A 70943-nucleotide genomic window follows, 5' to 3' on the forward strand; every position below is an offset into this window, starting at 1 on the left:
GCTACAGCCTGCCATGGTTGAGGCAGTTCGCTCCACGTGTGAAACCCTGAATATACAAGTTCATTCGTGAAGAGACCAAAGAGTACACAGTGGGAGAAATGCTTCTTGTGTTCCACCTGCAACTAAAGCTGAGTTCTTCGGGTAAAACTGCGTGTTTTGGGAGAGGAAATGCTTACAGTCCTTACGAGAGCCTGCCTTCATTGAGGCATTTCACTGCACGAGGGACACCCTGCATATTGAAGATGCATTCGGGGAAGGGCCCTTTGTATAAAGTGTGGGACAAATGCAGCTTGTGTTCCACCTGCAACTAAAGCAGAGTTCTTCGGGTCAAAGTGCCGTGTTTTCAGAGAGAAAATCCTTAGAGACCACAGTAGTGCCTGCCATGGCTGAGGCATTTCGCTCCACGCGGGAAACCATTCTTATAGAACAAGTTCATTCGGGGAAGTGCCCATTGTGTACACTGTGGGAAAAAAGATGCCTGGGTTCCGCCTGCAACTAAAGCAGAGTTCTTCGGGTAAACCTGCGTGATTTGATAGAGGATATGCTTACAGTCCTCGCTACAGCCTGCCATGGTGGAGGCAATTCGCTCCTCGTGGGAATCCCTGCATAAAGATGTTCATTCGTGTAAGAGCCCAAAGAGTACACAGTGGGAGTAATGCTGCTTGTATTCCACCTGCAACTAAAGCAGAATTCTTTGGTAAAACTGCCGTGTTTTGTAAGAGGAAATGCTTACAGTCCTCGCTACAGCCTGCCTTGGTTGAGGCAGTTCGCTCCACGTCGGAAACCCTGCATATAAAGTTCATTCGTGGAAGAGCCCAAAGAGTACACAGTGGGAGAAAAGCTGCTTGTGTTACCTCTGCAACTAAAGCAGAGTTCTACCGTAAGAACTGCGTGTTTTGGGGTAGGATATGCTTACAGTCCTTGCTACAGCCTGCCACGGTTGAGGCAGTTCGATCCACGTGGGAATCCCTGCATAAAGAAATTCATTCGTGGAAGAGCCCAAAGATTACACACTGGGAGTAATGCTGCTTGTGTTCCACCTGCAACTAACGCAGAGTTCCTTGGGTAAAACTGGCGTGTTTTTGGAGAGGACATGCTTAGAGGCCTCACTAGAGCCTGCCTTGCTTTAGGCATTTCACTCCACGCGGGACACCTTGAGTACAGATATTCTTTTGGGCAAAGGATCATTGGGTACACTGTGGGAGAAAAGCTGCTTGTGTTCCACCTGCAACTAAAGCAGAATTCTGTGGTAAAACTGCCGTGTTTTGGAAGAGGAACTGCTTACAGACCTCGCTACAGCCAGCCTTGGTCGAGGCAGTTCGCTCCACGTCAGAAACCCTGCAAATAGAAGTTCATTCGTGGAAGAGCCCAAAGAGTACACAGTGGGAGAAAAGCTGCTTGTGTTACCCCTGCCACTAAAGCAGAGTACTACCGTTAAAACTGCGTGGTTTGGGAGAGGATATGTTTACAGTCCTCGTTACAGCCTGCCATGGTTGAGGCAGTTCGTTCCACGTGTGAAACCCTGAATATACAAGTTCATTCGTGAAGACACCAAAGAGTACACAGTGAGAGAAATGCTGCTTGTGTTCCACCTGCAACTAAAGCCGAGTTCTTCGGGTAAAACTGCGTGTTTTGGGAGAGGAAATGCTTACAGTATTCGCTACAGCCTGCCTTGGTTGAGGCAGTTCGCTCCACGTGGGAATCCCTGCATAAAGAAGTTCGTTCGTGGAAGAGCCCAAAGAGTACACAGTGGGAGTAATGCTGCTTGTGTTCCACCTGCAACTAAAGCAGAGTTCTTTGGGTAAAACTGCCGTGTTTTGGAAGAGGAAATGCTTACATTCCTTGGTACAGCCTGCACTGGTTGAGGCAGTTCGCTCCACGTGGGAAACCCTGCATATACAAGTTCATTCGTGAAGAGACCAATGAGGACACAGTGGGAGAAATGCTGCTTGTGTTCCACCTGCAGCTAAAGCAGAATTCTTCGGGTAAAGCTGCGTGTATTGGGAGAGGAAATGCTTACAGTCCTTACGAGAGCCTGCCTTCATTGAAGCAGTTCACTGCACGAGGGACACCCTGCATATTGAAGATGCATTCGGGGAAGGGCCCTTTGTATAAAGTGTGGGACAAATGCAGCTTGTGTTCCACCTGCAACTAAAGCAGAGTTCTTCGGGTAAAAGTGCCGTGTTTTCAGAGAGGAAATCCTTAGAGACCACAGTAGAGCCTGCCATGGTTGAGGCAGTTCGCTCCACGCGGGAAGCCATTCTTATAGAACAAGTTCTTTAGGGGAAGTGCCCACTGTGTACACTGAGGGAGGAAAGATGATGGGGTTCCCCCTGCAACTAAAGCAGAGTTCTTCGTGTAAAACTGCGTGTTTTGGGAGAGGAAATGCTTACAGTATTCGCTACAGCCTGCCTTGGTTGAGGCAGTTCGCTCCACGTGGGAATCCCTGCATAAAGAAGTTCATTCGTGGAAGAGCCCAAAGAGTACACAGGGGGAGAAATGATGCTTGTGTTCCACCTGCAACTAAAGCAGAGTTCTTTGGTAAAACTGCCGTGTTTTGGAAGAGGAATTGCTTACAGTCCTCGCTCCAGCCTGCCTTGGTTGAGGCAGTTCGCTCCACGTCGGAAACCCTGCATATAGAAGTTCATTCGTGGAAGAGCCCAAAGAGTACACAGTGGGAGAAAAGCTGCTTGTGTTACCCCTGCAACTAAAGCAGAGTTCTACCGTGAAAACTGCATGGTTTGGGAGAGGATATGCTTACAGTCCTCGCTACAGCCTGCCATGGTTGAGGCAGTTCGCTCCACGTGTGAAACCCTGAATATACAAGTTCATTCGTGAAGAGACCAAAGAGTACACAGTGGGAGAAATGCTTCTTGTGTTCCACCTGCAACTAAAGCTGAGTTCTTCGGGTAAAACTGCGTGTTTTGGGAGAGGAAATGCTTACAGTCCTTACGAGAGCCTGCCTTCATTGAGGCATTTCACTGCACGAGGGACACCCTGCATATTGAAGATGCATTCGGGGAAGGGCCCTTTGTATAAAGTGTGGGACAAATGCAGCTTGTGTTCCACCTGCAACTAAAGCAGAGTTCTTCGGGTCAAAGTGCCGTGTTTTCAGAGAGAAAATCCTTAGAGACCACAGTAGTGCCTGCCATGGCTGAGGCATTTCGCTCCACGCGGGAAACCATTCTTATAGAACAAGTTCATTCGGGGAAGTGCCCATTGTGTACACTGTGGGAAAAAAGATGCCTGGGTTCCGCCTGCAACTAAAGCAGAGTTCTTCGGGTAAACCTGCGTGATTTGATAGAGGATATGCTTACAGTCCTCGCTACAGCCTGCCATGGTGGAGGCAATTCGCTCCTCGTGGGAATCCCTGCATAAAGATGTTCATTCGTGTAAGAGCCCAAAGAGTACACAGTGGGAGTAATGCTGCTTGTATTCCACCTGCAACTAAAGCAGAATTCTTTGGTAAAACTGCCGTGTTTTGTAAGAGGAAATGCTTACAGTCCTCGCTACAGCCTGCCTTGGTTGAGGCAGTTCGCTCCACGTCGGAAACCCTGCATATAAAGTTCATTCGTGGAAGAGCCCAAAGAGTACACAGTGGGAGAAAAGCTGCTTGTGTTACCTCTGCAACTAAAGCAGAGTTCTACCGTAAGAACTGCGTGTTTTGGGGTAGGATATGCTTACAGTCCTCGCTACAGCCTGCCACGGTTGAGGCAGTTCGATCCACGTGGGAATCCCTGCATAAAGAAATTCATTCGTGGAAGAGCCCAAAGATTACACACTGGGAGTAATGCTGCTTGTGTTCCACCTGCAACTAACGCAGAGTTCCTTGGGTAAAACTGGCGTGTTTTTGGAGAGGACATGCTTAGAGGCCTCACTAGAGCCTGCCTTGCTTTAGGCATTTCACTCCACGCGGGACACCTTGAGTACAGATATTCTTTTGGGCAAAGGATCATTGGGTACACTGTGGGAGAAAAGCTGCTTGTGTTCCACCTGCAACTAAAGCAGAATTCTGTGGTAAAACTGCCGTGTTTTGGAAGAGGAACTGCTTACAGACCTCGCTACAGCCAGCCTTGGTCGAGGCAGTTCGCTCCACGTCAGAAACCCTGCAAATAGAAGTTCATTCGTGGAAGAGCCCAAAGAGTACACAGTGGGAGAAAAGCTGCTTGTGTTACCCCTGCCACTAAAGCAGAGTACTACCGTTAAAACTGCGTGGTTTGGGAGAGGATATGTTTACAGTCCTCGTTACAGCCTGCCATGGTTGAGGCAGTTCGTTCCACGTGTGAAACCCTGAATATACAAGTTCATTCGTGAAGACACCAAAGAGTACACAGTGAGAGAAATGCTGCTTGTGTTCCACCTGCAACTAAAGCCGAGTTCTTCGGGTAAAACTGCGTGTTTTGGGAGAGGAAATGCTTACAGTATTCGCTACAGCCTGCCTTGGTTGAGGCAGTTCGCTCCACGTGGGAATCCCTGCATAAAGAAGTTCGTTCGTGGAAGAGCCCAAAGAGTACACAGTGGGAGTAATGCTGCTTGTGTTCCACCTGCAACTAAAGCAGAGTTCTTTGGGTAAAACTGCCGTGTTTTGGAAGAGGAAATGATTACATTCCTTGGTACAGCCTGCACTGGTTGAGGCAGTTCGCTCCACGTGGGAAACCCTGCATATACAAGTTCATTCGTGAAGAGACCAATGAGGACACAGTGGGAGAAATGCTGCTTGTGTTCCACCTGCAACTAAAGCTGAGTTCTTCGGGTAAAACTGCGTGTTTTGGGAGAGGAAATGCTTACAGTCCTTACGAGAGCCTGCCTTCATTGAGGCATTTCACTGCACGAGGGACACCCTGCATATTGAAGATGCATTCGGGGAAGGGCCCTTTGTATAAAGTGTGGGACAAATGCAGCTTGTGTTCCACCTGCAACTAAAGCAGAGTTCTTCGGGTCAAAGTGCCGTGTTTTCAGAGAGAAAATCCTTAGAGACCACAGTAGTGCCTGCCATGGCTGAGGCATTTCGCTCCACGCGGGAAACCATTCTTATAGAACAAGTTCATTCGGGGAAGTGCCCATTGTGTACACTGTGGGAAAAAAGATGCCTGGGTTCCGCCTGCAACTAAAGCAGAGTTCTTCGGGTAAACCTGCGTGATTTGATAGAGGATATGCTTACAGTCCTCGCTACAGCCTGCCATGGTGGAGGCAATTCGCTCCTCGTGGGAATCCCTGCATAAAGATGTTCATTCGTGTAAGAGCCCAAAGAGTACACAGTGGGAGTAATGCTGCTTGTATTCCACCTGCAACTAAAGCAGAATTCTTTGGTAAAACTGCCGTGTTTTGTAAGAGGAAATGCTTACAGTCCTCGCTACAGCCTGCCTTGGTTGAGGCAGTTCGCTCCACGTCGGAAACCCTGCATATAAAGTTCATTCGTGGAAGAGCCCAAAGAGTACACAGTGGGAGAAAAGCTGCTTGTGTTACCTCTGCAACTAAAGCAGAGTTCTACCGTAAGAACTGCGTGTTTTGGGGTAGGATATGCTTACAGTCCTTGCTACAGCCTGCCACGGTTGAGGCAGTTCGATCCACGTGGGAATCCCTGCATAAAGAAATTCATTCGTGGAAGAGCCCAAAGATTACACACTGGGAGTAATGCTGCTTGTGTTCCACCTGCAACTAACGCAGAGTTCCTTGGGTAAAACTGGCGTGTTTTTGGAGAGGACATGCTTAGAGGCCTCACTAGAGCCTGCCTTGCTTTAGGCATTTCACTCCACGCGGGACACCTTGAGTACAGATATTCTTTTGGGCAAAGGATCATTGGGTACACTGTGGGAGAAAAGCTGCTTGTGTTCCACCTGCAACTAAAGCAGAATTCTTTGGTAAAACTGCCGTGTTTTGGAAGAGGAACTGCTTACAGACCTCGCTACAGCCAGCCTTGGTCGAGGCAGTTCGCTCCACATCAGAAACCCTGCAAATAGAAGTTCATTCGTGGAAGAGCCCAAAGAGTACACAGTGGGAGAAAAGCTGCTTGTGTTACCCCTGCCACTAAAGCAGAGTACTACCGTTAAAACTGCGTGGTTTGGGAGAGGATATGTTTACAGTCCTCGTTACAGCCTGCCATGGTTGAGGCAGTTCGTTCCACGTGTGAAACCCTGAATATACAAGTTCATTCGTGAAGACACCAAAGAGTACACAGTGAGAGAAATGCTGCTTGTGTTCCACCTGCAACTAAAGCCGAGTTCTTCGGGTAAAACTGCGTGTTTTGGGAGAGGAAATGCTTACAGTATTCGCTACAGCCTGCCTTGGTTGAGGCAGTTCGCTCCACGTGGGAATCCCTGCATAAAGAAGTTCGTTCGTGGAAGAGCCCAAAGAGTACACAGTGGGAGTAATGCTGCTTGTGTTCCACCTGCAACTAAAGCAGAGTTCTTTGGGTAAAACTGCCGTGTTTTGGAAGAGGAAATGCTTACATTCCTTGGTACAGCCTGCACTGGTTGAGGCAGTTCGCTCCACGTGGGAAACCCTGCATATACAAGTTCATTCGTGAAGAGACCAATGAGGACACAGTGGGAGAAATGCTGCTTGTGTTCCACCTGCAGCTAAAGCAGAATTCTTCGGGTAAAGCTGCGTGTATTGGGAGAGGAAATGCTTACAGTCCTTACGAGAGCCTGCCTTCATTGAAGCAGTTCACTGCACGAGGGACACCCTGCATATTGAAGATGCATTCGGGGAAGGGCCCTTTGTATAAAGTGTGGGACAAATGCAGCTTGTGTTCCACCTGCAACTAAAGCAGAGTTCTTCGGGTAAAAGTGCCGTGTTTTCAGAGAGGAAATCCTTAGAGACCACAGTAGAGCCTGCCATGGTTGAGGCAGTTCGCTCCACGCGGGAAGCCATTCTTATAGAACAAGTTCTTTAGGGGAAGTGCCCACTGTGTACACTGAGGGAGGAAAGATGATGGGGTTCCCCCTGCAACTAAAGCAGAGTTCTTCGTGTAAAACTGCGTGTTTTGGGAGAGGAAATGCTTACAGTATTCGCTACAGCCTGCCTTGGTTGAGGCAGTTCGCTCCACGTGGGAATCCCTGCATAAAGAAGTTCATTCGTGGAAGAGCCCAAAGAGTACACAGGGGGAGAAATGATGCTTGTGTTCCACCTGCAACTAAAGCAGAGTTCTTTGGTAAAACTGCCGTGTTTTGGAAGAGGAATTGCTTACAGTCCTCGCTCCAGCCTGCCTTGGTTGAGGCAGTTCGCTCCACGTCGGAAACCCTGCATATAGAAGTTCATTCGTGGAAGAGCCCAAAGAGTACACAGTGGGAGAAAAGCTGCTTGTGTTACCCCTGCAACTAAAGCAGAGTTCTACCGTGAAAACTGCATGGTTTGGGAGAGGATATGCTTACAGTCCTCGCTACAGCCTGCCATGGTTGAGGCAGTTCGCTCCACGTGTGAAACCCTGAATATACAAGTTCATTCGTGAAGAGACCAAAGAGTACACAGTGGGAGAAATGCTTCTTGTGTTCCACCTGCAACTAAAGCTGAGTTCTTCGGGTAAAACTGCGTGTTTTGGGAGAGGAAATGCTTACAGTCCTTACGAGAGCCTGCCTTCATTGAGGCATTTCACTGCACGAGGGACACCCTGCATATTGAAGATGCATTCGGGGAAGGGCCCTTTGTATAAAGTGTGGGACAAATGCAGCTTGTGTTCCACCTGCAACTAAAGCAGAGTTCTTCGGGTAAAAGTGCCGTGTTTTCAGAGAGAAAATCCTTAGAGACCACAGTAGTGCCTGCCATGGCTGAGGCATTTCGCTCCACGCGGGAAACCATTCTTATAGAACAAGTTCATTCGGGGAAGTGCCCATTGTGTACACTGTGGGAAAAAAGATGCCTGGGTTCCGCCTGCAACTAAAGCAGAGTTCTTCGGGTAAACCTGCGTGATTTGATAGAGGATATGCTTACAGTCCTCGCTACAGCCTGCCATGGTGGAGGCAATTCGCTCCTCGTGGGAATCCCTGCATAAAGATGTTCATTCGTGTAAGAGCCCAAAGAGTACACAGTGGGAGTAATGCTGCTTGTATTCCACCTGCAACTAAAGCAGAATTCTTTGGTAAAACTGCCGTGTTTTGTAAGAGGAAATGCTTACAGTCCTCGCTACAGCCTGCCTTGGTTGAGGCAGTTCGCTCCACGTCGGAAACCCTGCATATAAAGTTCATTCGTGGAAGAGCCCAAAGAGTACACAGTGGGAGAAAAGCTGCTTGTGTTACCTCTGCAACTAAAGCAGAGTTCTACCGTAAGAACTGCGTGTTTTGGGGTAGGATATGCTTACAGTCCTTGCTACAGCCTGCCACGGTTGAGGCAGTTCGATCCACGTGGGAATCCCTGCATAAAGAAATTCATTCGTGGAAGAGCCCAAAGATTACACACTGGGAGTAATGCTGCTTGTGTTCCACCTGCAACTAACGCAGAGTTCCTTGGGTAAAACTGGCGTGTTTTTGGAGAGGACATGCTTAGAGGCCTCACTAGAGCCTGCCTTGCTTTAGGCATTTCACTCCACGCGGGACACCTTGAGTACAGATATTCTTTTGGGCAAAGGATCATTGGGTACACTGTGGGAGAAAAGCTGCTTGTGTTCCACCTGCAACTAAAGCAGAATTCTGTGGTAAAACTGCCGTGTTTTGGAAGAGGAACTGCTTACAGACCTCGCTACAGCCAGCCTTGGTCGAGGCAGTTCGCTCCACGTCAGAAACCCTGCAAATAGAAGTTCATTCGTGGAAGAGCCCAAAGAGTACACAGTGGGAGAAAAGCTGCTTGTGTTACCCCTGCCACTAAAGCAGAGTACTACCGTTAAAACTGCGTGGTTTGGGAGAGGATATGTTTACAGTCCTCGTTACAGCCTGCCATGGTTGAGGCAGTTCGTTCCACGTGTGAAACCCTGAATATACAAGTTCATTCGTGAAGACACCAAAGAGTACACAGTGGGAGAAATGCTGCTTGTGTTCCACCTGCAACTAAAGCCGAGTTCTTCGGGTAAAACTGCGTGTTTTGGGAGAGGAAATGCTTACAGTATTCGCTACAGCCTGCCTTGGTTGAGGCAGTTCGCTCCACGTGGGAATCCCTGCATAAAGAAGTTCGTTCGTGGAAGAGCCCAAAGAGTACACAGTGGGAGTAATGCTGCTTGTGTTCCACCTGCAACTAAAGCAGAGTTCTTTGGGTAAAACTGCCGTGTTTTGGAAGAGGAAATGCTTACATTCCTTGGTACAGCCTGCACTGGTTGAGGCAGTTCGCTCCACGTGGGAAACCCTGCATATACAAGTTAATTCGTGAAGAGACCAATGAGGACACAGTGGGAGAAATGCTGCTTGTGTTCCACCTGCAGCTAAAGCAGAATTCTTCGGGTAAAGCTGCGTGTATTGGGAGAGGAAATGCTTACAGTCCTTACGAGAGCCTGCCTTCATTGAAGCAGTTCACTGCACGAGGGACACCCTGCATATTGAAGATGCATTCGGGGAAGGGCCCTTTGTATAAAGTGTGGGACAAATGCAGCTTGTGTTCCACCTGCAACTAAAGCAGAGTTCTTCGGGTAAAAGTGCCGTGTTTTCAGAGAGGAAATCCTTAGAGACCACAGTAGAGCCTGCCATGGTTGAGGCAGTTCGCTCCACGCGGGAAGCCATTCTTATAGAACAAGTTCTTTAGGGGAAGTGCCCACTGTGTACACTGAGGGAGGAAAGATGATGGGGTTCCCCCTGCAACTAAAGCAGAGTTCTTCGTGTAAAACTGCGTGTTTTGGGAGAGGAAATGCTTACAGTATTCGCTACAGCCTGCCTTGGTTGAGGCAGTTCGCTCCACGTGGGAATCCCTGCATAAAGAAGTTCATTCGTGGAAGAGCCCAAAGAGTACACAGGGGGAGAAATGATGCTTGTGTTCCACCTGCAACTAAAGCAGAGTTCTTTGGTAAAACTGCCGTGTTTTGGAAGAGGAATTGCTTACAGTCCTCGCTCCAGCCTGCCTTGGTTGAGGCAGTTCGCTCCACGTCGGAAACCCTGCATATAGAAGTTCATTCGTGGAAGAGCCCAAAGAGTACACAGTGGGAGAAAAGCTGCTTGTGTTACCCCTGCAACTAAAGCAGAGTTCTACCGTGAAAACTGCATGGTTTGGGAGAGGATATGCTTACAGTCCTCGCTACAGCCTGCCATGGTTGAGGCAGTTCGCTCCACGTGTGAAACCCTGAATATACAAGTTCATTCGTGAAGAGACCAAAGAGTACACAGTGGGAGAAATGCTTCTTGTGTTCCACCTGCAACTAAAGCTGAGTTCTTCGGGTAAAACTGCGTGTTTTGGGAGAGGAAATGCTTACAGTCCTTACGAGAGCCTGCCTTCATTGAGGCATTTCACTGCACGAGGGACACCCTGCATATTGAAGATGCATTCGGGGAAGGGCCCTTTGTATAAAGTGTGGGACAAATGCAGCTTGTGTTCCACCTGCAACTAAAGCAGAGTTCTTCGGGTCAAAGTGCCGTGTTTTCAGAGAGAAAATCCTTAGAGACCACAGTAGTGCCTGCCATGGCTGAGGCATTTCGCTCCACGCGGGAAACCATTCTTATAGAACAAGTTCATTCGGGGAAGTGCCCATTGTGTACACTGTGGGAAAAAAGATGCCTGGGTTCCGCCTGCAACTAAAGCAGAGTTCTTCGGGTAAACCTGCGTGATTTGATAGAGGATATGCTTACAGTCCTCGCTACAGCCTGCCATGGTGGAGGCAATTCGCTCCTCGTGGGAATCCCTGCATAAAGATGTTCATTCGTGTAAGAGCCCAAAGAGTACACAGTGGGAGTAATGCTGCTTGTATTCCACCTGCAACTAAAGCAGAATTCTTTGGTAAAACTGCCGTGTTTTGTAAGAGGAAATGCTTACAGTCCTCGCTACAGCCTGCCTTGGTTGAGGCAGTTCGCTCCACGTCGGAAACCCTGCATATAAAGTTCATTCGTGGAAGAGCCCAAAGAGTACACAGTGGGAGAAAAGCTGCTTGTGTTACCTCTGCAACTAAAGCAGAGTTCTACCGTAAGAACTGCGTGTTTTGGGGTAGGATATGCTTACAGTCCTCGCTACAGCCTGCCACGGTTGAGGCAGTTCGATCCACGTGGGAATCCCTGCATAAAGAAATTCATTCGTGGAAGAGCCCAAAGATTACACACTGGGAGTAATGCTGCTTGTGTTCCACCTGCAACTAACGCAGAGTTCCTTGGGTAAAACTGGCGTGTTTTTGGAGAGGACATGCTTAGAGGCCTCACTAGAGCCTGCCTTGCTTTAGGCATTTCACTCCACGCGGGACACCTTGAGTACAGATATTCTTTTGGGCAAAGGATCATTGGGTACACTGTGGGAGAAAAGCTGCTTGTGTTCCACCTGCAACTAAAGCAGAATTCTGTGGTAAAACTGCCGTGTTTTGGAAGAGGAACTGCTTACAGACCTCGCTACAGCCAGCCTTGGTCGAGGCAGTTCGCTCCACGTCAGAAACCCTGCAAATAGAAGTTCATTCGTGGAAGAGCCCAAAGAGTACACAGTGGGAGAAAAGCTGCTTGTGTTACCCCTGCCACTAAAGCAGAGTACTACCGTTAAAACTGCGTGGTTTGGGAGAGGATATGTTTACAGTCCTCGTTACAGCCTGCCATGGTTGAGGCAGTTCGTTCCACGTGTGAAACCCTGAATATACAAGTTCATTCGTGAAGACACCAAAGAGTACACAGTGAGAGAAATGCTGCTTGTGTTCCACCTGCAACTAAAGCCGAGTTCTTCGGGTAAAACTGCGTGTTTTGGGAGAGGAAATGCTTACAGTATTCGCTACAGCCTGCCTTGGTTGAGGCAGTTCGCTCCACGTGGGAATCCCTGCATAAAGAAGTTCGTTCGTGGAAGAGCCCAAAGAGTACACAGTGGGAGTAATGCTGCTTGTGTTCCACCTGCAACTAAAGCAGAGTTCTTTGGGTAAAACTGCCGTGTTTTGGAAGAGGAAATGCTTACATTCCTTGGTACAGCCTGCACTGGTTGAGGCAGTTCGCTCCACGTGGGAAACCCTGCATATACAAGTTCATTCGTGAAGAGACCAATGAGGACACAGTGGGAGAAATGCTGCTTGTGTTCCACCTGCAGCTAAAGCAGAATTCTTCGGGTAAAGCTGCGTGTATTGGGAGAGGAAATGCTTACAGTCCTTACGAGAGCCTGCCTTCATTGAAGCAGTTCACTGCACGAGGGACACCCTGCATATTGAAGATGCATTCGGGGAAGGGCCCTTTGTATAAAGTGTGGGACAAATGCAGCTTGTGTTCCACCTGCAACTAAAGCAGAGTTCTTCGGGTAAAAGTGCCGTGTTTTCAGAGAGGAAATCCTTAGAGACCACAGTAGAGCCTGCCATGGTTGAGGCAGTTCGCTCCACGCGGGAAGCCATTCTTATAGAACAAGTTCTTTAGGGGAAGTGCCCACTGTGTACACTGAGGGAGGAAAGATGATGGGGTTCCCCCTGCAACTAAAGCAGAGTTCTTCGTGTAAAACTGCGTGTTTTGGGAGAGGAAATGCTTACAGTATTCGCTACAGCCTGCCTTGGTTGAGGCAGTTCGCTCCACGTGGGAATCCCTGCATAAAGAAGTTCATTCGTGGAAGAGCCCAAAGAGTACACAGGGGGAGAAATGATGCTTGTGTTCCACCTGCAACTAAAGCAGAGTTCTTTGGTAAAACTGCCGTGTTTTGGAAGAGGAATTGCTTACAGTCCTCGCTCCAGCCTGCCTTGGTTGAGGCAGTTCGCTCCACGTCGGAAACCCTGCATATAGAAGTTCATTCGTGGAAGAGCCCAAAGAGTACACAGTGGGAGAAAAGCTGCTTGTGTTACCCCTGCAACTAAAGCAGAGTTCTACCGTGAAAACTGCATGGTTTGGGAGAGGATATGCTTACAGTCCTCGCTACAGCCTGCCATGGTTGAGGCAGTTCGCTCCACGTGTGAAACCCTGAATATACAAGTTCATTCGTGAAGAGACCAAAGAGTACACAGTGGGAGAAATGCTTCTTGTGTTCCACCTGCAACTAAAGCTGAGTTCTTCGGGTAAAACTGCGTGTTTTGGGAGAGGAAATGCTTACAGTCCTTACGAGAGCCTGCCTTCATTGAGGCATTTCACTGCACGAGGGACACCCTGCATATTGAAGATGCATTCGGGGAAGGGCCCTTTGTATAAAGTGTGGGACAAATGCAGCTTGTGTTCCACCTGCAACTAAAGCAGAGTTCTTCGGGTCAAAGTGCCGTGTTTTCAGAGAGAAAATCCTTAGAGACCACAGTAGTGCCTGCCATGGCTGAGGCATTTCGCTCCACGCGGGAAACCATTCTTATAGAACAAGTTCATTCGGGGAAGTGCCCATTGTGTACACTGTGGGAAAAAAGATGCCTGGGTTCCGCCTGCCACTAAAGCAGAGTTCTTCGGGTAAACCTGCGTGATTTGATAGAGGATATGCTTACAGTCCTCGCTACAGCCTGCCATGGTGGAGGCAATTCGCTCCTCGTGGGAATCCCTGCATAAAGATGTTCATTCGTGTAAGAGCCCAAAGAGTACACAGTGGGAGTAATGCTGCTTGTATTCCACCTGCAACTAAAGCAGAATTCTTTGGTAAAACTGCCGTGTTTTGTAAGAGGAAATGCTTACAGTCCTCGCTACAGCCTGCCTTGGTTGAGGCAGTTCGCTCCACGTCGGAAACCCTGCATATAAAGTTCATTCGTGGAAGAGCCCAAAGAGTACACAGTGGGAGAAAAGCTGCTTGTGTTACCTCTGCAACTAAAGCAGAGTTCTACCGTAAGAACTGCGTGTTTTGGGGTAGGATATGCTTACAGTCCTCGCTACAGCCTGCCACGGTTGAGGCAGTTCGATCCACGTGGGAATCCCTGCATAAAGAAATTCATTCGTGGAAGAGCCCAAAGATTACACACTGGGAGTAATGCTGCTTGTGTTCCACCTGCAACTAACGCAGAGTTCCTTGGGTAAAACTGGCGTGTTTTTGGAGAGGACATGCTTAGAGGCCTCACTAGAGCCTGCCTTGCTTTAGGCATTTCACTCCACGCGGGACACCTTGAGTACAGATATTCTTTTGGGCAAAGGCTCATTGGGTACACTGTGGGAGAAAAGCTGCTTGTATTCCACCTGCAACTAAAGCAGAATTCTTTGGTAAAACTGCCGTGTTTTGGAAGAGGAACTGCTTACAGACCTCGCTACAGCCAGCCTTGGTCGAGGCAGTTCGCTCCACGTCAGAAACCCTGCAAATAGAAGTTCTTTCGTGGAAGAGCCCAAAGAGTACACAGTGGGAGAAAAGCTGCTTGTGTTACCCCTGCCACTAAAGCAGAGTACTACCGTTAAAACTGCGTGGTTTTGGAGAGGATATGTTTACAGTCCTCGTTACAGCCTGCCATGGTTGAGGCAGTTCGTTCCACGTGTGAAACCCTGAATATACAAGTTCATTCGTGAAGACACCAAAGAGTACACAGTGAGAGAAATGCTGCTTGTGTTCCACCTGCAACTAAAGCCGAGTTCTTTGGGTAAAACTGCGTGTTTTGGGAGAGGAAATGCTTACAGTATTCGCTACAGCCTGCCTTGGTTGAGGCAGTTCGCTCCACGTGGGAATCCCTGCATAAAGAAGTTCGTTCGTGGAAGAGCCCAAAGAGTACACAGTGGGAGTAATGCTGCTTGTGTTCCACCTGCAACTAAAGCAGAGTTCTTTGGGTAAAACTGCCGTGTTTTGGAAGAGGAAATGCTTACATTCCTTGGTACAGCCTGCACTGGTTGAGGCAGTTCGCTCCACGTGGGAAACCCTGCATATACAAGTTCATTCGTGAAGAGACCAATGAGGACACAGTGGGAGAAATGCTGCTTGTGTTCCACCTGCAGCTAAAGCAGAATTCTTCGGGTAAAGCTGCGTGTATTGGGAGAGGAAATGCTTACAGTCCTTACGAGAGCCTGCCTTCATTGAAGCAGTTCACTGCACGAGGGACACCCTGCATATTGAAGATGCATTCGGGGAAGGGCCCTTTGTATAAAGTGTGGGACAAATGCAGCTTGTGTTCCACCTGCAACTAAAGCAGAGTTCTTCGGGTAAAAGTGCCGTGTTTTCAGAGAGGAAATCCTTAGAGACCACAGTAGAGCCTGCCATGGTTGAGGCAGTTCGCTCCACGCGGGAAGCCATTCTTTTTTTTTTTAAATTTTTTTTTTTTTTTTTTTTTTTTGCGGTATGCGGGCCTCTCACTGTTGTGGCCTCCCCCGTTGCGGAGCACAGGCTCCGGACGCGCAGGCTCCGGACGCGCAGGCTCAGCGGCCATGGCTCACGGGCCCAGCCACTCCGCGGCATATGGGATCCTCCCAGACCGGGGCACGAACCCGTATCCCCTGCATCGGCAGGCGGACTCTCAACCACTTGCGCCACCAGGGAGGCCCGGGAAGCCATTCTTATAGAACAAGTTCTTTAGGGGAAGTGCCCACTGTGTACACTGAGGGAGGAAAGATGATGGGGTTCCCCCTGCAACTAAAGCAGAGTTCTTCGTGTAAAACTGCGTGTTTTGGGAGAGGAAATGCTTACAGTATTCGCTACAGCCTGCCTTGGTTGAGGCAGTTCGCTCCACGTGGGAATCCCTGCATAAAGAAGTTCATTCGTGGAAGAGCCCAAAGAGTACACAGGGGGAGAAATGATGCTTGTGTTCCACCTGCAACTAAAGCAGAGTTCTTTGGTAAAACTGCCGTGTTTTGGAAGAGGAATTGCTTACAGTCCTCGCTCCAGCCTGCCTTGGTTGAGGCAGTTCGCTCCACGTCGGAAACCCTGCATATAGAAGTTCATTCGTGGAAGAGCCCAAAGAGTACACAGTGGGAGAAAAGCTGCTTGTGTTACCCCTGCAACTAAAGCAGAGTTCTACCGTGAAAACTGCATGGTTTGGGAGAGGATATGCTTACAGTCCTCGCTACAGCCTGCCATGGTTGAGGCAGTTCGCTCCACGTGTGAAACCCTGAATATACAAGTTCATTCGTGAAGAGACCAAAGAGTACACAGTGGGAGAAATGCTTCTTGTGTTCCACCTGCAACTAAAGCTGAGTCCTTCGGGTAAAACTGCGTGTTTTGGGAGAGGAAATGCTTACAGTCCTTAGGAGAGCCTGCCTTCATTGAGGCATTTCACTGCACGAGGGACACCCTGCATATTGAAGATGCATTCGGGGAAGGGCCCTTTGTATAAAGTGTGGGACAAATGCAGCTTGTGTTCCACCTGCAACTAAAGCAGAGTTCTTCGGGTAAAAGTGCCGTGTTTTCAGAGAGAAAATCCTTAGAGACCACAGTAGTGCCTGCCATGGCTGAGGCATTTCGCTCCACGCGGGAAACCATTCTTATAGAACAAGTTCATTCGGGGAAGTGCCCATTGTGTACACTGTGGGAAAAAAGATGCCTGGGTTCCGCCTGCCACTAAAGCAGAGTTCTTCGGGTAAACCTGCGTGATTTGATAGAGGATATGCTTACAGTCCTCGCTACAGCCTGCCATGGTGGAGGCAATTCGCTCCTCGTGGGAATCCCTGCATAAAGATGTTCATTCGTGTAAGAGCCCAAAGAGTACACAGTGGGAGTAATGCTGCTTGTATTCCACCTGCAACTAAAGCAGAATTCTTTGGTAAAACTGCCGTGTTTTGTAAGAGGAAATGCTTACAGTCCTCGCTACAGCCTGCCTTGGTTGAGGCAGTTCGCTCCACGTCGGAAACCCTGCATATAAAGTTCATTCGTGGAAGAGCCCAAAGAGTACACAGTGGGAGAAAAGCTGCTTGTGTTACCTCTGCAACTAAAGCAGAGTTCTACCGTAAGAACTGCGTGTTTTGGGGTAGGATATGCTTACAGTCCTTGCTACAGCCTGCCACGGTTGAGGCAGTTCGATCCACGTGGGAATCCCTGCATAAAGAAATTCATTCGTGGAAGAGCCCAAAGATTACACACTGGGAGTAATGCTGCTTGTGTTCCACCTGCAACTAACGCAGAGTTCCTTGGGTAAAACTGGCGTGTTTTTGGAGAGGACATGCTTAGAGGCCTCACTAGAGCCTGCCTTGCTTTAGGCATTTCACTCCACGCGGGACACCTTGAGTACAGATATTCTTTTGGGCAAAGGATCATTGGGTACACTGTGGGAGAAAAGCTGCTTGTGTTCCACCTGCAACTAAAGCAGAATTCTGTGGTAAAACTGCCGTGTTTTGGAAGAGGAACTGCTTACAGACCTCGCTACAGCCAGCCTTGGTCGAGGCAGTTCGCTCCACGTCAGAAACCCTGCAAATAGAAGTTCATTCGTGGAAGAGCCCAAAGAGTACACAGTGGGAGAAAAGCTGCTTGTGTTACCCCTGCCACTAAAGCAGAGTACTACCGTTAAAACTGCGTGGTTTGGGAGAGGATATGTTTACAGTCCTCGTTACAGCCTGCCATGGTTGAGGCAGTTCGTTCCACGTGTGAAACCCTGAATATACAAGTTCATTCGTGAAGACACCAAAGAGTACACAGTGGGAGAAATGCTGCTTGTGTTCCACCTGCAACTAAAGCCGAGTTCTTCGGGTAAAACTGCGTGTTTTGGGAGAGGAAATGCTTACAGTATTCGCTACAGCCTGCCTTGGTTGAGGCAGTTCGCTCCACGTGGGAATCCCTGCATAAAGAAGTTCGTTCGTGGAAGAGCCCAAAGAGTACACAGTGGGAGTAATGCTGCTTGTGTTCCACCTGCAACTAAAGCAGAGTTCTTTGGGTAAAACTGCCGTGTTTTGGAAGAGGAAATGCTTACATTCCTTGGTACAGCCTGCACTGGTTGAGGCAGTTCGCTCCACGTGGGAAACCCTGCATATACAAGTTCATTCGTGAAGAGACCAATGAGAACACAGTGGGAGAAATGCTGCTTGTGTTCCACCTGCAGCTAAAGCAGAATTCTTCGGGTAAAGCTGCGTGTATTGGGAGAGGAAATGCTTACAGTCCTTACGAGAGCCTGCCTTCATTGAAGCAGTTCACTGCACGAGGGACACCCTGCATATTGAAGATGCATTCGGGGAAGGGCCCTTTGTATAAAGTGTGGGACAAATGCAGCTTGTGTTCCACCTGCAACTAAAGCAGAGTTCTTCGGGTAAAAGTGCCGTGTTTTCAGAGAGGAAATCCTTAGAGACCACAGTAGAGCCTGCCATGGTTGAGGCAGTTCGCTCCACGCGGGAAGCCATTCTTATAGAACAAGTTCTTTAGGGGAAGTGCCCACTGTGTACACTGAGGGAGGAAAGATGATGGGGTTCCCCCTGCAACTAAAGCAGAGTTCTTCGTGTAAAACTGCGTGTTTTGGGAGAGGAAATGCTTACAGTATTCGCTACAGCCTGCCTTGGTTGAGGCAGTTCGCTCCACGTGGGAATCCCTGCATAAAGAAGTTCATTCGTGGAAGAGCCCAAAGAGTACACAGGGGGAGAAATGATGCTTGTGTTCCACCTGCAACTAAAGCAGAGTTCTTTGGTAAAACTGCCGTGTTTTGGAAGAGGAATTGCTTACAGTCCTCGCTCCAGCCTGCCTTGGTTGAGGCAGTTCGCTCCACGTCGGAAACCCTGCATATAGAAGTTCATTCGTGGAAGAGCCCAAAGAGTACACAGTGGGAGAAAAGCTGCTTGTGTTACCCCTGCAACTAAAGCAGAGTTCTACCGTGAAAACTGCATGGTTTGGGAGAGGATATGCTTACAGTCCTCGCTACAGCCTGCCATGGTTGAGGCAGTTCGCTCCACGTGTGAAACCCTGAATATACAAGTTCATTCGTGAAGAGACCAAAGAGTACACAGTGGGAGAATTGCTTCTTGTGTTCCACCTGCAACTAAAGCTGAGTTCTTCGGGTAAAACTGCGTGTTTTGGGAGAGGAAATGCTTACAGTCCTTACGAGAGCCTGCCTTCATTGAGGCATTTCACTGCACGAGGGACACCCTGCATATTGAAGATGCATTCGGGGAAGGGCCCTTTGTATAAAGTGTGGGACAAATGCAGCTTGTGTTCCACCTGCAACTAAAGCAGAGTTCTTCGGGTCAAAGTGCCGTGTTTTCAGAGAGAAAATCCTTAGAGACCACAGTAGTGCCTGCCATGGCTGAGGCATTTCGCTCCACGCGGGAAACCATTCTTATAGAACAAGTTCATTCGGGGAAGTGCCCATTGTGTACACTGTGGGAAAAAAGATGCCTGGGTTCCGCCTGCCACTAAAGCAGAGTTCTTCGGGTAAACCTGCGTGATTTGATAGAGGATATGCTTACAGTCCTCGCTACAGCCTGCCATGGTGGAGGCAATTCGCTCCTCGTGGGAATCCCTGCATAAAGATGTTCATTCGTGTAAGAGCCCAAAGAGTACACAGTGGGAGTAATGCTGCTTGTATTCCACCTGCAACTAAAGCAGAATTCTTTGGTAAAACTGCCGTGTTTTGTAAGAGGAAATGCTTACAGTCCTCGCTACAGCCTGCCTTGGTTGAGGCAGTTCGCTCCACGTCGGAAACCCTGCATATAAAGTTCATTCGTGGAAGAGCCCAAAGAGTACACAGTGGGAGAAAAGCTGCTTGTGTTACCTCTGCAACTAAAGCAGAGTTCTACCGTAAGAACTGCGTGTTTTGGGGTAGGATATGCTTACAGTCCTCGCTACAGCCTGCCACGGTTGAGGCAGTTCGATCCACGTGGGAATCCCTGCATAAAGAAATTCATTCGTGGAAGAGCCCAAAGATTACACACTGGGAGTAATGCTGCTTGTGTTCCACCTGCAACTAACGCAGAGTTCCTTGGGTAAAACTGGCGTGTTTTTGGAGAGGACATGCTTAGAGGCCTCACTAGAGCCTGCCTTGCTTTAGGCATTTCACTCCACGCGGGACACCTTGAGTACAGATATTCTTTTGGGCAAAGGCTCATTGGGTACACTGTGGGAGAAAAGCTGCTTGTGTTCCACCTGCAACTAAAGCAGAATTCTTTGGTAAAACTGCCGTGTTTTGGAAGAGGAACTGCTTACAGACCTCGCTACAGCCAGCCTTGGTCGAGGCAGTTCGCTCCACATCAGAAACCCTGCAAATAGAAGTTCATTCGTGGAAGAGCCCAAAGAGTACACAGTGGGAGAAAAGCTGCTTGTGTTACCCCTGCCACTAAAGCAGAGTACTACCGTTAAAACTGCGTGGTTTGGGAGAGGATATGTTTACAGTCCTCGTTACAGCCTGCCATGGTTGAGGCAGTTCGTTCCACGTGTGAAACCCTGAATATACAAGTTCATTCGTGAAGACACCAAAGAGTACACAGTGAGAGAAATGCTGCTTGTGTTCCACCTGCAACTAAAGCCGAGTTCTTCGGGTAAAACTGCGTGTTTTGGGAGAGGAAATGCTTACAGTATTCGCTACAGCCTGCCTTGGTTGAGGCAGTTCGCTCCACGTGGGAATCCCTGCATAAAGAAGTTCGTTCGTGGAAGAGCCCAAAGAGTACACAGTGGGAGTAATGCTGCTTGTGTTCCACCTGCAACTAAAGCAGAGTTCTTTGGGTAAAACTGCCGTGTTTTGGAAGAGGAAATGCTTACATTCCTTGGTACAGCCTGCACTGGTTGAGGCAGTTCGCTCCACGTGGGAAACCCTGCATATACAAGTTCATTCGTGAAGAGACCAATGAGGACACAGTGGGAGAAATGCTGCTTGTGTTCCACCTGCAGCTAAAGCAGAATTCTTCGGGTAAAGCTGCGTGTATTGGGAGAGGAAATGCTTACAGTCCTTACGAGAGCCTGCCTTCATTGAAGCAGTTCACTGCACGAGGGACACCCTGCATATTGAAGATGCATTCGGGGAAGGGCCCTTTGTATAAAGTGTGGGACAAATGCAGCTTGTGTTCCACCTGCAACTAAAGCAGAGTTCTTCGGGTAAAAGTGCCGTGTTTTCAGAGAGGAAATCCTTAGAGACCACAGTAGAGCCTGCCATGGTTGAGGCAGTTCGCTCCACGCGGGAAGCCATTCTTATAGAACAAGTTCTTTAGGGGAAGTGCCCACTGTGTACACTGAGGGAGGAAAGATGATGGGGTTCCCCCTGCAACTAAAGCAGAGTTCTTCGTGTAAAACTGCGTGTTTTGGGAGAGGAAATGCTTACAGTATTCGCTACAGCCTGCCTTGGTTGAGGCAGTTCGCTCCACGTGGGAATCCCTGCATAAAGAAGTTCATTCGTGGAAGAGCCCAAAGAGTACACAGGGGGAGAAATGATGCTTGTGTTCCACCTGCAACTAAAGCAGAGTTCTTTGGTAAAACTGCCGTGTTTTGGAAGAGGAATTGCTTACAGTCCTCGCTCCAGCCTGCCTTGGTTGAGGCAGTTCGCTCCACGTCGGAAACCCTGCATATAGAAGTTCATTCGTGGAAGAGCCCAAAGAGTACACAGTGGGAGAAAAGCTGCTTGTGTTACCCCTGCAACTAAAGCAGAGTTCTACCGTGAAAACTGCATGGTTTGGGAGAGGATATGCTTACAGTCCTCGCTACAGCCTGCCATGGTTGAGGCAGTTCGCTCCACGTGTGAAACCCTGAATATACAAGTTCATTCGTGAAGAGACCAAAGAGTACACAGTGGGAGAAATGCTTCTTGTGTTCCACCTGCAACTAAAGCTGAGTCCTTCGGGTAAAACTGCGTGTTTTGGGAGAGGAAATGCTTACAGTCCTTAGGAGAGCCTGCCTTCATTGAGGCATTTCACTGCACGAGGGACACCCTGCATATTGAAGATGCATTCGGGGAAGGGCCCTTTGTATAAAGTGTGGGACAAATGCAGCTTGTGTTCCACCTGCAACTAAAGCAGAGTTCTTCGGGTAAAAGTGCCGTGTTTTCAGAGAGAAAATCCTTAGAGACCACAGTAGTGCCTGCCATGGCTGAGGCATTTCGCTCCACGCGGGAAACCATTCTTATAGAACAAGTTCATTCGGGGAAGTGCCCATTGTGTACACTGTGGGAAAAAAGATGCCTGGGTTCCGCCTGCAACTAAAGCAGAGTTCTTCGGGTAAACCTGCGTGATTTGATAGAGGATATGCTTACAGTCCTCGCTACAGCCTGCCATGGTGGAGGCAATTCGCTCCTCGTGGGAATCCCTGCATAAAGATGTTCATTCGTGTAAGAGCCCAAAGAGTACACAGTGGGAGTAATGCTGCTTGTATTCCACCTGCAACTAAAGCAGAATTCTTTGGTAAAACTGCCGTGTTTTGTAAGAGGAAATGCTTACAGTCCTCGCTACAGCCTGCCTTGGTTGAGGCAGTTCGCTCCACGTCAGAAACCCTGCATATAAAGTTCATTCGTGGAAGAGCCCAAAGAGTACACAGTGGGAGAAAAGCTGCTTGTGTTACCTCTGCAACTAAAGCAGAGTTCTACCGTAAGAACTGCGTGTTTTGGGGTAGGATATGCTTACAGTCCTTGCTACAGCCTGCCACGGTTGAGGCAGTTCGATCCACGTGGGAATCCCTGCATAAAGAAATTCATTCGTGGAAGAGCCCAAAGATTACACACTGGGAGTAATGCTGCTTGTGTTCCACCTGCAACTAACGCAGAGTTCCTTGGGTAAAACTGGCGTGTTTTTGGAGAGGACATGCTTAGAGGCCTCACTAGAGCCTGCCTTGCTTTAGGCATTTCACTCCACGCGGGACACCTTGAGTACAGATATTCTTTTGGGCAAAGGATCATTGGGTACACTGTGGGAGAAAAGCTGCTTGTGTTCCACCTGCAACTAAAGCAGAATTCTTTGGTAAAACTGCCGTGTTTTGGAAGAGGAACTGCTTACAGACCTCGCTACAGCCAGCCTTGGTCGAGGCAGTTCGCTCCACGTCAGAAACCCTGCAAATAGAAGTTCATTCGTGGAAGAGCCCAAAGAGTACACAGTGGGAGAAAAGCTGCTTGTGTTACCCCTGCCACTAAAGCAGAGTACTACCGTTAAAACTGCGTGGTTTGGGAGAGGATATGTTTACAGTCCTCGTTACAGCCTGCCATGGTTGAGGCAGTTCGTTCCACGTGTGAAACCCTGAATATACAAGTTCATTCGTGAAGACACCAAAGAGTACACAGTGAGAGAAATGCTGCTTGTGTTCCACCTGCAACTAAAGCCGAGTTCTTCGGGTAAAACTGCGTGTTTTGGGAGAGGAAATGCTTACAGTATTCGCTACAGCCTGCCTTGGTTGAGGCAGTTCGCTCCACGTGGGAATCCCTGCATAAAGAAGTTCGTTCGTGGAAGAGCCCAAAGAGTACACAGTGGGAGTAATGCTGCTTGTGTTCCACCTGCAACTAAAGCAGAGTTCTTTGGGTAAAACTGCCGTGTTTTGGAAGAGGAAATGCTTACATTCCTTGGTACAGCCTGCACTGGTTGAGGCAGTTCGCTCCACGTGGGAAACCCTGCATATACAAGTTAATTCGTGAAGAGACCAATGAGGACACAGTGGGAGAAATGCTGCTTGTGTTCCACCTGCAGCTAAAGCAGAATTCTTCGGGTAAACCTGCGTGTATTGGGAGAGGAAATGCTTACAGTCCTTACGAGAGCCTGCCTTCATTGAAGCAGTTCACTGCACGAGGGACACCCTGCATATTGAAGATGCATTCGGGGAAGGGCCCTTTGTATAAAGTGTGGGACAAATGCAGCTTGTGTTCCACCTGCAACTAAAGCAGAGTTCTTCGGGTAAAAGTGCCGTGTTTTCAGAGAGGAAATCCTTAGAGACCACAGTAGAGCCTGCCATGGTTGAGGCAGTTCGCTCCACGCGGGAAGCCATTCTTATAGAACAAGTTCTTTAGGGGAAGTGCCCACTGTGTACACTGAGGGAGGAAAGATGATGGGGTTCCCCCTGCAACTAAAGCAGAGTTCTTCGTGTAAAACTGCGTGTTTTGGGAGAGGAAATGCTTACAGTATTCGCTACAGCCTGCCTTGGTTGAGGCAGTTCGCTCCACGTGGGAATCCCTGCATAAAGAAGTTCATTCGTGGAAGAGCCCAAAGAGTACACAGGGGGAGAAATGATGCTTGTGTTCCACCTGCAACTAAAGCAGAGTTCTTTGGTAAAACTGCCGTGTTTTGGAAGAGGAATTGCTTACAGTCCTCGCTCCAGCCTGCCTTGGTTGAGGCAGTTCGCTCCACGTAGGAAACCCTGCATATAGAAGTTCATTCGTGGAAGAGCCCAAAGAGTACACAGTGGGAGAAAAGCTGCTTGTGTTACCCCTGCAACTAAAGCAGAGTTCTACCGTGAAAACTGCATGGTTTGGGAGAGGATATGCTTACAGTCCTCGCTACAGCCTGCCATGGTTGAGGCAGTTCGCTCCACGTGTGAAACCCTGAATATACAAGTTCATTCGTGAAGAGACCAAAGAGTACACAGTGGGAGAATTGCTTCTTGTGTTCCACCTGCAACTAAAGCTGAGTTTTTCGGGTAAAACTGCGTGTTTTGGGAGAGGAAATGCTTACAGTCCTTACGAGAGCCTGCCTTCATTGAGGCATTTCACTGCACGAGGGACACCCTGCATATTGAAGATGCATTCGGGGAAGGGCCCTTTGTATAAAGTGTGGGACAAATGCAGCTTGTGTTCCACCTGCAGCTAAAGCAGAGTTCTTCGGGTAAAAGTGCCGTGTTTTCAGAGAGAAAATCCTTAGAGACCACAGTAGTGCCTGCCATGGCTGAGGCATTTCGCTCCACGCGGGAAACCATTCTTATAGAACAAGTTCATTCGGGGAAGTGCCCATTGTGTACACTGTGGGAAAAAAGATGCCTGGGTTCCGCCTGCAACTAAAGCAGAGTTCTTCGGGTAAACCTGCGTGATTTGATAGAGGATATGCTTACAGTCCTCGCTACAGCCTGCCATGGTGGAGGCAATTCGCTCCTCGTGGGAATCCCTGCATAAAGATGTTCATTCGTGTAAGAGCCCAAAGAGTACACAGTGGGAGTAATGCTGCTTGTATTCCACCTGCAACTAAAGCAGAATTCTTTGGTAAAACTGCCGTGTTTTGTAAGAGGAAATGCTTACAGTCCTCGCTACAGCCTGCCTTGGTTGAGGCAGTTCGCTCCACGTCGGAAACCCTGCATATAAAGTTCATTCGTGGAAGAGCCCAAAGAGTACACAGTGGGAGAAAAGCTGCTTGTGTTACCTCTGCAACTAAAGCAGAGTTCTACCGTAAAAACTGCCTGTTTTGGGATAGGATATGCTTACAGTCCTCGCTACAGCCTGCCACGGTTGAGGCAGTTCGATCCACGTGGGAATCCCTGCATAAAGAAATTCATTCGTGGAAGAGCCCAAAGATTACACACTGGGAGTAATGCTGCTTGTGTTCCACCTGCAACTAACGCAGAGTTCCTTGGGTAAAACTGGCGTGTTTTTGGAGAGGACATGCTTAGAGGCCTCACTAGAGCCTGCCTTGCTTTAGGCATTTCACTCCACGCGGGACACCTTGAGTATAGATATTCTTTTGGGCAAAGGATCATTGGGTACACTGTGGGAGAAAAGCTGCTTGTGTTCCACCTGCAACTAAAGCAGAATTCTTTGGTAAAACTGCCGTGTTTTGGAAGAGGAACTGCTTACAGACCTCGCTACAGCCAGCCTTGGTCGAGGCAGTTTGCTCCACGTCAGAAACCCTGCAAATAGAAGTTCATTCGTGGAAGAGCCCAAAGAGTACACAGTGGGAGAAAAGCTGCTTGTGTTACCCCTGCCACTAAAGCAGAGTACTACCGTTAAAACTGCGTGGTTTGGGAGAGGATATGTTTACAGTCCTCGTTACAGCCTGCCATGGTTGAGGCAGTTCGTTCCACGTGTGAAACCCTGAATATACAAGTTCATTCGTGAAGACACCAAAGAGTACACAGTGGGAGAAATGCTGCTTGTGTTCCACCTGCAACTAAAGCCGAGTTCTTCGGGTAAAACTGCGTGTTTTGGGAGAGGAAATGCTTACAGTATTCGCTACAGCCTGCCTTGGTTGAGGCAGTTCGCTCCACGTGGGAATCCCTGCATAAAGAAGTTCGTTCGTGGAAGAGCCCAAAGAGTACACAGTGGGAGTAATGTTGCTTGTGTTCCACCTGCAACTAAAGCAGAGTTCTTTGGGTAAAACTGCCGTGTTTTGGAAGAGGAAATGCTTACATTCCTTGGTACAGCCTGCACTGGTTGAGGCAGTTCGCTCCACGTGGGAAACCCTGCATATACAAGTTCATTCGTGAAGAGACCAATGAGGACACAGTGGGAGAAATGCTGCTTGTGTTCCACCTGCAGCTAAAGCAGAATTCTTCGGGTAAAGCTGCGTGTATTGGGAGAGGAAATGCTTACAGTCCTTACGAGAGCCTGCCTTCATTGAAGCAGTTCACTGCACGAGGGACACCCTGCATATTGAAGATGCATTCGGGGAAGGGCCCTTTGTATAAAGTGTGGGACAAATGCAGCTTGTGTTCCACCTGCAACTAAAGCAGAGTTCTTCGGGTAAAAGTGCCGTGTTTTCAGAGAGGAAATCCTTAGAGACCACAGTAGAGCCTGCCATGGTTGAGGCAGTTCGCTCCACGCGGGAAGCCATTCTTATAGAACAAGTTCTTTAGGGGAAGTGCCCACTGTGTACACTGAGGGAGGAAAGATGATGGGGTTCCCCCTGCAACTAAAGCAGAGTTCTTCGTGTAAAACTGCGTGTTTTGGGAGAGGAAATGCTTACAGTATTCGCTACAGCCTGCCTTGGTTGAGGCAGTTTGCTCCACGTGGGAATCCCTGCATAAAGAAGTTCATTCGTGGAAGAGCCCAAAGAGTACACAGGGGGAGAAATGATGCTTGTGTTCCACCTGCAACTAAAGCAGAGTTCTTTGGTAAAACTGCCGTGTTTTGGAAGAGGAATTGCTTACAGTCCTCGCTCCAGCCTGCCTTGGTTGAGGCAGTTCGCTCCACGTAGGAAACCCTGCATATAGAAGTTCATTCGTGGAAGAGCCCAAAGAGTACACAGTGGGAGAAAAGCTGCTTGTGTTACCCCTGCAACTAAAGCAGAGTTCTACCGTGAAAACTGCATGGTTTGGGAGAGGATATGCTTACAGTCCTCGCTACAGCCTGCCATGGTTGAGGCAGTTCGCTCCACGTGTGAAACCCTGAATATACAAGTTCATTCGTGAAGAGACCAAAGAGTACACAGTGGGAGAAATGCTTCTTGTGTTCCACCTGCAACTAAAGCTGAGTTCTTCGGGTAAAACTGCGTGTTTTGGGAGAGGAAATGCTTACAGTCCTTACGAGAGCCTGCCTTCATTGAGGCATTTCACTGCACGAGGGACACCCTGCATATTGAAGATGCATTCGGGGAAGGGCCCTTTGTATAAAGCGTGGGACAAATGCAGCTTGTGTTCCACCTGCAACTAAAGCAGAGTTCTTCGGGTCAAAGTGCCGTGTTTTCAGAGAGAAAATCCTTAGAGACCACAGTAGTGCCTGCCATGGCTGAGGCATTTCGCTCCACGCGGGAAACCATTCTTATAGAACAAGTTCATTCGGGGAAGTGCCCATTGTGTACACTGTGGGAAAAAAGATGCCTGGGTTCCGCCTGCAACTAAAGCAGAGTTCTTCGGGTAAACCTGCGTGATTTGATAGAGGATATGCTTACAGTCCTCGCTACAGCCTGCCATGGTGGAGGCAATTCGCTCCTCGTGGGAATCCCTGCATAAAGATGTTCATTCGTGTAAGAGCCCAAAGAGTACACAGTGGGAGTAATGCTGCTTGTATTCCACCTGCAACTAAAGCAGAATTCTTTGGTAAAACTGCCGTGTTTTGTAAGAGGAAATGCTTACAGTCCTCGCTACAGCCTGCCTTGGTTGAGGCAGTTCGCTCCACGTCGGAAACCCTGCATATAAAGTTCATTCGTGGAAGAGCCCAAAGAGTACACAGTGGGAGAAAAGCTGCTTGTGTTACCTCTGCAACTAAAGCAGAGTTCTACCGTAAGAACTGCGTGTTTTGGGGTAGGATATGCTTACAGTCCTCGCTACAGCCTGCCACGGTTGAGGCAGTTCGATCCACGTGGGAATCCCTGCATAAAGAAATTCATTCGTGGAAGAGCCCAAAGATTACACACTGGGAGTAATGCTGCTTGTGTTCCACCTGCAACTAACGCAGAGTTCCTTGGGTAAAACTGGCGTGTTTTTGGAGAGGACATGCTTAGAGGCCTCACTAGAGCCTGCCTTGCTTTAGGCATTTCACTCCACGCGGGACACCTTGAGTACAGATATTCTTTTGGGCAAAGGCTCATTGGGTACACTGTGGGAGAAAAGCTGCTTGTGTTCCACCTGCAACTAAAGCAGAATTCTTTGGTAAAACTGCCGTGTTTTGGAAGAGGAACTGCTTACAGACCTCGCTACAGCCAGCCTTGGTCGAGGCAGTTCGCTCCACGTCAGAAACCCTGCAAATAGAAGTTCATTCGTGGAAGAGCCCAAAGAGTACACAGTGGGAGAAAAGCTGCTTGTGTTACCCCTGCCACTAAAGCAGAGTACTACCGTTAAAACTGCGTGGTTTGGGAGAGGATATGTTTACAGTCCTCGTTACAGCCTGCCATGGTTGAGGCAGTTCGTTCCACGTGTGAAACCCTGAATATACAAGTTCATTCGTGAAGACACCAAAGAGTACACAGTGGGAGAAATGCTGCTTGTGTTCCACCTGCAACTAAAGCCGAGTTCTTCGGGTAAAACTGCGTGTTTTGGGAGAGGAAATGCTTACAGTATTCGCTACAGCCTGCCTTGGTTGAGGCAGTTCGCTCCACGTGGGAATCCCTGCATAAAGAAGTTCGTTCGTGGAAGAGCCCAAAGAGTACACAGTGGGAGTAATGTTGCTTGTGTTCCACCTGCAACTAAAGCAGAGTTCTTTGGGTAAAACTGCCGTGTTTTGGAAGAGGAAATGCTTACATTCCTTGGTACAGCCTGCACTGGTTGAGGCAGTTCGCTCCACGTGGGAAACCCTGCATATACAAGTTCATTCGTGAAGAGACCAATGAGGACACAGTGGGAGAAATGCTGCTTGTGTTCCACCTGCAGCTAAAGCAGAATTCTTCGGGTAAAGCTGCGTGTATTGGGAGAGGAAATGCTTACAGTCCTTACGAGAGCCTGCCTTCATTGAAGCAGTTCACTGCACGAGGGACACCCTGCATATTGAAGATGCATTCGGGGAAGGGCCCTTTGTATAAAGTGTGGGACAAATGCAGCTTGTGTTCCACCTGCAACTAAAGCAGAGTTCTTCGGGTAAAAGTGCCGTGTTTTCAGAGAGGAAATCCTTAGAGACCACAGTAGAGCCTGCCATGGTTGAGGCAGTTCGCTCCACGCGGGAAGCCATTCTTATAGAACAAGTTCTTTAGGGGAAGTGCCCACTGTGTACACTGAGGGAGGAAAGATGATGGGGTTCCCCCTGCAACTAAAGCAGAGTTCTTCGTGTAAAACTGCGTGTTTTGGGAGAGGAAATGCTTACAGTATTCGCTACAGCCTGCCTTGGTTGAGGCAGTTTGCTCCACGTGGGAATCCCTGCATAAAGAAGTTCATTCGTGGAAGAGCCCAAAGAGTACACAGGGGGAGAAATGATGCTTGTGTTCCACCTGCAACTAAAGCAGAGTTCTTTGGTAAAACTGCCGTGTTTTGGAAGAGGAATTGCTTACAGTCCTCGCTCCAGCCTGCCTTGGTTGAGGCAGTTCGCTCCACGTAGGAAACCCTGCATATAGAAGTTCATTCGTGGAAGAGCCCAAAGAGTACACAGTGGGAGAAAAGCTGCTTGTGTTACCCCTGCAACTAAAGCAGAGTTCTACCGTGAAAACTGCATGGTTTGGGAGAGGATATGCTTACAGTCCTCGCTACAGCCTGCCATGGTTGAGGCAGTTCGCTCCACGTGTGAAACCCTGAATATACAAGTTCATTCGTGAAGAGACCAAAGAGTACACAGTGGGAGAAATGCTTCTTGTGTTCCACCTGCAACTAAAGCTGAGTTCTTCGGGTAAAACTGCGTGTTTTGGGAGAGGAAATGCTTACAGTCCTTACGAGAGCCTGCCTTCATTGAGGCATTTCACTGCACGAGGGACACCCTGCATATTGAAGATGCATTCGGGGAAGGGCCCTTTGTATAAAGCGTGGGACAAATGCAGCTTGTGTTCCACCTGCAACTAAAGCAGAGTTCTTCGGGTAAAAGTGCCGTGTTTTCAGAGAGAAAATCCTTAGAGACCACAGTAGTGCCTGCCATGGCTGAGGCATTTCGCTCCACGCGGGAAACCATTCTTATAGAACAAGTTCATTCGGGGAAGTGCCCATTGTGTACACTGTGGGAAAAAAGATGCCTGGGTTCCGCCTGCAACTAAAGCAGAGTTCTTCGGGTAAACCTGCGTGATTTGATAGAGGATATGCTTACAGTCCTCGCTACAGCCTGCCATGGTGGAGGCAATTCGCTCCTCGTGGGAATCCCTGCATAAAGATGTTCATTCGTGTAAGAGCCCAAAGAGTACACAGTGGGAGTAATGCTGCTTGTATTCCACCTGCAACTAAAGCAGAATTCTTTGGTAAAACTGCCGTGTTTTGTAAGAGGAAATGCTTACAGTCCTCGCTACAGCCTGCCTTGGTTGAGGCAGTTCGCTCCACGTCGGAAACCCTGCATATAAAGTTCATTCGTGGAAGAGCCCAAAGAGTACACAGTGGGAGAAAAGCTGCTTGTGTTACCTCTGCAACTAAAGCAGAGTTCTACCGTAAGAACTGCGTGTTTTGGGGTAGGATATGCTTACAGTCCTCGCTACAGCCTGCCACGGTTGAGGCAGTTCGATCCACGTGGGAATCCCTGCATAAAGAAATTCATTCGTGGAAGAGCCCAAAGATTACACACTGGGAGTAATGCTGCTTGTGTTCCACCTGCAACTAACGCAGAGTTCCTTGGGTAAAACTGGCGTGTTTTTGGAGAGGACATGCTTAGAGGCCTCACTAGAGCCTGCCTTGCTTTAGGCATTTCACTCCACGCGGGACACCTTGAGTACAGATATTCTTTTGGGCAAAGGCTCATTGGGTACACTGTGGGAGAAAAGCTGCTTGTGTTCCACCTGCAACTAAAGCAGAATTCTTTGGTAAAACTGCCGTGTTTTGGAAGAGGAACTGCTTACAGACCTCGCTACAGCCAGCCTTGGTCGAGGCAGTTCGCTCCACGTCAGAAACCCTGCAAATAGAAGTTCATTCGTGGAAGAGCCCAAAGAGTACACAGTGGGAGAAAAGCTGCTTGTGTTACCCCTGCCACTAAAGCAGAGTACTACCGTTAAAACTGCGTGGTTTGGGAGAGGATATGTTTACAGTCCTCGTTACAGCCTGCCATGGTTGAGGCAGTTCGTTCCACGTGTGAAACCCTGAATATACAAGTTCATTCGTGAAGACACCAAAGAGTACACAGTGGGAGAAATGCTGCTTGTGTTCCACCTGCAACTAAAGCCGAGTTCTTCGGGTAAAACTGCGTGTTTTGGGAGAGGAAATGCTTACAGTATTCGTTACAGCCTGCCTTGGTTGAGGCAGTTCGCTCCACGTGGGAATCCCTGCATAAAGAAGTTCGTTCGTGGAAGAGCCCAAAGAGTACACAGTGGGAGTAATGCTGCTTGTGTTCCACCTGCAACTAAAGCAGAGTTCTTTGGGTAAAACTGCCGTGTTTTGGAAGAGGAAATGCTTACATTCCTTGGTACAGCCTGCACTGGTTGAGGCAGTTCGCTCCACATGGGAAACCCTGCATATACAAGTTCATTCGTGAAGAGACCAATGAGGACACAGTGGGAGAAATGCTGCTTGTGTTCCACCTGCAGCTAAAGCAGAATTCTTCGGGTAAAGCTGCGTGTATTGGGAGAGGAAATGCTTACAGTCCTTACGAGAGCCTGCCTTCATTGAAGCAGTTCACTGCACGAGGGACACCCTGCATATTGAAGATGCATTCGGGGGAGGGCCCTTTGTATAAAGTGTGGGACAAATGCAGCTTGTGTTCCACCTGCAACTAAAGCAGAGTTCTTCGGGTAAATGTGCCGTGTTTTCAGAGAGGAAATCCTTAGAGACCACAGTAGAGCCTGCCATGGTTGAGGCAGTTCGCTCCACGCGGGAAGCCATTCTTATAGAACAAGTTCTTTAGGGGAAGTGCCCACTGTGTACACTGAGGGAGGAAAGATGATGGGGTTCCCCCTGCAACTAAAGCAGAGTTCTTCGTGTAAAACTGCGTGTTTTGGGAGAGGAAATGCTTACAGTATTCGCTACAGCCTGCCTTGGTTGAGGCAGTTCGCTCCATGTGGGAATCCCTGCATAAAGAAGTTCATTCGTGGAAGAGCCCAAAGAGTACACAGGGGGAGAAATGATGCTTGTGTTCCACCTGCAACTAAAGCAGAGTTCTTTGGTAAAACTGCCGTGTTTTGGAAGAGGAATTGCTTACAGTCCTCGCTCCAGCCTGCCTTGGTTGAGGCAGTTCGCTCCACGTCGGAAACCCTGCATATAGAAGTTCATTCGTGGAAGAGCCCAAAGAGTACACAGTGGGAGAAAAGCTGCTTGTGTTACCCCTGCAACTAAAGCAGAGTTCTACCGTGAAAACTGCATGGTTTGGGAGAGGATATGCTTACAGTCCTCGCTACAGCCTGCCATGGTTGAGGCAGTTCGCTCCACGTGGGAAACCCTGAATATACAAGTTCATTCGTGAAGAGACCAAAGAGTACACAGTGGGAGAATTGCTTCTTGTGTTCCACCTGCAACTAAAGCCGAGTTCTTCGGGTAAAACTGCGTGTTTTGGGAGAGGAAATGCTTACAGTATTCGCTACAGCCTGCCTTGGTTGAGGCAGTTCGCTCCACGTGGGAATCCCTGCATAAAGAAGGTCGTTCGTGGAAGAGCCCAAAGAGTACACAGTGGGAGTAATGCTGCTTGTGTTCCACCTGCAACTAAAGCAGAGTTCTTTGGGTAAAACTACCGTGTTTTGGAAGAGGAAATGCTTACATTCCTTGGTACAGCCTGCACTGGTTGAGGCAGTTCGCTCCACGTGGGAAACCCTGCATATACAAGTTCATTCGTGAAGAGACCAATGAGGACACAGTGGGAGAAATGCTGCTTGTGTTCCACCTGCAGCTAAAGCAGAATTCTTCGGGTAAAGCTGCGTGTATTGGGAGAGGAAATGCTTACAGTCCTTACGAGAGCCTGCCTTCATTGAAGCAGTTCACTGCACGAGGGACACCCTGCATATTGAAGATGCATTCGGGGAAGGGCCCTTTGTATAAAGTGTGGGACAAATGCAGCTTGTGTTCCACCTGCAACTAAAGCAGAGTTCTTCGGGTAAAAGTGCCGTGTTTTCAGAGAGGAAATCCTTAGAGACCACAGTAGAGCCTGCCATGGTTGAGGCAGTTCGCTCCACGCGGGAAGCCATTCTTATAGAACAAGTTCTTTAGGGGAAGTGCCCACTGTGTACACTGAGGGAGGAAAGATGATGGGGTTCCCCCTGCAACTAAAGCAGAGTTCTTCGTGTAAAACTGCGTGTTTTGGGAGAGGAAATGCTTACAGTATTCGCTACAGCCTGCCTTGGTTGAGGCAGTTCGCTCCACGTGGGAATCCCTGCATAAAGAAGTTCATTCGTGGAAGAGCCCAAAGAGTACACAGGGGGAGAAATGATGCTTGTGTTCCACCTGCAACTAAAGCAGAGTTCTTTGGTAAAACTGCCGTGTTTTGGAAGAGGAATTGCTTACAGTCCTCGCTCCAGCCTGCCTTGGTTGAGGCAGTTCGCTCCACGTCGGAAACCCTGCATATAGAAGTTCATTCGTGGAAGAGCCCAAAGAGTACACAGTGGGAGAAAAGCTGCTTGTGTTACCCCTGCAACTAAAGCAGAGTTCTACCGTGAAAACTGCATGGTTTGGGAGAGGATATGCTTACAGTCCTCGCTACAGCCTGCCATGGTTGAGGCAGTTCGCTCCACGTGTGAAACCCTGAATATACAAGTTCATTCGTGAAGAGACCAAAGAGTACACAGTGGGAGAATTGCTTCTTGTGTTCCACCTGCAACTAAAGCTGAGTTCTTCGGGTAAAACTGCGTGTTTTGGGAGAGGAAATGCTTACAGTCCTTACGAGAGCCTGCCTTCATTGAGGCATTTCACTGCACGAGGGACACCCTGCATATTGAAGATGCATTCGGGGAAGGGCCCTTTGTATAAAGTGTGGGACAAATGCAGCTTGTGTTCCACCTGCAACTAAAGCAGAGTTCTTCGGGTCAAAGTGCCGTGTTTTCAGAGAGAAAATCCTTAGAGACCACAGTAGTGCCTGCCATGGCTGAGGCATTTCGCTCCACGCGGGAAACCATTCTTATAGAACAAGTTCATTCGGGGAAGTGCCCATTGTGTACACTGTGGGAAAAAAGATGCCTGGGTTCCGCCTGCCACTAAAGCAGAGTTCTTCGGGCAAACCTGCGTGATTTGATAGAGGATATGCTTACAGTCCTCGCTACAGCCTGCCATGGTGGAGGCAATTCGCTCCTCGTGGGAATCCCTGCATAAAGATGTTCATTCGTGTAAGAGCCCAAAGAGTACACAGTGGGAGTAATGCTGCTTGTATTCCACCTGCAACTAAAGCAGAATTCTTTGGTAAAACTGCCGTGTTTTGTAAGAGGAAATGCTTACAGTCCTCGCTACAGCCTGCCTTGGTTGAGGCAGTTCGCTCCACGTCGGAAACCCTGCATATAAAGTTCATTCGTGGAAGAGCCCAAAGAGTACACAGTGGGAGAAAAGCTGCTTGTGTTACCTCTGCAACTAAAGCAGAGTTCTACCGTAAGAACTGCGTGTTTTGGGGTAGGATATGCTTACAGTCCTCGCTACAGCCTGCCACGGTTGAGGCAGTTCGATCCACGTGGGAATCCCTGCATAAAGAAATTCATTCGTGGAAGAGCCCAAAGATTACACACTGGGAGTAATGCTGCTTGTGTTCCACCTGCAACTAACGCAGAGTTCCTTGGGTAAAACTGGCGTGTTTTTGGAGAGGACATGCTTAGAGGCCTCACTAGAGCCTGCCTTGCTTTAGGCATTTCACTCCACGCGGGACACCTTGAGTACAGATATTCTTTTGGGCAAAGGCTCATTGGGTACACTGTGGGAGAAAAGCTGCTTGTGTTCCACCTGCAACTAAAGCAGAATTCTTTGGTAAAACTGCCGTGTTTTGGAAGAGGAACTGCTTACAGACCTCGCTACAGCCAGCCTTGGTCGAGGCAGTTCGCTCCACGTCAGAAACCCTGCAAATAGAAGTTCATTCGTGGAAGAGCCCAAAGAGTACACAGTGGGAGAAAAGCTGCTTGTGTTACCCCTGCCACTAAAGCAGAGTACTACCGTTAAAACTGCGTGGTTTGGGAGAGGATATGTTTACAGTCCTCGTTACAGCCTGCCATGGTTGAGGCAGTTCGTTCCACGTGTGAAACCCTGAATATACAAGTTCATTCGTGAAGACACCAAAGAGTACACAGTGAGAGAAATGCTGCTTGTGTTCCACCTGCAACTAAAGCCGAGTTCTTCGGGTAAAACTGCGTGTTTTGGGAGAGGAAATGCTTACAGTATTCGCTACAGCCTGCCTTGGTTGAGGCAGTTCGCTCCACGTGGGAATCCCTGCATAAAGAAGTTCGTTCGTGGAAGAGCCCAAAGAGTACACAGTGGGAGTAATGCTGCTTGTGTTCCACCTGCAACTAAAGCAGAGTTCTTTGGGTAAAACTGCCGTGTTTTGGAAGAGGAAATGCTTACATTCCTTGGTACAGCCTGCACTGGTTGAGGCAGTTCGCTCCACGTGGGAAACCCTGCATATACAAGTTCATTCGTGAAGAGACCAATGAGGACACAGTGGGAGAAATGCTGCTTGTGTTCCACCTGCAGCTAAAGCAGAATTCTTCGGGTAAAGCTGCGTGTATTGGGAGAGGAAATGCTTACAGTCCTTACGAGAGCCTGCCTTCATTGAAGCAGTTCACTGCACGAGGGACACCCTGCATATTGAAGATGCATTCGGGGAAGGGCCCTTTGTATAAAGTGTGGGACAAATGCAGCTTGTGTTCCACCTGCAACTAAAGCAGAGTTCTTCGGGTAAAAGTGCCGTGTTTTCAGAGAGGAAATCCTTAGAGACCACAGTAGAGCCTGCCATGGTTGAGGCAGTTCGCTCCACGCGGGAAGCCATTCTTATAGAACAAGTTCTTTAGGGGAAGTGCCCACTGTGTACACTGAGGGAGGAAAGATGATGGGGTTCCCCCTGCAACTAAAGCAGAGTTCTTCGTGTAAAACTGCGTGTTTTGGGAGAGGAAATGCTTACAGTATTCGCTACAGCCTGCCTTGGTTGAGGCAGTTCGCTCCACGTGGGAATCCCTGCATAAAGAAGTTCATTCGTGGAAGAGCCCAAAGAGTACACAGGGGGAGAAATGATGCTTGTGTTCCACCTGCAACTAAAGCAGAGTTCTTTGGTAAAACTGCCGTGTTTTGGAAGAGGAATTGCTTACAGTCCTCGCTCCAGCCTGCCTTGGTTGAGGCAGTTCGCTCCACGTCGGAAACCCTGCATATAGAAGTTCATTCGTGGAAGAGCCCAAAGAGTACACAGTGGGAGAAAAGCTGCTTGTGTTACCCCTGCAACTAAAGCAGAGTTCTACCGTGAAAACTGCATGGTTTGGGAGAGGATATGCTTACAGTCCTCGCTACAGCCTGCCATGGTTGAGGCAGTTCGCTCCACGTGTGAAACCCTGAATATACAAGTTCATTCGTGAAGAGACCAAAGAGTACACAGTGGGAGAATTGCTTCTTGTGTTCCACCTGCAACTAAAGCTGAGTTCTTCGGGTAAAACTGCGTGTTTTGGGAGAGGAAATGCTTACAGTCCTTACGAGAGCCTGCCTTCATTGAGGCATTTCACTGCACGAGGGACACCCTGCATATTGAAGATGCATTCGGGGAAGGGCCCTTTGTATAAAGTGTGGGACAAATGCAGCTTGTGTTCCACCTGCAACTAAAGCAGAGTTCTTCGGGTCAAAGTGCCGTGTTTTCAGAGAGAAAATCCTTAGAGACCACAGTAGTGCCTGCCATGGCTGAGGCATTTCGCTCCACGCGGGAAACCATTCTTATAGAACAAGTTCATTCGGGGAAGTGCCCATTGTGTACACTGTGGGAAAAAAGATGCCTGGGTTCCGCCTGCAACTAAAGCAGAGTTCTTCGGGTAAACCTGCGTGATTTGATAGAGGATATGCTTACAGTCCTCGCTACAGCCTGCCATGGTGGAGGCAATTCGCTCCTCGTGGGAATCCCTGCATAAAGATGTTCATTCGTGTAAGAGCCCAAAGAGTACACAGTGGGAGTAATGCTGCTTGTATTCCACCTGCAACTAAAGCAGAATTCTTTGGTAAAACTGCCGTGTTTTGTAAGAGGAAATGCTTACAGTCCTCGCTACAGCCTGCCTTGGTTGAGGCAGTTCGCTCCACGTCGGAAACCCTGCATATAAAGTTCATTCGTGGAAGAGCCCAAAGAGTACACAGTGGGAGAAAAGCTGCTTGTGTTACCTCTGCAACTAAAGCAGAGTTCTACCGTAAGAACTGCGTGTTTTGGGGTAGGATATGCTTACAGTCCTCGCTACAGCCTGCCACGGTTGAGGCAGTTCGATCCACGTGGGAATCCCTGCATAAAGAAATTCATTCGTGGAAGAGCCCAAAGATTACACACTGGGAGTAATGCTGCTTGTGTTCCACCTGCAACTAACGCAGAGTTCCTTGGGTAAAACTGGCGTGTTTTTGGAGAGGACATGCTTAGAGGCCTCACTAGAGCCTGCCTTGCTTTAGGCATTTCACTCCACGCGGGACACCTTGAGTACAGATATTCTTTTGGGCAAAGGCTCATTGGGTACACTGTGGGAGAAAAGCTGCTTGTGTTCCACCTGCAACTAAAGCAGAATTCTTTGGTAAAACTGCCGTGTTTTGGAAGAGGAACTGCTTACAGACCTCGCTACAGCCAGCCTTGGTCGAGGCAGTTCGCTCCACGTCAGAAACCCTGCAAATAGAAGTTCATTCGTGGAAGAGCCCAAAGAGTACACAGTGGGAGAAAAGCTGCTTGTGTTACCCCTGCCACTAAAGCAGAGTACTACCGTTAAAACTGCGTGGTTTGGGAGAGGATATGTTTACAGTCCTCGTTACAGCCTGCCATGGTTGAGGCAGTTCGTTCCACGTGTGAAACCCTGAATATACAAGTTCATTCGTGAAGACACCAAAGAGTACACAGTGAGAGAAATGCTGCTTGTGTTCCACCTGCAACTAAAGCCGAGTTCTTCGGGTAAAACTGCGTGTTTTGGGAGAGGAAATGCTTACAGTATTCGCTACAGCCTGCCTTGGTTGAGGCAGTTCGCTCCACGTGGGAATCCCTGCATAAAGAAGTTCGTTCGTGGAAGAGCCCAAAGAGTACACAGTGGGAGTAATGCTGCTTGTGTTCCACCTGCAACTAAAGCAGAGTTCTTTGGGTAAAACTGCCGTGTTTTGGAAGAGGAAATGCTTACATTCCTTGGTACAGCCTGCACTGGTTGAGGCAGTTCGCTCCACGTGGGAAACCCTGCATATACAAGTTCATTCGTGAAGAGACCAATGAGGACACAGTGGGAGAAATGCTGCTTGTGTTCCACCTGCAGCTAAAGCAGAATTCTTCGGGTAAAGCTGCGTGTATTGGGAGAGGAAATGCTTACAGTCCTTACGAGAGCCTGCCTTCATTGAAGCAGTTCACTGCATGAGGGACACCCTGCATATTGAAGATGCATTCGGGGAAGGGCCCTTTGTATAAAGTGTGGGACAAATGCAGCTTGTGTTCCACCTGCAACTAAAGCAGAGTTCTTCGGGTAAAAGTGCCGTGTTTTCAGAGAGGAAATCCTTAGAGACCACAGTAGAGCCTGCCATGGTTGAGGCAGTTCGCTCCACGCGGGAAGCCATTCTTATAGAACAAGTTCTTTAGGGGAAGTGCCCACTGTGTACACTGAGGGAGGAAAGATGATGGGGTTCCCCCTGCAACTAAAGCAGAGTTCTTCGTGTAAAACTGCGTGTTTTGGGAGAGGAAATGCTTACAGTATTCGCTACAGCCTGCCTTGGTTGAGGCAGTTCGCTCCACGTGGGAATCCCTGCATAAAGAAGTTCATTCGTGGAAGAGCCCAAAGAGTACACAGGGGGAGAAATGATGCTTGTGTTCCACCTGCAACTAAAGCAGAGTTCTTTGGTAAAACTGCCGTGTTTTGGAAGAGGAATTGCTTACAGTCCTCGCTCCAGCCTGCCTTGGTTGAGGCAGTTCGCTCCACGTCGGAAACCCTGCATATAGAAGTTCATTCGTGGAAGAGCCCAAAGAGTACACAGTGGGAGAAAAGCTGCTTGTGTTACCCCTGCAACTAAAGCAGAGTTCTACCGTGAAAACTGCATGGTTTGGGAGAGGATATGCTTACAGTCCTCGCTACAGCCTGCCATGGTTGAGGCAGTTCGCTCCACGTGTGAAACCCTGAATATACAAGTTCATTCGTGAAGAGACCAAAGAGTACACAGTGGGAGAATTGCTTCTTGTGTTCCACCTGCAACTAAAGCTGAGTTCTTCGGGTAAAACTGCGTGTTTTGGGAGAGGAAATGCTTACAGTCCTTACGAGAGCCTGCCTTCATTGAGGCATTTCACTGCACGAGGGACACCCTGCATATTGAAGATGCATTCGGGGAAGGGCCCTTTGTATAAAGTGTGGGACAAATGCAGCTTGTGTTCCACCTGCAACTAAAGCAGAGTTCTTCGGGTCAAAGTGCCGTGTTTTCAGAGAGAAAATCCTTAGAGACCACAGTAGTGCCTGCCATGGCTGAGGCATTTCGCTCCACGCGGGAAACCATTCTTATAGAACAAGTTCATTCGGGGAAGTGCCCATTGTGTACACTGTGGGAAAAAAGATGCCTGGGTTCCGCCTGCCACTAAAGCAGAGTTCTTCGGGTAAACCTGCGTGATTTGATAGAGGATATGCTTACAGTCCTCGCTACAGCCTGCCATGGTGGAGGCAATTCGCTCCTCGTGGGAATCCCTGCATAAAGATGTTCATTCGTGTAAGAGCCCAAAGAGTACACAGTGGGAGTAATGCTGCTTGTATTCCACCTGCAACTAAAGCAGAATTCTTTGGTAAAACTGCCGTGTTTTGTAAGAGGAAATGCTTACAGTCCTCGCTACAGCCTGCCTTGGTTGAGGCAGTTCGCTCCACGTCGGAAACCCTGCATATAAAGTTCATTCGTGGAAGAGCCCAAAGAGTACACAGTGGGAGAAAAGCTGCTTGTGTTACCTCTGCAACTAAAGCAGAGTTCTACCGTAAGAACTGCGTGTTTTGGGGTAGGATATGCTTACAGTCCTCGCTACAGCCTGCCACGGTTGAGGCAGTTCGATCCACGTGGGAATCCCTGCATAAAGAAATTCATTCGTGGAAGAGCCCAAAGATTACACACTGGGAGTAATGCTGCTTGTGTTCCACCTGCAACTAACGCAGAGTTCCTTGGGTAAAACTGGCGTGTTTTTGGAGAGGACATGCTTAGAGGCCTCACTAGAGCCTGCCTTGCTTTAGGCATTTCACTCCACGCGGGACACCTTGAGTACAGATATTCTTTTGGGCAAAGGCTCATTGGGTACACTGTGGGAGAAAAGCTGCTTGTGTTCCACCTGCAACTAAAGCAGAATTCTTTGGTAAAACTGCCGTGTTTTGGAAGAGGAACTGCTTACAGACCTCGCTACAGCCAGCCTTGGTCGAGGCAGTTCGCTCCACGTCAGAAACCCTGCAAATAGAAGTTCATTCGTGGAAGAGCCCAAAGAGTACACAGTGGGAGAAAAGCTGCTTGTGTTACCCCTGCCACTAAAGCAGAGTACTACCGTTAAAACTGCGTGGTTTGGGAGAGGATATGTTTACAGTCCTCATTACAGCCTGCCATGGTTGAGGCAGTTCGTTCCACGTGTGAAACCCTGAATATACAAGTTCATTCGTGAAGACACCAAAGAGTACACAGTGGGAGAAATGCTGCTTGTGTTCCACCTGCAACTAAAGCCGAGTTCTTCGGGTAAAACTGCGTGTTTTGGGAGAGGAAATGCTTACAGTATTCGCTACAGCCTGCCTTGGTTGAGGCAGTTCGCTCCACGTGGGAATCCCTGCATAAAGAAGTTCGTTCGTGGAAGAGCCCAAAGAGTACACAGTGGGAGTAATGCTGCTTGTGTTCCACCTGCAACTAAAGCAGAGTTCTTTGGGTAAAACTGCCGTGTTTTGGAAGAGGAAATGCTTACATTCCTTGGTACAGCCTGCACTGGTTGAGGCAGTTCGCTCCACGTGGGAAACCCTGCATATACAAGTTCATTCGTGAAGAGACCAATGAGGACACAGTGGGAGAAATGCTGCTTGTGTTCCACCTGCAGCTAAAGCAGAATTCTTCGGGTAAAGCTGCGTGTATTGGGAGAGGAAATGCTTACAGTCCTTACGAGAGCCTGCCTTCATTGAAGCAGTTCACTGCACGAGGGACACCCTGCATATTGAAGATGCATTCGGGGAAGGGCCCTTTGTATAAAGTGTGGGACAAATGCAGCTTGTGTTCCACCTGCAACTAAAGCAGAGTTCTTCGGGTAAAAGTGCCGTGTTTTCAGAGAGGAAATCCTTAGAGACCACAGTAGAGCCTGCCATGGTTGAGGCAGTTCGCTCCACGCGGGAAGCCATTCTTATAGAACAAGTTCTTTAGGGGAAGTGCCCACTGTGTACACTGAGGGAGGAAAGATGATGGGGTTCCCCCTGCAACTAAAGCAGAGTTCTTCGTGTAAAACTGCGTGTTTTGGGAGAGGAAATGCTTACAGTATTCGCTACAGCCTGCCTTGGTTGAGGCAGTTCGCTCCACGTGGGAATCCCTGCATAAAGAAGTTCATTCGTGGAAGAGCCCAAAGAGTACACAGGGGGAGAAATGATGCTTGTGTTCCACCTGCAACTAAAGCAGAGTTCTTTGGTAAAACTGCCGTGTTTTGGAAGAGGAATTGCTTACAGTCCTCGCTCCAGCCTGCCTTGGTTGAGGCAGTTCGCTCCACGTCGGAAACCCTGCATATAGAAGTTCATTCGTGGAAGAGCCCAAAGAGTACACAGTGGGAGAAAAGCTGCTTGTGTTACCCCTGCAACTAAAGCAGAGTTCTACCGTGAAAACTGCATGGTTTGGGAGAGGATATGCTTACAGTCCTCGCTACAGCCTGCCATGGTTGAGGCAGTTCGCTCCACGTGTGAAACCCTGAATATACAAGTTCATTCGTGAAGAGACCAAAGAGTACACAGTGGGAGAATTGCTTCTTGTGTTCCACCTGCAACTAAAGCTGAGTTCTTCGGGTAAAACTGCGTGTTTTGGGAGAGGAAATGCTTACAGTCCTTACGAGAGCCTGCCTTCATTGAGGCATTTCACTGCACGAGGGACACCCTGCATATTGAAGATGCATTCGGGGAAGGGCCCTTTGTATAAAGTGTGGGACAAATGCAGCTTGTGTTCCACCTGCAGCTAAAGCAGAGTTCTTCGGGTAAAAGTGCCGTGTTTTCAGAGAGAAAATCCTTAGAGACCACAGTAGTGCCTGCCATGGCTGAGGCATTTCGCTCCACGCGGGAAACCATTCTTATAGAACAAGTTCATTCGGGGAAGTGCCCATTGTGTACACTGTGGGAAAAAAGATGCCTGGGTTCCGCCTGCAACTAAAGCAGAGTTCTTCGGGTAAACCTGCGTGATTTGATAGAGGATATGCTTACAGTCCTCGCTACAGCCTGCCATGGTGGAGGCAATTCGCTCCTCGTGGGAATCCCTGCATAAAGATGTTCATTCGTGTAAGAGCCCAAAGAGTACACAGTGGGAGTAATGCTGCTTGTATTCCACCTGCAACTAAAGCAGAATTCTTTGGTAAAACTGCCGTGTTTTGTAAGAGGAAATGCTTACAGTCCTCGCTACAGCCTGCCTTGGTTGAGGCAGTTCGCTCCACGTCGGAAACCCTGCATATAAAGTTCATTCGTGGAAGAGCCCAAAGAGTACACAGTGGGAGAAAAGCTGCTTGTGTTACCTCTGCAACTAAAGCAGAGTTCTACCGTAAGAACTGCGTGTTTTGGGGTAGGATATGCTTACAGTCCTCGCTACAGCCTGCCACGGTTGAGGCAGTTCGATCCACGTGGGAATCCCTGCATAAAGAAATTCATTCGTGGAAGAGCCCAAAGATTACACACTGGGAGTAATGCTGCTTGTGTTCCACCTGCAACTAACGCAGAGTTCCTTGGGTAAAACTGGCGTGTTTTTGGAGAGGACATGCTTAGAGGCCTCACTAGAGCCTGCCTTGCTTTAGGCATTTCACTCCACGCGGGACACCTTGAGTATAGATAATCTTTTGGGCAAAGGATCATTGGGTACACTGTGGGAGAAAAGCTGCTTGTGTTCCACCTGCAACTAAAGCAGAATTCTTTGGTAAAACTGCCGTGTTTTGGAAGAGGAACTGCTTACAGACCTCGCTACAGCCAGCCTTGGTCGAGGCAGTTTGCTCCACGTCAGAAACCCTGCAAATAGAAGTTCATTCGTGGAAGAGCCCAAAGAGTACACAGTGGGAGAAAAGCTGCTTGTGTTACCCCTGCCACTAAAGCAGAGTACTACCGTTAAAACTGCGTGGTTTGGGAGAGGATATGTTTACAGTCCTCGTTACAGCCTGCCATGGTTGAGGCAGTTCGTTCCACGTGTGAAACCCTGAATATACAAGTTCATTCGTGAAGACACCAAAGAGTACACAGTGGGAGAAATGCTGCTTGTGTTCCACCTGCAACTAAAGCCGAGTTCTTCGGGTAAAACTGCGTGTTTTGGGAGAGGAAATGCTTACAGTATTCGCTACAGCCTGCCTTGGTTGAGGCAGTTCGCTCCACGTGGGAATCCCTGCATAAAGAAGTTCGTTCGTGGAAGAGCCCAAAGAGTACACAGTGGGAGTAATGTTGCTTGTGTTCCACCTGCAACTAAAGCAGAGTTCTTTGGGTAAAACTGCCGTGTTTTGGAAGAGGAAATGCTTACATTCCTTGGTACAGCCTGCACTGGTTGAGGCAGTTCGCTCCACGTGGGAAACCCTGCATATACAAGTTCATTCGTGAAGAGACCAATGAGGACACAGTGGGAGAAATGCTGCTTGTGTTCCACCTGCAGCTAAAGCAGAATTCTTCGGGTAAAGCTGCGTGTATTGGGAGAGGAAATGCTTACAGTCCTTACGAGAGCCTGCCTTCATTGAAGCAGTTCACTGCACGAGGGACACCCTGCATATTGAAGATGCATTCGGGGAAGGGCCCTTTGTATAAAGTGTGGGACAAATGCAGCTTGTGTTCCACCTGCAACTAAAGCAGAGTTCTTCGGGTAAAAGTGCCGTGTTTTCAGAGAGGAAATCCTTAGAGACCACAGTAGAGCCTGCCATGGTTGAGGCAGTTCGCTCCACGCGGGAAGCCATTCTTATAGAACAAGTTCTTTAGGGGAAGTGCCCACTGTGTACACTGAGGGAGGAAAGATGATGGGGTTCCCCCTGCAACTAAAGCAGAGTTCTTCGTGTAAAACTGCGTGTTTTGGGAGAGGAAATGCTTACAGTATTCGCTACAGCCTGCCTTGGTTGAGGCAGTTCGCTCCACGTGGGAATCCCTGCATAAAGAAGTTCATTCGTGGAAGAGCCCAAAGAGTACACAGGGGGAGAAATGATGCTTGTGTTCCACCTGCAACTAAAGCAGAGTTCTTTGGTAAAACTGCCGTGTTTTGGAAGAGGAATTGCTTACAGTCCTCGCTCCAGCCTGCCTTGGTTGAGGCAGTTCGCTCCACGTCGGAAACCCTGCATATAGAAGTTCATTCGTGGAAGAGCCCAAAGAGTACACAGTGGGAGAAAAGCTGCTTGTGTTACCCCTGCAACTAAAGCAGAGTTCTACCGTGAAAACTGCATGGTTTGGGAGAGGATATGCTTACAGTCCTCGCTACAGCCTGCCATGGTTGAGGCAGTTCGCTCCACGTGTGAAACCCTGAATATACAAGTTCATTCGTGAAGAGACCAAAGAGTACACAGTGGGAGAAATGCTTCTTGTGTTCCACCTGCAACTAAAGCTGAGTTCTTCGGGTAAAACTGCGTGTTTTGGGAGAGGAAATGCTTACAGTCCTTACGAGAGTCTGCCTTCATTGAGGCATTTCACTGCACGAGGGACACCCTGCATATTGAAGATGCATTTGGGGAAGGGCCCTTTGTATAAAGCGTGGGACAAATGCAGCTTGTGTTCCACCTGCAACTAAAGCAGAGTTCTTCGGGTAAAAGTGCCGTGTTTTCAGAGAGAAAATCCTTAGAGACCACAGTAGTGCCTGCCATGGCTGAGGCATTTCGCTCCACGCGGGAAACCATTCTTATAGAACAAGTTCATTCGGGGAAGTGCCCATTGTGTACACTGTGGGAAAAAAGATGCCTGGGTTCCGCCTGCAACTAAAGCAGAGTTCTTCGGGTAAACCTGCGTGATTTGATAGAGGATATGCTTACAGTCCTCGCTACAGCCTGCCATGGTGGAGGCAATTCGCTCCTCGTGGGAATCCCTGCATAAAGATGTTCATTCGTGTAAGAGCCCAAAGAGTACACAGTGGGAGTAATGCTGCTTGTATTCCACCTGCAACTAAAGCAGAATTCTTTGGTAAAACTGCCGTGTTTTGTAAGAGGAAATGCTTACAGTCCTCGCTACAGCCTGCCTTGGTTGAGGCAGTTCGCTCCACGTCGGAAACCCTGCATATAAAGTTCATTCGTGGAAGAGCCCAAAGAGTACACAGTGGGAGAAAAGCTGCTTGTGTTACCTCTGCAACTAAAGCAGAGTTCTACCGTAAGAACTGCGTGTTTTGGGGTAGGATATGCTTACAGTCCTCGCTACAGCCTGCCACGGTTGAGGCAGTTCGATCCACGTGGGAATCCCTGCATAAAGAAATTCATTCGTGGAAGAGCCCAAAGATTACACACTGGGAGTAATGCTGCTTGTGTTCCACCTGCAACTAACGCAGAGTTCCTTGGGTAAAACTGGCGTGTTTTTGGAGAGGACATGCTTAGAGGCCTCACTAGAGCCTGCCTTGCTTTAGGCATTTCACTCCACACGGGACACGTTGAGTACAGATATTCTTTTGGGCAAAGGCTCATTGGGTACACTGTGGGAGAAAAGCTGCTTGTGTTCCACCTGCAACTAAAGCAGAATTCTTTGGTAAAACTGCCGTGTTTTGGAAGAGGAACTGCTTACAGACCTCGCTACAGCCAGCCTTGGTCGAGGCAGTTCGCTCCACGTCAGAAACCCTGCAAATAGAAGTTCATTCGTGGAAGAGCCCAAAGAGTACACAGTGGGAGAAAAGCTGCTTGTGTTACCCCTGCCACTAAAGCAGAGTACTACCGTTAAAACTGCGTGGTTTGGGAGAGGATATGTTTACAGTCCTCGTTACAGCCTGCCATGGTTGAGGCAGTTCGTTCCACGTGTGAAACCCTGAATATACAAGTTCATTCGTGAAGACACCAAAGAGTACACAGTGGGAGAAATGCTGCTTGTGTTCCACCTGCAACTAAAGCCGAGTTCTTCGGGTAAAACTGCGTGTTTTGGGAGAGGAAATGCTTACAGTATTCGTTACAGCCTGCCTTGGTTGAGGCAGTTCGCTCCACGTGGGAATCCCTGCATAAAGAAGTTCGTTCGTGGAAGAGCCCAAAGAGTACACAGTGGGAGTAATGCTGCTTGTGTTCCACCTGCAACTAAAGCAGAGTTCTTTGGGTAAAACTGCCGTGTTTTGGAAGAGGAAATGCTTACATTCCTTGGTACAGCCTGCACTGGTTGAGGCAGTTCGCTCCACGTGGGAAACCCTGCATATACAAGTTCATTCGTGAAGAGACCAATGAGGACACAGTGGGAGAAATGCTGCTTGTGTTCCACCTGCAGCTAAAGCAGAATTCTTCGGGTAAAGCTGCGTGTATTGGGAGAGGAAATGCTTACAGTCCTTACGAGAGCCTGCCTTCATTGAAGCAGTTCACTGCACGAGGGACACCCTGCATATTGAAGATGCATTCGGGGAAGGGCCCTTTGTATAAAGTGTGGGACAAATGCAGCTTGTGTTCCACCTGCAACTAAAGCAGAGTTCTTCGGGTAAAAGTGCCGTGTTTTCAGAGAGGAAATCCTTAGAGACCACAGTAGAGCCTGCCATGGTTGAGGCAGTTCGCTCCACGCGGGAAGCCATTCTTATAGAACAAGTTCTTTAGGGGAAGTGCCCACTGTGTACACTGAGGGAGGAAAGATGATGGGGTTCCCCCTGCAACTAAAGCAGAGTTCTTCGTGTAAAACTGCGTGTTTTGGGAGAGGAAATGCTTACAGTATTCGCTACAGCCTGCCTTGGTTGAGGCAGTTCGCTCCACGTGGGAATCCCTGCATAAAGAAGTTCATTCGTGGAAGAGCCCAAAGAGTACACAGGGGGAGAAATGATGCTTGTGTTCCACCTGCAACTAAAGCAGAGTTCTTTGGTAAAACTGCCGTGTTTTGGAAGAGGAATTGCTTACAGTCCTCGCTCCAGCCTGCCTTGGTTGAGGCAGTTCGCTCCACGTCGGAAACCCTGCATATAGAAGTTCATTCGTGGAAGAGCCCAAAGAGTACACAGTGGGAGAAAAGCTGCTTGTGTTACCCCTGCAACTAAAGCAGAGTTCTACCGTGAAAACTGCATGGTTTGGGAGAGGATATGCTTACAGTCCTCGCTACAGCCTGCCATGGTTGAGGCAGTTCGCTCCACGTGTGAAACCCTGAATATACAAGTTCATTCGTGAGGAGACCAAAGAGTACACAGTGGGAGAATTGCTTCTTGTGTTCCACCTGCAACTAAAGCTGAGTTCTTCGGGTAAAACTGCGTGTTTTGGGAGAGGAAATGCTTACAGTCCTTACGAGAGCCTGCCTTCATTGAGGCATTTCACTGCACGAGGGACACCCTGCATATTGAAGATGCATTCGGGGAAGGGCCCTTTGTATAAAGTGTGGGACAAATGCAGCTTGTGTTCCACCTGCAACTAAAGCAGAGTTCTTCGGGTCAAAGTGCCGTGTTTTCAGAGAGAAAATCCTTAGAGACCACAGTAGTGCCTGCCATGGCTGAGGCATTTCGCTCCACGCGGGAAACCATTCTTATAGAACAAGTTCATTCGGGGAAGTGCCCATTGTGTACACTGTGGGAAAAAAGATGCCTGGGTTCCGCCTGCAACTAAAGCAGAGTTCTTCGGGTAAACCTGCGTGATTTGATAGAGGATATGCTTACAGTCCTCGCTACAGCCTGCCATGGTGGAGGCAATTCGCTCCTCGTGGGAATCCCTGCATAAAGATGTTCATTCGTGTAAGAGCCCAAAGAGTACACAGTGGGAGTAATGCTGCTTGTATTCCACCTGCAACTAAAGCAGAATTCTTTGGTAAAACTGCCGTGTTTTGTAAGAGGAAATGCTTACAGTCCTCGCTACAGCCTGCCTTGGTTGAGGCAGTTCGCTCCACGTCGGAAACCCTGCATATAAAGTTCATTCGTGGAAGAGCCCAAAGAGTACACAGTGGGAGAAAAGCTGCTTGTGTTACCTCTGCAACTAAAGCAGAGTTCTACCGTAAGAACTGCGTGTTTTGGGGTAGGATATGCTTACAGTCCTCGCTACAGCCTGCCACGGTTGAGGCAGTTCGATCCACGTGGGAATCCCTGCATAAAGAAATTCATTCGTGGAAGAGCCCAAAGATTACACACTGGGAGTAATGCTGCTTGTGTTCCACCTGCAACTAACGCAGAGTTCCTTGGGTAAAACTGGCGTGTTTTTGGAGAGGACATGCTTAGAGGCCTCACTAGAGCCTGCCTTGCTTTAGGCATTTCACTCCACGCGGGACACCTTGAGTACAGATATTCTTTTGGGCAAAGGCTCATTGGGTACACTGTGGGAGAAAAGCTGCTTGTGTTCCACCTGCAACTAAAGCAGAATTCTTTGGTAAAACTGCCGTGTTTTGGAAGAGGAACTGCTTACAGACCTCGCTACAGCCAGCCTTGGTCGAGGCAGTTCGCTCCACGTCAGAAACCCTGCAAATAGAAGTTCATTCGTGGAAGAGCCCAAAGAGTACACAGTGGGAGAAAAGCTGCTTGTGTTACCCCTGCCACTAAAGCAGAGTACTACCGTTAAAACTGCGTGGTTTGGGAGAGGATATGTTTACAGTCCTCGTTACAGCCTGCCATGGTTGAGGCAGTTCGTTCCACGTGTGAAACCCTGAATATACAAGTTCATTCGTGAAGACACCAAAGAGTACACAGTGAGAGAAATGCTGCTTGTGTTCCACCTGCAACTAAAGCCGAGTTCTTCGGGTAAAACTGCGTGTTTTGGGAGAGGAAATGCTTACAGTATTCGCTACAGCCTGCCTTGGTTGAGGCAGTTCGCTCCACGTGGGAATCCCTGCATAAAGAAGTTCGTTCGTGGAAGAGCCCAAAGAGTACACAGTGGGAGTAATGCTGCTTGTGTTCCACCTGCAACTAAAGCAGAGTTCTTTGGGTAAAACTGCCGTGTTTTGGAAGAGGAAATGCTTACATTCCTTGGTACAGCCTGCACTGGTTGAGGCAGTTCGCTCCACGTGGGAAACCCTGCATATACAAGTTCATTCGTGAAGAGACCAATGAGGACACAGTGGGAGAAATGCTGCTTGTGTTCCACCTGCAGCTAAAGCAGAATTCTTCGGGTAAAGCTGCGTGTATTGGGAGAGGAAATGCTTACAGTCCTTACGAGAGCCTGCCTTCATTGAAGCAGTTCACTGCACGAGGGACACCCTGCATATTGAAGATGCATTCGGGGAAGGGCCCTTTGTATAAAGTGTGGGACAAATGCAGCTTGTGTTCCACCTGCAACTAAAGCAGAGTTCTTCGGGTAAAAGTGCCGTGTTTTCAGAGAGGAAATCCTTAGAGACCACAGTAGAGCCTGCCATGGTTGAGGCAGTTCGCTCCACGCGGGAAGCCATTCTTATAGAACAAGTTCTTTAGGGGAAGTGCCCACTGTGTACACTGAGGGAGGAAAGATGATGGGGTTCCCCCTGCAACTAAAGCAGAGTTCTTCGTGTAAAACTGCGTGTTTTGGGAGAGGAAATGCTTACAGTATTCGCTACAGCCTGCCTTGGTTGAGGCAGTTCGCTCCACGTGGGAATCCCTGCATAAAGAAGTTCATTCGTGGAAGAGCCCAAAGAGTACACAGGGGGAGAAATGATGCTTGTGTTCCACCTGCAACTAAAGCAGAGTTCTTTGGTAAAACTGCCGTGTTTTGGAAGAGGAATTGCTTACAGTCCTCGCTCCAGCCTGCCTTGGTTGAGGCAGTTCGCTCCACGTCGGAAACCCTGCATATAGAAGTTCATTCGTGGAAGAGCCCAAAGAGTACACAGTGGGAGAAAAGCTGCTTGTGTTACCCCTGCAACTAAAGCAGAGTTCTACCGTGAAAACTGCATGGTTTGGGAGAGGATATGCTTACAGTCCTCGCTACAGCCTGCCATGGTTGAGGCAGTTCGCTCCACGTGTGAAACCCTGAATATACAAGTTCATTCGTGAAGAGACCAAAGAGTACACAGTGGGAGAAATGCTTCTTGTGTTCCACCTGCAACTAAAGCTGAGTTCTTCGGGTAAAACTGCGTGTTTTGGGAGAGGAAATGCTTACAGTCCTTACGAGAGCCTGCCTTCATTGAGGCATTTCACTGCACGAGGGACACCCTGCATATTGAAGATGCATTTGGGGAAGGGCCCTTTGTATAAAGCGTGGGTCAAATGCAGCTTGTGTTCCACCTGCAACTAAAGCAGAGTTCTTCGGGTAAAAGTGCCGTGTTTTCAGAGAGAAAATCCTTAGAGACCACAGTAGTGCCTGCCATGGCTGAGGCATTTCGCTCCACGCGGGAAACCATTCTTATAGAACAAGTTCATTCGGGGAAGTGCCCATTGTGTACACTGTGGGAAAAAAGATGCCTGGGTTCCGCCTGCAACTAAAGCAGAGTTCTTCGGGTAAACCTGCGTGATTTGATAGAGGATATGCTTACAGTCCTCGCTACAGCCTGCCATGGTGGAGGCAATTCGCTCCTCGTGGGAATCCCTGCATAAAGATGTTCATTCGTGTAAGAGCCCAAAGAGTACACAGTGGGAGTAATGCTGCTTGTATTCCACCTGCAACTAAAGCAGAATTCTTTGGTAAAACTGCCGTGTTTTGTAAGAGGAAATGCTTACAGTCCTCGCTACAGCCTGCCTTGGTTGAGGCAGTTCGCTCCACGTCGGAAACCCTGCATATAAAGTTCATTCGTGGAAGAGCCCAAAGAGTACACAGTGGGAGAAAAGCTGCTTGTGTTACCTCTGCAACTAAAGCAGAGTTCTACCGTAAGAACTGCGTGTTTTGGGGTAGGATATGCTTACAGTCCTCGCTACAGCCTGCCACGGTTGAGGCAGTTCGATCCACGTGGGAATCCCTGCATAAAGAAATTCATTCGTGGAAGAGCCCAAAGATTACACACTGGGAGTAATGCTGCTTGTGTTCCACCTGCAACTAACGCAGAGTTCCTTGGGTAAAACTGGCGTGTTTTTGGAGAGGACATGCTTAGAGGCCTCACTAGAGCCTGCCTTGCTTTAGGCATTTCACTCCACACGGGACACGTTGAGTACAGATATTCTTTTGGGCAAAGGCTCATTGGGTACACTGTGGGAGAAAAGCTGCTTGTGTTCCACCTGCAACTAAAGCAGAATTCTTTGGTAAAACTGCCGTGTTTTGGAAGAGGAACTGCTTACAGACCTCGCTACAGCCAGCCTTGGTCGAGGCAGTTCGCTCCACGTCAGAAACCCTGCAAATAGAAGTTCATTCGTGGAAGAGCCCAAAGAGTACACAGTGGGAGAAAAGCTGCTTGTGTTACCCCTGCCACTAAAGCAGAGTACTACCGTTAAAACTGCGTGGTTTGGGAGAGGATATGTTTACAGTCCTCGTTACAGCCTGCCATGGTTGAGGCAGTTCGTTCCACGTGTGAAACCCTGAATATACAAGTTCATTCGTGAAGACACCAAAGAGTACACAGTGAGAGAAATGCTGCTTGTGTTCCACCTGCAACTAAAGCCGAGTTCTTCGGGTAAAACTGCGTGTTTTGGGAGAGGAAATGCTTACAGTATTCGCTACAGCCTGCCTTGGTTGAGGCAGTTCGCTCCACGTGGGAATCCCTGCATAAAGAAGTTCGTTTGTGGAAGAGCCCAAAGAGTACACAGTGGGAGTAATGCTGCTTGTGTTCCACCTGCAACTAAAGCAGAGTTCTTTGGGTAAAACTGCCGTGTTTTGGAAGAGGAAATGCTTACATTCCTTGGTACAGCCTGCACTGGTTGAGGCAGTTCGCTCCACGTGGGAAACCCTGCATATACAAGTTCATTCGTGAAGAGACCAATGAGGACACAGTGGGAGAAATGCTGCTTGTGTTCCACCTGCAGCTAAAGCAGAATTCTTCGGGTAAAGCTGCGTGTATTGGGAGAGGAAATGCTTACAGTCCTTACGAGAGCCTGCCTTCATTGAAGCAGTTCACTGCACGAGGGACACCCTGCATATTGAAGATGCATTCGGGGAAGGGCCCTTTGTATAAAGTGTGGGACAAATGCAGCTTGTGTTCCACCTGCAACTAAAGCAGAGTTCTTCGGGTAAAAGTGCCGTGTTTTCAGAGAGGAAATCCTTAGAGACCACAGTAGAGCCTGCCATGGTTGAGGCAGTTCGCTCCACGCGGGAAGCCATTCTTATAGAACAAGTTCTTTAGGGGAAGTGCCCACTGTGTACACTGAGGGAGGAAAGATGATGGGGTTCCCCCTGCAACTAAAGCAGAGTTCTTCGTGTAAAACTGCGTGTTTTGGGAGAGGAAATGCTTACAGTATTCGCTACAGCCTGCCTTGGTTGAGGCAGTTCGCTCCACGTGGGAATCCCTGCATAAAGAAGTTCATTCGTGGAAGAGCCCAAAGAGTACACAGGGGGAGAAATGATGCTTGTGTTCCACCTGCAACTAAAGCAGAGTTCTTTGGTAAAACTGCCGTGTTTTGGAAGAGGAATTGCTTACAGTCCTCGCTCCAGCCTGCCTTGGTTGAGGCAGTTCGCTCCACGTCGGAAACCCTGCATATAGAAGTTCATTCGTGGAAGAGCCCAAAGAGTACACAGTGGGAGAAAAGCTGCTTGTGTTACCCCTGCAACTAAAGCAGAGTTCTACCGTGAAAACTGCATGGTTTGGGAGAGGATATGCTTACAGTCCTCGCTACAGCCTGCCATGGTTGAGGCAGTTCGCTCCACGTGTGAAACCCTGAATATACAAGTTCATTCGTGAAGAGACCAAAGAGTACACAGTGGGAGAATTGCTTCTTGTGTTCCACCTGCAACTAAAGCTGAGTTCTTCGGGTAAAACTGCGTGTTTTGGGAGAGGAAATGCTTACAGTCCTTACGAGAGCCTGCCTTCATTGAGGCATTTCACTGCACGAGGGACACCCTGCATATTGAAGATGCATTCGGGGAAGGGCCCTTTGTATAAAGTGTGGGACAAATGCAGCTTGTGTTCCACCTGCAGCTAAAGCAGAGTTCTTCGGGTAAAAGTGCCGTGTTTTCAGAGAGAAAATCCTTAGAGACCACAGTAGTGCCTGCCATGGCTGAGGCATTTCGCTCCACGCGGGAAACCATTCTTATAGAACAAGTTCATTCGGGGAAGTGCCCATTGTGTACACTGTGGGAAAAAAGATGCCTGGGTTCCGCCTGCAACTAAAGCAGAGTTCTTCGGGTAAACCTGCGTGATTTGATAGAGGATATGCTTACAGTCCTCGCTACAGCCTGCCATGGTGGAGGCAATTCGCTCCTCGTGGGAATCCCTGCATAAAGATGTTCATTCGTGTAAGAGCCCAAAGAGTACACAGTGGGAGTAATGCTGCTTGTATTCCACCTGCAACTAAAGCAGAATTCTTTGGTAAAACTGCCGTGTTTTGTAAGAGGAAATGCTTACAGTCCTCGCTACAGCCTGCCTTGGTTGAGGCAGTTCGCTCCACGTCGGAAACCCTGCATATAAAGTTCATTCGTGGAAGAGCCCAAAGAGTACACAGTGGGAGAAAAGCTGCTTGTGTTACCTCTGCAACTAAAGCAGAGTTCTACCGTAAGAACTGCGTGTTTTGGGGTAGGATATGCTTACAGTCCTCGCTACAGCCTGCCACGGTTGAGGCAGTTCGATCCACGTGGGAATCCCTGCATAAAGAAATTCATTCGTGGAAGAGCCCAAAGATTACACACTGGGAGTAATGCTGCTTGTGTTCCACCTGCAACTAACGCAGAGTTCCTTGGGTAAAACTGGCGTGTTTTTGGAGAGGACATGCTTAGAGGCCTCACTAGAGCCTGCCTTGCTTTAGGCATTTCACTCCACGCGGGACACCTTGAGTATAGATAATCTTTTGGGCAAAGGATCATTGGGTACACTGTGGGAGAAAAGCTGCTTGTGTTCCACCTGCAACTAAAGCAGAATTCTTTGGTAAAACTGCCGTGTTTTGGAAGAGGAACTGCTTACAGACCTCGCTACAGCCAGCCTTGGTCGAGGCAGTTTGCTCCACGTCAGAAACCCTGCAAATAGAAGTTCATTCGTGGAAGAGCCCAAAGAGTACACAGTGGGAGAAAAGCTGCTTGTGTTACCCCTGCCACTAAAGCAGAGTACTACCGTTAAAACTGCGTGGTTTGGGAGAGGATATGTTTACAGTCCTCGTTACAGCCTGCCATGGTTGAGGCAGTTCGTTCCACGTGTGAAACCCTGAATATACAAGTTCATTCGTGAAGACACCAAAGAGTACACAGTGGGAGAAATGCTGCTTGTGTTCCACCTGCAACTAAAGCCGAGTTCTTCGGGTAAAACTGCGTGTTTTGGGAGAGGAAATGCTTACAGTATTCGCTACAGCCTGCCTTGGTTGAGGCAGTTCGCTCCACGTGGGAATCCCTGCATAAAGAAGTTCGTTCGTGGAAGAGCCCAAAGAGTACACAGTGGGAGTAATGTTGCTTGTGTTCCACCTGCAACTAAAGCAGAGTTCTTTGGGTAAAACTGCCGTGTTTTGGAAGAGGAAATGCTTACATTCCTTGGTACAGCCTGCACTGGTTGAGGCAGTTCGCTCCACGTGGGAAACCCTGCATATACAAGTTCATTCGTGAAGAGACCAATGAGGACACAGTGGGAGAAATGCTGCTTGTGTTCCACCTGCAGCTAAAGCAGAATTCTTCGGGTAAAGCTGCGTGTATTGGGAGAGGAAATGCTTACAGTCCTTACGAGAGCCTGCCTTCATTGAAGCAGTTCACTGCACGAGGGACACCCTGCATATTGAAGATGCATTCGGGGAAGGGCCCTTTGTATAAAGTGTGGGACAAATGCAGCTTGTGTTCCACCTGCAACTAAAGCAGAGTTCTTCGGGTAAAAGTGCCGTGTTTTCAGAGAGGAAATCCTTAGAGACCACAGTAGAGCCTGCCATGGTTGAGGCAGTTCGCTCCACGCGGGAAGCCATTCTTATAGAACAAGTTCTTTAGGGGAAGTGCCCACTGTGTACACTGAGGGAGGAAAGATGATGGGGTTCCCCCTGCAACTAAAGCAGAGTTCTTCGTGTAAAACTGCGTGTTTTGGGAGAGGAAATGCTTACAGTATTCGCTACAGCCTGCCTTGGTTGAGGCAGTTCGCTCCACGTGGGAATCCCTGCATAAAGAAGTTCATTCGTGGAAGAGCCCAAAGAGTACACAGGGGGAGAAATGATGCTTGTGTTCCACCTGCAACTAAAGCAGAGTTCTTTGGTAAAACTGCCGTGTTTTGGAAGAGGAATTGCTTACAGTCCTCGCTCCAGCCTGCCTTGGTTGAGGCAGTTCGCTCCACGTCGGAAACCCTGCATATAGAAGTTCATTCGTGGAAGAGCCCAAAGAGTACACAGTGGGAGAAAAGCTGCTTGTGTTACCCCTGCAACTAAAGCAGAGTTCTACCGTGAAAACTGCATGGTTTGGGAGAGGATATGCTTACAGTCCTCGCTACAGCCTGCCATGGTTGAGGCAGTTCGCTCCACGTGTGAAACCCTGAATATACAAGTTCATTCGTGAAGAGACCAAAGAGTACACAGTGGGAGAAATGCTTCTTGTGTTCCACCTGCAACTAAAGCTGAGTTCTTCGGGTAAAACTGCGTGTTTTGGGAGAGGAAATGCTTACAGTCCTTACGAGAGTCTGCCTTCATTGAGGCATTTCACTGCACGAGGGACACCCTGCATATTGAAGATGCATTTGGGGAAGGGCCCTTTGTATAAAGCGTGGGACAAATGCAGCTTGTGTTCCACCTGCAACTAAAGCAGAGTTCTTCGGGTAAAAGTGCCGTGTTTTCAGAGAGAAAATCCTTAGAGACCACAGTAGTGCCTGCCATGGCTGAGGCATTTCGCTCCACGCGGGAAACCATTCTTATAGAACAAGTTCATTCGGGGAAGTGCCCATTGTGTACACTGTGGGAAAAAAGATGCCTGGGTTCCGCCTGCAACTAAAGCAGAGTTCTTCGGGTAAACCTGCGTGATTTGATAGAGGATATGCTTACAGTCCTCGCTACAGCCTGCCATGGTGGAGGCAATTCGCTCCTCGTGGGAATCCCTGCATAAAGATGTTCATTCGTGTAAGAGCCCAAAGAGTACACAGTGGGAGTAATGCTGCTTGTATTCCACCTGCAACTAAAGCAGAATTCTTTGGTAAAACTGCCGTGTTTTGTAAGAGGAAATGCTTACAGTCCTCGCTACAGCCTGCCTTGGTTGAGGCAGTTCGCTCCACGTCGGAAACCCTGCATATAAAGTTCATTCGTGGAAGAGCCCAAAGAGTACACAGTGGGAGAAAAGCTGCTTGTGTTACCTCTGCAACTAAAGCAGAGTTCTACCGTAAGAACTGCGTGTTTTGGGGTAGGATATGCTTACAGTCCTCGCTACAGCCTGCCACGGTTGAGGCAGTTCGATCCACGTGGGAATCCCTGCATAAAGAAATTCATTCGTGGAAGAGCCCAAAGATTACACACTGGGAGTAATGCTGCTTGTGTTCCACCTGCAACTAACGCAGAGTTCCTTGGGTAAAACTGGCGTGTTTTTGGAGAGGACATGCTTAGAGGCCTCACTAGAGCCTGCCTTGCTTTAGGCATTTCACTCCACACGGGACACGTTGAGTACAGATATTCTTTTGGGCAAAGGCTCATTGGGTACACTGTGGGAGAAAAGCTGCTTGTGTTCCACCTGCAACTAAAGCAGAATTCTTTGGTAAAACTGCCGTGTTTTGGAAGAGGAACTGCTTACAGACCTCGCTACAGCCAGCCTTGGTCGAGGCAGTTCGCTCCACGTCAGAAACCCTGCAAATAGAAGTTCATTCGTGGAAGAGCCCAAAGAGTACACAGTGGGAGAAAAGCTGCTTGTGTTACCCCTGCCACTAAAGCAGAGTACTACCGTTAAAACTGCGTGGTTTGGGAGAGGATATGTTTACAGTCCTCGTTACAGCCTGCCATGGTTGAGGCAGTTCGTTCCACGTGTGAAACCCTGAATATACAAGTTCATTCGTGAAGACACCAAAGAGTACACAGTGGGAGAAATGCTGCTTGTGTTCCACCTGCAACTAAAGCCGAGTTCTTCGGGTAAAACTGCGTGTTTTGGGAGAGGAAATGCTTACAGTATTCGTTACAGCCTGCCTTGGTTGAGGCAGTTCGCTCCACGTGGGAATCCCTGCATAAAGAAGTTCGTTCGTGGAAGAGCCCAAAGAGTACACAGTGGGAGTAATGCTGCTTGTGTTCCACCTGCAACTAAAGCAGAGTTCTTTGGGTAAAACTGCCGTGTTTTGGAAGAGGAAATGCTTACATTCCTTGGTACAGCCTGCACTGGTTGAGGCAGTTCGCTCCACGTGGGAAACCCTGCATATACAAGTTCATTCGTGAAGAGACCAATGAGGACACAGTGGGAGAAATGCTGCTTGTGTTCCACCTGCAGCTAAAGCAGAATTCTTCGGGTAAAGCTGCGTGTATTGGGAGAGGAAATGCTTACAGTCCTTACGAGAGCCTGCCTTCATTGAAGCAGTTCACTGCACGAGGGACACCCTGCATATTGAAGATGCATTCGGGGAAGGGCCCTTTGTATAAAGTGTGGGACAAATGCAGCTTGTGTTCCACCTGCAACTAAAGCAGAGTTCTTCGGGTAAAAGTGCCGTGTTTTCAGAGAGGAAATCCTTAGAGACCACAGTAGAGCCTGCCATGGTTGAGGCAGTTCGCTCCACGCGGGAAGCCATTCTTATAGAACAAGTTCTTTAGGGGAAGTGCCCACTGTGTACACTGAGGGAGGAAAGATGATGGGGTTCCCCCTGCAACTAAAGCAGAGTTCTTCGTGTAAAACTGCGTGTTTTGGGAGAGGAAATGCTTACAGTATTCGCTACAGCCTGCCTTGGTTGAGGCAGTTCGCTCCACGTGGGAATCCCTGCATAAAGAAGTTCATTCGTGGAAGAGCCCAAAGAGTACACAGGGGGAGAAATGATGCTTGTGTTCCACCTGCAACTAAAGCAGAGTTCTTTGGTAAAACTGCCGTGTTTTGGAAGAGGAATTGCTTACAGTCCTCGCTCCAGCCTGCCTTGGTTGAGGCAGTTCGCTCCACGTCGGAAACCCTGCATATAGAAGTTCATTCGTGGAAGAGCCCAAAGAGTACACAGTGGGAGAAAAGCTGCTTGTGTTACCCCTGCAACTAAAGCAGAGTTCTACCGTGAAAACTGCATGGTTTGGGAGAGGATATGCTTACAGTCCTCGCTACAGCCTGCCATGGTTGAGGCAGTTCGCTCCACGTGTGAAACCCTGAATATACAAGTTCATTCGTGAGGAGACCAAAGAGTACACAGTGGGAGAATTGCTTCTTGTGTTCCACCTGCAACTAAAGCTGAGTTCTTCGGGTAAAACTGCGTGTTTTGGGAGAGGAAATGCTTACAGTCCTTACGAGAGCCTGCCTTCATTGAGGCATTTCACTGCACGAGGGACACCCTGCATATTGAAGATGCATTCGGGGAAGGGCCCTTTGTATAAAGTGTGGGACAAATGCAGCTTGTGTTCCACCTGCAACTAAAGCAGAGTTCTTCGGGTCAAAGTGCCGTGTTTTCAGAGAGAAAATCCTTAGAGACCACAGTAGTGCCTGCCATGGCTGAGGCATTTCGCTCCACGCGGGAAACCATTCTTATAGAACAAGTTCATTCGGGGAAGTGCCCATTGTGTACACTGTGGGAAAAAAGATGCCTGGGTTCCGCCTGCAACTAAAGCAGAGTTCTTCGGGTAAACCTGCGTGATTTGATAGAGGATATGCTTACAGTCCTCGCTACAGCCTGCCATGGTGGAGGCAATTCGCTCCTCGTGGGAATCCCTGCATAAAGATGTTCATTCGTGTAAGAGCCCAAAGAGTACACAGTGGGAGTAATGCTGCTTGTATTCCACCTGCAACTAAAGCAGAATTCTTTGGTAAAACTGCCGTGTTTTGTAAGAGGAAATGCTTACAGTCCTCGCTACAGCCTGCCTTGGTTGAGGCAGTTCGCTCCACGTCGGAAACCCTGCATATAAAGTTCATTCGTGGAAGAGCCCAAAGAGTACACAGTGGGAGAAAAGCTGCTTGTGTTACCTCTGCAACTAAAGCAGAGTTCTACCGTAAGAACTGCGTGTTTTGGGGTAGGATATGCTTACAGTCCTCGCTACAGCCTGCCACGGTTGAGGCAGTTCGATCCACGTGGGAATCCCTGCATAAAGAAATTCATTCGTGGAAGAGCCCAAAGATTACACACTGGGAGTAATGCTGCTTGTGTTCCACCTGCAACTAACGCAGAGTTCCTTGGGTAAAACTGGCGTGTTTTTGGAGAGGACATGCTTAGAGGCCTCACTAGAGCCTGCCTTGCTTTAGGCATTTCACTCCACGCGGGACACCTTGAGTACAGATATTCTTTTGGGCAAAGGCTCATTGGGTACACTGTGGGAGAAAAGCTGCTTGTGTTCCACCTGCAACTAAAGCAGAATTCTTTGGTAAAACTGCCGTGTTTTGGAAGAGGAACTGCTTACAGACCTCGCTACAGCCAGCCTTGGTCGAGGCAGTTCGCTCCACGTCAGAAACCCTGCAAATAGAAGTTCATTCGTGGAAGAGCCCAAAGAGTACACAGTGGGAGAAAAGCTGCTTGTGTTACCCCTGCCACTAAAGCAGAGTACTACCGTTAAAACTGCGTGGTTTGGGAGAGGATATGTTTACAGTCCTCGTTACAGCCTGCCATGGTTGAGGCAGTTCGTTCCACGTGTGAAACCCTGAATATACAAGTTCATTCGTGAAGACACCAAAGAGTACACAGTGAGAGAAATGCTGCTTGTGTTCCACCTGCAACTAAAGCCGAGTTCTTCGGGTAAAACTGCGTGTTTTGGGAGAGGAAATGCTTACAGTATTCGCTACAGCCTGCCTTGGTTGAGGCAGTTCGCTCCACGTGGGAATCCCTGCATAAAGAAGTTCGTTCGTGGAAGAGCCCAAAGAGTACACAGTGGGAGTAATGCTGCTTGTGTTCCACCTGCAACTAAAGCAGAGTTCTTTGGGTAAAACTGCCGTGTTTTGGAAGAGGAAATGCTTACATTCCTTGGTACAGCCTGCACTGGTTGAGGCAGTTCGCTCCACGTGGGAAACCCTGCATATACAAGTTCATTCGTGAAGAGACCAATGAGGACACAGTGGGAGAAATGCTGCTTGTGTTCCACCTGCAGCTAAAGCAGAATTCTTCGGGTAAAGCTGCGTGTATTGGGAGAGGAAATGCTTACAGTCCTTACGAGAGCCTGCCTTCATTGAAGCAGTTCACTGCACGAGGGACACCCTGCATATTGAAGATGCATTCGGGGAAGGGCCCTTTGTATAAAGTGTGGGACAAATGCAGCTTGTGTTCCACCTGCAACTAAAGCAGAGTTCTTCGGGTAAAAGTGCCGTGTTTTCAGAGAGGAAATCCTTAGAGACCACAGTAGAGCCTGCCATGGTTGAGGCAGTTCGCTCCACGCGGGAAGCCATTCTTATAGAACAAGTTCTTTAGGGGAAGTGCCCACTGTGTACACTGAGGGAGGAAAGATGATGGGGTTCCCCCTGCAACTAAAGCAGAGTTCTTCGTGTAAAACTGCGTGTTTTGGGAGAGGAAATGCTTACAGTATTCGCTACAGCCTGCCTTGGTTGAGGCAGTTCGCTCCACGTGGGAATCCCTGCATAAAGAAGTTCATTCGTGGAAGAGCCCAAAGAGTACACAGGGGGAGAAATGATGCTTGTGTTCCACCTGCAACTAAAGCAGAGTTCTTTGGTAAAACTGCCGTGTTTTGGAAGAGGAATTGCTTACAGTCCTCGCTCCAGCCTGCCTTGGTTGAGGCAGTTCGCTCCACGTCGGAAACCCTGCATATAGAAGTTCATTCGTGGAAGAGCCCAAAGAGTACACAGTGGGAGAAAAGCTGCTTGTGTTACCCCTGCAACTAAAGCAGAGTTCTACCGTGAAAACTGCATGGTTTGGGAGAGGATATGCTTACAGTCCTCGCTACAGCCTGCCATGGTTGAGGCAGTTCGCTCCACGTGTGAAACCCTGAATATACAAGTTCATTCGTGAAGAGACCAAAGAGTACACAGTGGGAGAAATGCTTCTTGTGTTCCACCTGCAACTAAAGCTGAGTTCTTCGGGTAAAACTGCGTGTTTTGGGAGAGGAAATGCTTACAGTCCTTACGAGAGCCTGCCTTCATTGAGGCATTTCACTGCACGAGGGACACCCTGCATATTGAAGATGCATTTGGGGAAGGGCCCTTTGTATAAAGCGTGGGTCAAATGCAGCTTGTGTTCCACCTGCAACTAAAGCAGAGTTCTTCGGGTAAAAGTGCCGTGTTTTCAGAGAGAAAATCCTTAGAGACCACAGTAGTGCCTGCCATGGCTGAGGCATTTCGCTCCACGCGGGAAACCATTCTTATAGAACAAGTTCATTCGGGGAAGTGCCCATTGTGTACACTGTGGGAAAAAAGATGCCTGGGTTCCGCCTGCAACTAAAGCAGAGTTCTTCGGGTAAACCTGCGTGATTTGATAGAGGATATGCTTACAGTCCTCGCTACAGCCTGCCATGGTGGAGGCAATTCGCTCCTCGTGGGAATCCCTGCATAAAGATGTTCATTCGTGTAAGAGCCCAAAGAGTACACAGTGGGAGTAATGCTGCTTGTATTCCACCTGCAACTAAAGCAGAATTCTTTGGTAAAACTGCCGTGTTTTGTAAGAGGAAATGCTTACAGTCCTCGCTACAGCCTGCCTTGGTTGAGGCAGTTCGCTCCACGTCGGAAACCCTGCATATAAAGTTCATTCGTGGAAGAGCCCAAAGAGTACACAGTGGGAGAAAAGCTGCTTGTGTTACCTCTGCAACTAAAGCAGAGTTCTACCGTAAGAACTGCGTGTTTTGGGGTAGGATATGCTTACAGTCCTCGCTACAGCCTGCCACGGTTGAGGCAGTTCGATCCACGTGGGAATCCCTGCATAAAGAAATTCATTCGTGGAAGAGCCCAAAGATTACACACTGGGAGTAATGCTGCTTGTGTTCCACCTGCAACTAACGCAGAGTTCCTTGGGTAAAACTGGCGTGTTTTTGGAGAGGACATGCTTAGAGGCCTCACTAGAGCCTGCCTTGCTTTAGGCATTTCACTCCACACGGGACACGTTGAGTACAGATATTCTTTTGGGCAAAGGCTCATTGGGTACACTGTGGGAGAAAAGCTGCTTGTGTTCCACCTGCAACTAAAGCAGAATTCTTTGGTAAAACTGCCGTGTTTTGGAAGAGGAACTGCTTACAGACCTCGCTACAGCCAGCCTTGGTCGAGGCAGTTCGCTCCACGTCAGAAACCCTGCAAATAGAAGTTCATTCGTGGAAGAGCCCAAAGAGTACACAGTGGGAGAAAAGCTGCTTGTGTTACCCCTGCCACTAAAGCAGAGTACTACCGTTAAAACTGCGTGGTTTGGGAGAGGATATGTTTACAGTCCTCGTTACAGCCTGCCATGGTTGAGGCAGTTCGTTCCACGTGTGAAACCCTGAATATACAAGTTCATTCGTGAAGACACCAAAGAGTACACAGTGAGAGAAATGCTGCTTGTGTTCCACCTGCAACTAAAGCCGAGTTCTTCGGGTAAAACTGCGTGTTTTGGGAGAGGAAATGCTTACAGTATTCGCTACAGCCTGCCTTGGTTGAGGCAGTTCGCTCCACGTGGGAATCCCTGCATAAAGAAGTTCGTTCGTGGAAGAGCCCAAAGAGTACACAGTGGGAGTAATGCTGCTTGTGTTCCACCTGCAACTAAAGCAGAGTTCTTTGGGTAAAACTGCCGTGTTTTGGAAGAGGAAATGCTTACATTCCTTGGTACAGCCTGCACTGGTTGAGGCAGTTCGCTCCACGTGGGAAACCCTGCATATACAAGTTCATTCGTGAAGAGACCAATGAGGACACAGTGGGAGAAATGCTGCTTGTGTTCCACCTGCAGCTAAAGCAGAATTCTTCGGGTAAAGCTGCGTGTATTGGGAGAGGAAATGCTTACAGTCCTTACGAGAGCCTGCCTTCATTGAAGCAGTTCACTGCACGAGGGACACCCTGCATATTGAAGATGCATTCGGGGAAGGGCCCTTTGTATAAAGTGTGGGACAAATGCAGCTTGTGTTCCACCTGCAACTAAAGCAGAGTTCTTCGGGTAAAAGTGCCGTGTTTTCAGAGAGGAAATCCTTAGAGACCACAGTAGAGCCTGCCATGGTTGAGGCAGTTCGCTCCACGCGGGAAGCCATTCTTATAGAACAAGTTCTTTAGGGGAAGTGCCCACTGTGTACACTGAGGGAGGAAAGATGATGGGGTTCCCCCTGCAACTAAAGCAGAGTTCTTCGTGTAAAACTGCGTGTTTTGGGAGAGGAAATGCTTACAGTATTCGCTACAGCCTGCCTTGGTTGAGGCAGTTCGCTCCACGTGGGAATCCCTGCATAAAGAAGTTCATTCGTGGAAGAGCCCAAAGAGTACACAGGGGGAGAAATGATGCTTGTGTTCCACCTGCAACTAAAGCAGAGTTCTTTGGTAAAACTGCCGTGTTTTGGAAGAGGAATTGCTTACAGTCCTCGCTCCAGCCTGCCTTGGTTGAGGCAGTTCGCTCCACGTCGGAAACCCTGCATATAGAAGTTCATTCGTGGAAGAGCCCAAAGAGTACACAGTGGGAGAAAAGCTGCTTGTGTTACCCCTGCAACTAAAGCAGAGTTCTACCGTGAAAACTGCATGGTTTGGGAGAGGATATGCTTACAGTCCTCGCTACAGCCTGCCATGGTTGAGGCAGTTCGCTCCACGTGTGAAACCCTGAATATACAAGTTCATTCGTGAGGAGACCAAAGAGTACACAGTGGGAGAATTGCTTCTTGTGTTCCACCTGCAACTAAAGCTGAGTTCTTCGGGTAAAACTGCGTGTTTTGGGAGAGGAAATGCTTACAGTCCTTACGAGAGCCTGCCTTCATTGAGGCATTTCACTGCACGAGGGACACCCTGCATATTGAAGATGCATTCGGGGAAGGGCCCTTTGTATAAAGTGTGGGACAAATGCAGCTTGTGTTCCACCTGCAACTAAAGCAGAGTTCTTCGGGTCAAAGTGCCGTGTTTTCAGAGAGAAAATCCTTAGAGACCACAGTAGTGCCTGCCATGGCTGAGGCATTTCGCTCCACGCGGGAAACCATTCTTATAGAACAAGTTCATTCGGGGAAGTGCCCATTGTGTACACTGTGGGAAAAAAGATGCCTGGGTTCCGCCTGCAACTAAAGCAGAGTTCTTCGGGTAAACCTGCGTGATTTGATAGAGGATATGCTTACAGTCCTCGCTACAGCCTGCCATGGTGGAGGCAATTCGCTCCTCGTGGGAATCCCTGCATAAAGATGTTCATTCGTGTAAGAGCCCAAAGAGTACACAGTGGGAGTAATGCTGCTTGTATTCCACCTGCAACTAAAGCAGAATTCTTTGGTAAAACTGCCGTGTTTTGTAAGAGGAAATGCTTACAGTCCTCGCTACAGCCTGCCTTGGTTGAGGCAGTTCGCTCCACGTCGGAAACCCTGCATATAAAGTTCATTCGTGGAAGAGCCCAAAGAGTACACAGTGGGAGAAAAGCTGCTTGTGTTACCTCTGCAACTAAAGCAGAGTTCTACCGTAAGAACTGCGTGTTTTGGGGTAGGATATGCTTACAGTCCTCGCTACAGCCTGCCACGGTTGAGGCAGTTCGATCCACGTGGGAATCCCTGCATAAAGAAATTCATTCGTGGAAGAGCCCAAAGATTACACACTGGGAGTAATGCTGCTTGTGTTCCACCTGCAACTAACGCAGAGTTCCTTGGGTAAAACTGGCGTGTTTTTGGAGAGGACATGCTTAGAGGCCTCACTAGAGCCTGCCTTGCTTTAGGCATTTCACTCCACGCGGGACACCTTGAGTACAGATATTCTTTTGGGCAAAGGCTCATTGGGTACACTGTGGGAGAAAAGCTGCTTGTGTTCCACCTGCAACTAAAGCAGAATTCTTTGGTAAAACTGCCGTGTTTTGGAAGAGGAACTGCTTACAGACCTCGCTACAGCCAGCCTTGGTCGAGGCAGTTCGCTCCACGTCAGAAACCCTGCAAATAGAAGTTCATTCGTGGAAGAGCCCAAAGAGTACACAGTGGGAGAAAAGCTGCTTGTGTTACCCCTGCCACTAAAGCAGAGTACTACCGTTAAAACTGCGTGGTTTGGGAGAGGATATGTTTACAGTCCTCGTTACAGCCTGCCATGGTTGAGGCAGTTCGTTCCACGTGTGAAACCCTGAATATACAAGTTCATTCGTGAAGACACCAAAGAGTACACAGTGAGAGAAATGCTGCTTGTGTTCCACCTGCAACTAAAGCCGAGTTCTTCGGGTAAAACTGCGTGTTTTGGGAGAGGAAATGCTTACAGTATTCGCTACAGCCTGCCTTGGTTGAGGCAGTTCGCTCCACGTGGGAATCCCTGCATAAAGAAGTTCGTTCGTGGAAGAGCCCAAAGAGTACACAGTGGGAGTAATGCTGCTTGTGTTCCACCTGCAACTAAAGCAGAGTTCTTTGGGTAAAACTGCCGTGTTTTGGAAGAGGAAATGCTTACATTCCTTGGTACAGCCTGCACTGGTTGAGGCAGTTCGCTCCACGTGGGAAACCCTGCATATACAAGTTCATTCGTGAAGAGACCAATGAGGACACAGTGGGAGAAATGCTGCTTGTGTTCCACCTGCAGCTAAAGCAGAATTCTTCGGGTAAAGCTGCGTGTATTGGGAGAGGAAATGCTTACAGTCCTTACGAGAGCCTGCCTTCATTGAAGCAGTTCACTGCACGAGGGACACCCTGCATATTGAAGATGCATTCGGGGAAGGGCCCTTTGTATAAAGTGTGGGACAAATGCAGCTTGTGTTCCACCTGCAACTAAAGCAGAGTTCTTCGGGTAAAAGTGCCGTGTTTTCAGAGAGGAAATCCTTAGAGACCACAGTAGAGCCTGCCATGGTTGAGGCAGTTCGCTCCACGCGGGAAGCCATTCTTATAGAACAAGTTCTTTAGGGGAAGTGCCCACTGTGTACACTGAGGGAGGAAAGATGATGGGGTTCCCCCTGCAACTAAAGCAGAGTTCTTCGTGTAAAACTGCGTGTTTTGGGAGAGGAAATGCTTACAGTATTCGCTACAGCCTGCCTTGGTTGAGGCAGTTCGCTCCACGTGGGAATCCCTGCATAAAGAAGTTCATTCGTGGAAGAGCCCAAAGAGTACACAGGGGGAGAAATGATGCTTGTGTTCCACCTGCAACTAAAGCAGAGTTCTTTGGTAAAACTGCCGTGTTTTGGAAGAGGAATTGCTTACAGTCCTCGCTCCAGCCTGCCTTGGTTGAGGCAGTTCGCTCCACGTCGGAAACCCTGCATATAGAAGTTCATTCGTGGAAGAGCCCAAAGAGTACACAGTGGGAGAAAAGCTGCTTGTGTTACCCCTGCAACTAAAGCAGAGTTCTACCGTGAAAACTGCATGGTTTGGGAGAGGATATGCTTACAGTCCTCGCTACAGCCTGTCATGGTTGAGGCAGTTCGCTCCACGTGTGAAACCCTGAATATACAAGTTCATTCGTGAAGAGACCAAAGAGTACACAGTGGGAGAATTGCTTCTTGTGTTCCACCTGCAACTAAAGCTGAGTTCTTCGGGTAAAACTGCGTGTTTTGGGAGAGGAAATGCTTACAGTCCTTACGAGAGCCTGCCTTCATTGAGGCATTTCACTGCACGAGGAACACCCTGCATATTGAAGATGCATTCGGGGAAGGGCCCTTTGTATAAAGTGTGGGACAAATGCAGCTTGTGTTCCACCTGCAACTAAAGCAGAGTTCTTCGGGTCAAAGTGCCGTGTTTTCAGAGAGAAAATCCTTAGAGACCACAGTAGTGCCTGCCATGGCTGAGGCATTTCGCTCCACGCGGGAAACCATTCTTATAGAACAAGTTCATTCGGGGAAGTGCCCATTGTGTACACTGTGGGAAAAAAGATGCCTGGGTTCCGCCTGCAACTAAAGCAGAGTTCTTCGGGTAAACCTGCGTGATTTGATAGAGGATATGCTTACAGTCCTCGCTACAGCCTGCCATGGTGGAGGCAATTCGCTCCTCGTGGGAATCCCTGCATAAAGATGTTCATTCGTGTAAGAGCCCAAAGAGTACACAGTGGGAGTAATGCTGCTTGTATTCCACCTGCAACTAAAGCAGAATTCTTTGGTAAAACTGCCGTGTTTTGTAAGAGGAAATGCTTACAGTCCTCGCTACAGCCTGCCTTGGTTGAGGCAGTTCGCTCCACGTCGGAAACCCTGCATATAAAGTTCATTCGTGGAAGAGCCCAAAGAGTACACAGTGGGAGAAAAGCTGCTTGTGTTACCTCTGCAACTAAAGCAGAGTTCTACCGTAAGAACTGCGTGTTTTGGGGTAGGATATGCTTACAGTCCTCGCTACAGCCTGCCACGGTTGAGGCAGTTCGATCCACGTGGGAATCCCTGCATAAAGAAATTCATTCGTGGAAGAGCCCAAAGATTACACACTGGGAGTAATGCTGCTTGTGTTCCACCTGCAACTAACGCAGAGTTCCTTGGGTAAAACTGGCGTGTTTTTGGAGAGGACATGCTTAGAGGCCTCACTAGAGCCTGCCTTGCTTTAGGCATTTCACTCCACGCGGGACACCTTGAGTACAGATATTCTTTTGGGCAAAGGCTCATTGGGTACACTGTGGGAGAAAAGCTGCTTGTGTTCCACCTGCAACTAAAGCAGAATTCTTTGGTAAAACTGCCGTGTTTTGGAAGAGGAACTGCTTACAGACCTCGCTACAGCCAGCCTTGGTCGAGGCAGTTCGCTCCACGTCAGAAACCCTGCAAATAGAAGTTCATTCGTGGAAGAGCCCAAAGAGTACACAGTGGGAGAAAAGCTGCTTGTGTTACCCCTGCCACTAAAGCAGAGTACTACCGTTAAAACTGCGTGGTTTGGGAGAGGATATGTTTACAGTCCTCGTTACAGCCTGCCATGGTTGAGGCAGTTCGTTCCACGTGTGAAACCCTGAATATACAAGTTCATTCGTGAAGACACCAAAGAGTACACAGTGAGAGAAATGCTGCTTGTGTTCCACCTGCAACTAAAGCCGAGTTCTTCGGGTAAAACTGCGTGTTTTGGGAGAGGAAATGCTTACAGTATTCGCTACAGCCTGCCTTGGTTGAGGCAGTTCGCTCCACGTGGGAATCCCTGCATAAAGAAGTTCGTTCGTGGAAGAGCCCAAAGAGTACACAGTGGGAGTAATGCTGCTTGTGTTCCACCTGCAACTAAAGCAGAGTTCTTTGGGTAAAACTGCCGTGTTTTGGAAGAGGAAATGCTTACATTCCTTGGTACAGCCTGCACTGGTTGAGGCAGTTCGCTCCACGTGGGAAACCCTGCATATACAAGTTCATTCGTGAAGAGACCAATGAGGACACAGTGGGAGAAATGCTGCTTGTGTTCCACCTGCAGCTAAAGCAGAATTCTTCGGGTAAAGCTGCGTGTATTGGGAGAGGAAATGCTTACAGTCCTTACGAGAGCCTGCCTTCATTGAAGCAGTTCACTGCACGAGGGACACCCTGCATATTGAAGATGCATTCGGGGAAGGGCCCTTTGTATAAAGTGTGGGACAAATGCAGCTTGTGTTCCACCTGCAACTAAAGCAGAGTTCTTCGGGTAAAAGTGCCGTGTTTTCAGAGAGGAAATCCTTAGAGACCACAGTAGAGCCTGCCATGGTTGAGGCAGTTCGCTCCACGCGGGAAGCCATTCTTATAGAACAAGTTCTTTAGGGGAAGTGCCCACTGTGTACACTGAGGGAGGAAAGATGATGGGGTTCCCCCTGCAACTAAAGCAGAGTTCTTCGTGTAAAACTGCGTGTTTTGGGAGAGGAAATGCTTACAGTATTCGCTACAGCCTGCCTTGGTTGAGGCAGTTCGCTCCACGTGGGAATCCCTGCATAAAGAAGTTCATTCGTGGAAGAGCCCAAAGAGTACACAGGGGGAGAAATGATGCTTGTGTTCCACCTGCAACTAAAGCAGAGTTCTTTGGTAAAACTGCCGTGTTTTGGAAGAGGAATTGCTTACAGTCCTCGCTCCAGCCTGCCTTGGTTGAGGCAGTTGGCTCCACGTCGGAAACCCTGCATATAGAAGTTCATTCGTGGAAGAGCCCAAAGAGTACACAGTGGGAGAAAAGCTGCTTGTGTTACCCCTGCAACTAAAGCAGAGTTCTACCGTGAAAACTGCATGGTTTGGGAGAGGATATGCTTACAGTCCTCGCTACAGCCTGTCATGGTTGAGGCAGTTCGCTCCACGTGTGAAACCCTGAATATACAAGTTCATTCGTGAAGAGACCAAAGAGTACACAGTGGGAGAATTGCTTCTTGTGTTCCACCTGCAACTAAAGCTGAGTTCTTCGGGTAAAACTGCGTGTTTTGGGAGAGGAAATGCTTACAGTCCTTACGAGAGCCTGCCTTCATTGAGGCATTTCACTGCACGAGGGACACCCTGCATATTGAAGATGCATTCGGGGAAGGGCCCTTTGTATAAAGTGTGGGACAAATGCAGCTTGTGTTCCACCTGCAACTAAAGCAGAGTTCTTCGGGTCAAAGTGCCGTGTTTTCAGAGAGAAAATCCTTAGAGACCACAGTAGTGCCTGCCATGGCTGAGGCATTTCGCTCCACGCGGGAAACCATTCTTATAGAACAAGTTCATTCGGGGAAGTGCCCATTGTGTACACTGTGGGAAAAAAGATGCCTGGGTTCCGCCTGCAACTAAAGCAGAGTTCTTCGGGTAAACCTGCGTGATTTGATAGAGGATATGCTTACAGTCCTCGCTACAGCCTGCCATGGTGGAGGCAATTCGCTCCTCGTGGGAATCCCTGCATAAAGATGTTCATTCGTGTAAGAGCCCAAAGAGTACACAGTGGGAGTAATGCTGCTTGTATTCCACCTGCAACTAAAGCAGAATTCTTTGGTAAAACTGCCGTGTTTTGTAAGAGGAAATGCTTACAGTCCTCGCTACAGCCTGCCTTGGTTGAGGCAGTTCGCTCCACGTCGGAAACCCTGCATATAAAGTTCATTCGTGGAAGAGCCCAAAGAGTACACAGTGGGAGAAAAGCTGCTTGTGTTACCTCTGCAACTAAAGCAGAGTTCTACCGTAAGAACTGCGTGTTTTGGGGTAGGATATGCTTACAGTCCTTGCTACAGCCTGCCACGGTTGAGGCAGTTCGATCCACGTGGGAATCCCTGCATAAAGAAATTCATTCGTGGAAGAGCCCAAAGATTACACACTGGGAGTAATGCTGCTTGTGTTCCACCTGCAACTAACGCAGAGTTCCTTGGGTAAAACTGGCGTGTTTTTGGAGAGGACATGCTTAGAGGCCTCACTAGAGCC

Source organism: Mesoplodon densirostris, chromosome 5 (assembly GCF_025265405.1).
Source record: "Mesoplodon densirostris isolate mMesDen1 chromosome 5, mMesDen1 primary haplotype, whole genome shotgun sequence".
Classification (NCBI taxonomy): Eukaryota; Metazoa; Chordata; class Mammalia; order Artiodactyla; family Ziphiidae; genus Mesoplodon; species Mesoplodon densirostris.